Here is a 72,089-nt window from a genome sequence, read left to right as displayed (position 1 = left end):
AATATTAAACTCCACAAGCCACATGAGAGTCATAGCAATTGCACTGCTAATTATTTTCATGTTTCCTAATACTACCACAAGATACTCATTTCACTAGCTGTTATACTCAAAAATTGTCACAGTGCAAGGGGAAGCAGGGAATAGCTTGTATATCCAAAATGTGATCACTACCAATATATCAGTGTATGAAAACAAACAAATGCATTTTCCCTCAGGTATCAAAGTAAAAACCTACATATCAAAACCATTTGACTTAGCCTCGTGAGGAGAAAACCTATTTTAAAGAAATAGCATTAGGAGGCAGAAAAGGAGCACAGAATAGCTTTATGGGCATTTTGAAAGAAAAGCAGAAGGCTGAGATGAGGACACCTCTCATATCACAGTGGCTGGTCTTTGCACCAGCAAAGAAGGGAACAGCAGAAATATGTCCTATTTCTCCTTTGTTGTGTTTTTAATTAAATTCTTTCCCGTGTACTTTTATATAGGCTGTAAATATTCAACCATGGCTGCATACTCTTTGCTGAAGGATCATGGCAAGCTTACTGTGATGTTGCATAAGCTTGTAACTTGAACAGCAGATCCTTTCCTCCCCCAGCTCAAGTTACAGGGAAGGCATACTGAAATTTAGGCCAAAAGATTGTCCCTTTCAGATGAGCCTCTGTTTTGCTTCCCAGCTTGCTTAGAGCATAATGGGTTTAGCCAAGAAAAGGCAGGGAATTATAAGGTTAAAGGGGAAGAGGGAGAAGAGAACAGCTTGATTGACTGATCCTTCAAACACTTTGGCAGTTCTGAATTTCTAAATATAGCAAGAATTAATGAGGCAGGGCTGCATTTCAACATTAAAATTACCCTAATATTTTTAATGCTGTATTATGGAACACCACATAAGAAACACAAAGCAAGCTCTTGCATCCACCTCTGCATAGCCATACCAAACCAGAAAACCAGACTCCCTTTCAGAAAGGTGAGTTTAAACTCCTCTTGTGACAGAGCATGTTGATGTACCAATACGAGGGAGAGGCAGGCTGATCCCAGAGAGCAGCTGGCCAAGCCAAGAGGGCATGGCAGTACAGGGAAGGAGAGTTCTTTGAGTTATAACCGCGTACTAGGCTCTTCCATATCAAGTAGGAAAGGCTACAAGAATGATTTTTACTACCAGCTCATCATTTCTCTCTGTCGTGTAGTTATCAACAAGTATGAATCCCTTTGCAAGGGACAATGATGCTTCCATTCTAGATGGTTTTGTAAAGGACAAAACCAAGCCAGGTTGCAGAGCTGTAGCTTTCTGGCTGCCTTTAAGTATCTATGAGCCTGAATACTCCTAGGTCTGGTTAGGTGCTCTGTTAAACCATCAGGAAGCAAAAAATTAACCTAATTTACACTTAAACAGTTGTCTAAACAAAGGAAGAGATTTGTGTGTTTGTTTGTTTTTTTTTTTTAAACAATCAATATAATGTATTTGGTAAAAAAGAAAAACCCCAAACAAACAAACCCAAGAGTTACAATTATAATTTTTGTACAATTGCATGTCATGAATCCTGATTAATGCCAACCTAATGCATATGTGCACCCAAAGAGCATTGTCTTCATCTTCTTCCTGATATGAGCAGCAACTGAAGATTGTGCTTGCAAGGGAGGAAGGGCAGATAATCTTGATGCTTTTTCCTCTTGAATCTCATCCTGGTTAGTAGGTTTATTCAAAGCTCTCCATGCTAGGATTCAACTTGGCAGCTTTCAGCATCAGTGAAAACTGGAATAACTTTTCCATTGAGTTCAGTCTTTTGTCAATTGCCCCCTTTCCATGGACAGGTCCATAACAGGCAGGACCAGGATGCAGTTTCAGAGTCACTGAATCCAGGCCTGCACAGCTGCAGACTAAGAGCTCATATACCATGGAGAAAACATCTATCCCTTTCACCTACAAGGGACAAGAGTCAGTGTCTAAAAAACGGATGTACATTTTGTATCTGCAGAGTCAAGAGCTGCGGTATTTAGATCCAGACCCCCTTGATTTCAGGGAAAAGAAACACTGGACTTCACCTGCCCAGTTAATTTGCTTTCAGCTGGACTGGAGCAGTTGTAACATTTGGCTTGTTTCATCACTGAACACCATAACCCTGATACCAATGAAATGAATGAACACACTCACAAAGAAATAAACAAGGAAGACAATGGATATAATCTGGAGCAGTTTGAATGATAAATTCGGTCCCCGAGATAGATGGTGACATTTTAAACATCTGCTTAACTGGAATCCTTTTCTTTTGACTCTAGACCCGTGAAGGGAAGTGAGGCAGAAAGATGTTGAGCAGGAAGAGAAACTCTTACCATAAGTGGTTCATGATCTTGATTTGCAAAATCAGCCATGACTCTCCACCTTCGCAATCCAGTTGAGGTAACATTCAGCATCAAAGATGGGTTTGCATATTTGTCATCACTCTGGATTTATCACTGCATAGGAAATGAAAATACAATAATGAGCAACATACCCTGTAGCCTGAGAGTTAATTACTCACCTTTCTTCACAAAGTAAGTAGAAAGCACATGAGCTTGGAAGATATCCACAGAGCAATTAAACACGCACTTGTCAACATGTCACAAATACCGTGTTTTTACAGCTGAAATGAAAACACAAAATGCCATTTGATTGAACTTCAGAATAATTAGCACATCACAGCACACAACCACGACAAGTACCTGTCAACAGCTATCAGCACAGCAATGACATTTTCCACTGAGAATAATAATGTCATTTTCTACTTTTGAATAGTAAAGCTTTTTTTTTTTGAAAAAGCAGCATTGTTTATAACAGATACAAATTTATCCTCCATAAAACAAGATTTCATTCTGCAAACTTAACACTCAAACAGAATTACTTCATAGACTTTGCAACCAAAACTCTAATGCCACATGCAAAGGCAAACAAAGCTCTAGTTCCATGTAGCAGCTGGGGGAAGAGGAGGATGCTGTCTATGGGATACTGCCTTTGTTAGCCAATGCCTATTTGCTCCCAGAACACTGTCTGTGTGCCAAGCTGCAATAACCAGCAATGTTCTGGACTTCTACTAAACATGAGATTTCTTCTAGGAAACACACCAACAAAAAAAAAAAAATCCCAGAGTCAGGTACTGTGGACGGTTTTCAGCAATTTCCAGGCAAGCTAATAATATCAGCATTGATGTGCTCCTAGACTAGCTTGTTAAGAAAAAGTCAAAAAGAGTTTATGTAAATTTTTATTAAAGTTGTAAACTTCTCTACTGGTCTGTTTTCCGTAAACAAGTTGGCTATTAATAGATGTGATTTGAAATGCATGTTGAATTGCACAGACTGGCACACTCCCCCTTTTTGGGTGGCTGTGTACAGTTTTACGCTTGTTGGCTGTGACTTTAATTACAAGTCATATGGGCTTAGGCCGTTTTATGTCTTTACACACCATTAAAAAAAAAGATTGTCTCTTATGAGCAACAACAAACTAACAACCCCACAAAGACATGTCTTGAAAGAAAGTCTGGAAGAAATCAGTATAGTGTCAGCCTCGGTTACTGACGGTAGGGTCAGACTGGGCAGGAGCCAGATCCCTTATCTGATGCAGCTGAGAGTGAAATCACTAAGTCAATTTATCCAGTTGAGGCTGTGGTTTTCCTGCTTGCAGCAACACCACAGCCTTTCTCTTCCCATCTGCCTGTGCTCTACAGGAACACAGCACAGTGAAGCACTAAGTGGGGATACTGGAGTTGTCTCTGAGAGCCTCAGGCTTGGGTGGCAGGGGTGGTACAGCCACATTGGCTGAACACGCTGCCCAGCCCGAGAAGCAGGTGTAATTCAGAGGGAGCTGAGTGTTTCTGCATGGTGCTCTATTGTGACACATAGTTTTGCATTACATGAGAGGCAAATCAATTCCTGTAGCTATTCCTAACTTGACTTGTCTGCCCACCAGAGTGTCAGCTTTTCATGCCAGCTGGAATAAGATTGGCACCCTCACAACAAAAATTCTCTGTTTATATTAATAGGATTAAGTAACTGATCCATGGAGATTGCTTATCTTCACTTAGAGCAGAGAAACCTGCCTCCACTGAAATATGTATCATTTTACCACAGTCCAGAGCAGTCAGTTCTGTCGAGGCTTCCCCTAGAGTGGAGTTTGTCTCTTCATGACCCCAGCCATTTAAATTGGCAAGTTTTTATCTTAAGTGGTAGTGGTGACTTAACCTGTGGAAAGATACCAACATTTCCAAAGAGCAAGACATCTTGCCTGTCCTAGACACTTGTATCTGCAGTTTCCAAATTGTGTAGAAAGCACAGGATGACCTAGAAATTTGGACTGTTACTGGTACTATCATATGCCAAGCCAGCTTGGGTCTTGGCTGACGCTGGAATTGTAACAAAAATAATACAAAAATCTGCACTATGGATGGAATTTAAATGGATTCCACTTCTGACTCACCCCAGTATGACAGAAATTCGCTTCCAACTGTGTAAGTTTCATACCACTGCTGTCCTTGGGGAAAAAAAAAAAAAACAAAACAAACAACAAACCAAACAGTTTTGCAGTAGAAAATTTCAGACTCTTGGTACGTCTTCTAAATGACATTGATTATTTGCTGTCAAGTTTGGTGATTAGGAATGAGCATGGATCAGGTAGATAAAGCTGATTCTCTGTGCCAAACTCCCACAACATGTAAAATTCAGATCAAATTTTATTTAAAGTGCAAAACCAAAAATCTTCAAGGGAGAAGATTTTGTCTCTATTCCCTTGAGCACTAATCCACAATTCACTTCCACCCACTGCAAAGAAAGGGCCAAATGCTACCAAAAGACTCCATCTGTGGAATTTTAGGCTCAACAGGGAGTATGAGAAGAAGTTACAAGGAAGCAAGCTGTTGAAACTATCCACAGATCTGCAGTGTCCACAGAATTTCTGCAGCGATTGAGTTGCTGTGGTGATTGCCTGCCCTGCAGCTTGATGTCCCAAAGATGTCCAGCCCCACCCATGAACATCACCACCATCTCTTGGAAGCTGTGGGACAAAGCCATCATCTCCTTACCTCCAAGTCATCAAGAAAAATACCACCTGTTCCTTTGCTGAGTGGTAGGAAACCAACACTCAAGAATGAGAACTTCTGCTCTACCAAAGATGCGCTGATTAAAGATGGAGCCTTAATTGCAAGAAGCAGATTTCCTCTTTGATTTTGATTTTAGAGCAGTGCAGATTTAGAGACTTATGCCTTGTGGAGATATGAAACTTGTGTGGAAGAGCTTTCAAACAAACTGGCTGCTGAGCCACCACGCTGTGGAGACACAATCTTTCTGGCTCACCCACACTATCCTGGAGCTGCAAAGAATAACAGTGTTCAAGTTAAACAGTTTGCTTCCAAACCACTCTGAGCAGAAAGACAGAAAATCTTCCTTAAAACTAAAATTACATATAGGGATGCACTGGAAATTCACCAGCAAAGGTAAAGAAGAAAGTTCCCACTCCCCAGGCATTAGCCATTGAATTTTGCCCTCACTGGACATGAGATAGGCTGAGCTGATGTGTTGAATTAGTTCTGTCACCAAAAGAGCTGACCCTATTCTCCTGTCCTCCCACTCCATCCCTTCCTCTACTGCTCATCTGGCTGCTTGATAAGCTGTTTCAAACCTCAGTTATCACAGGGGAGAGGGAAAAAAGGGCACAGCATGGTTCTTCATTAATGATTTCTATGTTTTGTGGTTTTGATTCTTGACCTATTTCTTTTTGTTTTGTTTTGTTTTGATGGGGGTTTTCCTCTTTCAGGAAAGAAAGAGAGAAGGTCTGAAAAGAAAACCCACCAGAACAAAAAATAGATGAGTACATGGCCAGCTGGAGAGAGCTTCTTTCTGTATGTTGGCAGTGAGCTCAGAAGGTAACTGAGCTTGTGGTTTCTGGTAAAATCACACCCTCCAGAAACAATTACTGTAATCCTTCTGTGTCCAGCTTTTGTAGTTGTCAACCAGGGCAGACACATGAGAAACTCCCCAGTAGCCGCCACAAGAGTATCCACATAGAGAAGCAGCATTACAGCTCTCTTGGCTGTAAGATCTTAGACAGGATAATGTCATTTTTGCACGCCAGAGACATCGACAGAGACTTAGCTCAGGGTACCACGGGAGGAGAACTGAATGCTCTTCAAATAACAGTACAAATGCACCTTCCAACATCTGCACAGTACTGGAATGACTCCAAAATGAAAGCAAAACACCTTGTGCATAAACTGCAGGGCTAACCACTGCACTAAATAATGTTTCATTTTACACTTAACAGAAAAGGCCTTGTCAGGATGGTGTGTTGCAGAGATTTGGGGAAAGATGCCATTTAAACCAGCTGAGTTCGATTATTCAAAAAATACCGGGAAGATATTTAATTAAATTGCATACAATTTGCATGCATTTAGTCCAAGTTCATCTCGTATTGCTTCAGGCCACTCACTGAGAATCTAAAAGGCATCGTATTGGCTCAGCTGAGAGGGGCTGAAAGGTGGGCTCTCCCTTGGCAGTGCTGCAGCTCAGGATGTTCGGTGCCAACCCTAGGAAGTGTCAAGTGTAGATGCTGTTTCAGGAGTGGAAAGGTCTGAGTGGATTGGAGGTGTCTTTGGGTAACAAGCCCGAGTGGAAACCTTTTTGGTGTAGCCATCACATCACTCTCTCTCGAGCTCATCCCTCGGGCAGAGAGTGTCACAGAACTTGTGAGAGGAAAGCTCTGAGATGTGAAAATTTTGAACCTCAAAAAGACAATGGAATTACAAATCCATTTTGTGAGGTTTGAACAAACCAGACCCCAAGGAAGGGAATTTCCTTTGGCATAGGAAGGGCCTATTCCATAAGTTCCTTTAGTGTGATATTCTGTCTCCCAGGATGAGATGATTAATTAAAATTATATAAAAAAACCCCCACATTGAATATACAGTGATGTTGTTGGATTTCCTCCCAAGCTTCCAGCACTTCCTAGTGTAAGGGCATCCTGCCCCATAAACTACACTCAGGTCATAATTTTACTGACCTCCACCTCTGTGTGCCTACAGTTAATCTTTTTTTACAATATAGGTGTATTTTTAGACTGTAACATGCCACGACAATGACTTGTATTTAGTTATGTGTAGTGCAGAAAAACCCAGCCTCCCTTGACTGCTTCAGCCATAGCTCTTGCGTGGTGAGAAATGGTGAACCATTCTCCTTGTTTGCCCTTCCCACAAGTTTTATGATTTTAGGACTGCTAAAAACATGTGCTAGGAGAACTCCCCAAGACAGGCCTAAAACAGCAAAAATGTGGTAGAGAAACAAAGGGAGAAGAAAGAGAAGCAGATTAAAGCAAAAGTAAATACGTATCAACTCAGAGTGTTACAGCTCTGCAACATTTAAACAGGAGTTGGTACCATGTCTGTTGTTCTAAGAAAATCAGTAGCACCTCACATTTCCTGAGTGCATTGCTTTTCTTCTGTCTGATTTGTAGGAGGCAGCATGTCTAAAACAGAGGCACTACTTTAAGGTGCTTTACAGCAACTTCCCCACCGGTTTTATTTTTAGGCTGCTTTGATTTCCACCATGACTTTACCTTCAAAGGTACTTCACAGCATACCCAGCTGATGGTTCATGTACACGTTCCCAGCATAGTCAGGAGTCTAACTCTTGCTTTGACATGCATTTTTCATTTTTATCTTCCTAAATTGAAAGACACGCACGCACACCCCCCGGCATGCATCCTATCGAGTGTCTTAGACTAACAGGCCCCAGGCATTAATCCGAGCCCAGTAGCTGTCTGAGCACAGAGCCCTGGGCCACATACATTCTCCATTGTTTTCTTTCAACATTTTACCTCAGATAGCAGAGAAATAAGCCTAGGCTGATACCCATCTGTCAGACTCATTAAAATAACATATTTAAAGGGGTTTGCAGCCTCACTGCTTCACCTCCTCTTCTGGCTCTGCAGTAAGAGCTGCTCAGAGTGCTCATGAGGTGAGGTTATCTGCAGAAATAGCCAGAACATGCTGCCTTCACCTGTCCCAGTCCTGGTACAGGGTCTGCCCAGCAAATGTCCTCCAGAAATAGCCCACAAGTCCAGTGTTTGAGCCTTCAGGGAGACTACTTATCTCAGAAATTGGGCATCTTTCTACCCTTCCTGCATTGTAGCTGACCCTGCTCCAAGAAAACACTGCTCTAAGAAAAAGCAAGTGCTTGCATGATCAGTATTACCTGTCCAACTTCATCTACTAAAAAGAAACCTTGAGCAATCTCACTTAAGCCTTAAATGTGCAGCAAGCAGCAGTTTCAGCACGCCTTATTGGAGTGACCAGTGCAAGTTTAACGGTTTAATGCAAACATAAGCCATTAATTTAATGTGATTATTTTTAGCAGCCATAGAGCTAAGGAAGAAATGGTGCTTGCAGAGCCAAGAAAATCATAAACAAGGATGGTGGGAGTCTCCCTGCATCCTCCCTTGCCACTGCCACCATGGTGCTGACCTGCCATGCCCTCTACTACACATGGCTCCATCATGGCCCCCTTGCACCCTAGAGAAAGTTAATACAAGTTTGTGAGCTTTTATGTTCAGATACACAGGTGCTGTTGGGTCTATCAGGCTCCTTGTAAGAAGTGGTTATGGTACAACACTAAACAGTGTTTGCTTATGTCATGCAGCTTCTCTCTCCCTGCATCTTCCTTCCTTCCATGATGTTGCAACCCCTGAGCCAGGCCAGTCACACAGCTTTGCTAGGGGAAATTAAAGCCTTCCCTCTCTGTCCTGATATATATCCCTGACAAATATCCTGTGTATCAGCTTATTTCATGATTTTAAAATGTGAAAAAGCTGCGGAAGAACTCCCTCAGACAAGTCTGCAACTGGGAAGATTTCTAGTTTCTAGGAAAGACAGATAAAAAAGACAACTGAATGAAAAAGAAATCTTATGTGCAAAGTCAAATTCTGCACAACAGAATACGGGTCAGGAGCATTTGGCAAACAAAAGGAAAACAAACATATAACGTTTCTCCAACGTAAAAAGAAAAACCCCAACACCTGAGTAGAGCTTTGGCTGGAGCACAGGAGCAGAGTGAGAAGGATGAAAAGAGGGACCATGAGGGGGGAGAGAGAGTGCCCTTAGCCTGGTGACTCCCCAGGCCCCTGCACAGGTGCGGCTGCTCCCCCTCCAATGTGCAACTCACCCATCGGCAGCATCTGGTATCCCCTGGCACAGTCTCTGCAGAAAGGTGACCCTTATGGGCAAGCCAGACCCTCATCATGTGAGGCTGAGCGAGGCACAGGAGCCCATGGGTTAGGCCTTTCACTGGGATGACATGGTGGAGGCTCTGCCTTGACAGACGTGGTTGTTCCTCTGGGCATCAGCACAGCATCCTCAGGATCAGATGTCTGCCTGTGCCACCTCCAAGACACCCAGCCCTGAGCCCTTGCAGTGCCTCAGAATAAAGCTATCCTCTCATCCCTGAAGGGGCAGCTTTCACCCAGCATGGGGAGGGGAGGGGAGGGAGCCTCTCCATGAGCATATCCAGCTGTGTTCCTCACCCTTCAGCAACAAGCACTTTCTGGAGCCACTTTTGGGTTTGGTCACAATATTCCAGCCTTGCAAAACATGTGGTTCATATCTGCAGGCTCCCACAAATCCTGCAGGATGGGCTCAGCTGAAAGGCAGCCCCTCACTTTGGAGGCCTTCCTGCATTTCCCAAGCTCCATGGACTCTTGGAAGCACTCTCTATCATCCAACCCCACCAAACCCCCTGGTACTCCTCACAGATGCATTGTAGCTGCTGTCGTACACTCTGCCTTCACCTTTCCCCACTGATGACTTCCCACTTCATGGCCCACACAATGCCTTCCCACCCTCCCTGATGGATGCCAAAGCCCTTTCTCCACTCTCACCTCCCCACCATCTGCCCCCAAACCCAAGCCCCCTGCTGGCACCAATGGTGCCTCCAGGATGGAAATATTTCAGAAGCCTTTTCTGTTTTATGCATGCCTGTGGTGTGGCAGACCCCTGGTGCCTTCTGTCTTGGGTTTTTGGTTATTTTGTGGTTTTTTGTTTGTTTGTTTGTTTGTTTGTTTTTGTTTTTTGGTTTTTTTTTTTGGGGGGGTGGACATGTTGTGGTTTGGGGGTTTTTTCAGATTTAATTTCTATTTGGAGACCAAACAGGCCTTGGCAAAAGCAGAGTCTCACCCCATCCCACACAGAGGACAACTGAGCAATCAGAAAAGCTGGTCACCAAAGAGAAAGGGCTTCTGAAACCATGCCCGGTGCAGAGCTGACATTTACAGCAAACATTTATACCATATTTTGACCTAAAAGGTATCTATCAAGTCTTAAACTTTCAGCCATCTGGCCCCTTCTTCACACCTTTGCACTGGCACGGCGTGCTCCAGCAGCACACACAGCTATGGCTTTTCTCCTGCAGCCACCCCATCCACCTGCTGTCCACGTGGCAACTTGGAGCAAGGGACGTGCCACAGTGGCACAGCCACAGACAGGACCATTGGCAGGCTTTGTGAGTGCAGGGTGTTCCCACAAGGCACAGCAAGACACCTACCCTATCTGGAAACCTCCAGCATTCACGGTGTCTTCAGGAGATCCCTCCTCCTTCAGGAGATGCCGCCCCCTGCACTGGGGCTCTGGGCTCTGGGCAGGCAGCAGGGCTTGAAGGAGGCAAGGCAGGAACACAAGACTTACAGGAAAGTTAGGATTGCTCATACAACTCACACCAAGGGAAGAGGGGCAAAGGGGGAATGAAATAGCTGGGTCAGGGGAGCTTGACAAGCAAAAACTTAAAAAAAGTAATTTTGAGAGCTGTCAGAGGAACTCTACTAATTCCCTAGTAAAGTTTGCAACATTTGCTGTCAGCATTTGTATCTGTAGTATCTTGGGATGGATTCTCACACACTGGTAAACCACAGTATCAAAAAATGTTTCTAACTAATAAACAGGAGCAGAACATAAATACTGCTTAACTGATTAAATTTTCTAGTATGTGCTTCCAAAGCATGCATTACTCAGTGTATGCTTAATTTGATAAGGCCATCAAATACTTGGCTTTGACAATTAATAAATCCCCATGTGGTATCATAATATATATCTCTATCATCATGCACAGGTAACACAAATACACACCTGAAAATGTTTTCCTTATGGAGAAATAATAAAAAAAAAAAAAGCTCTATCAAAAAAAGTAAAAATAAAAGTAATTAAAACCAACAACTACAGAACTGTAAGCCACTAGTGTAGAAACATGCATTATTAATGATGACACGACCCATAGAATAGATACATGTGGGTCCAACCTTGCAAAGCCAAGCTCATACATGTCTTTATGCCCCCCAAGAAATAAAGGACCCAGATCTCCAGGATCTGATTTTCCTACAGACCTGATTGAAAACGCTGCAATCCACGTTTTTAAATATGAGCTACACTGCCCAACAGCTCAGAAACCTGCACCCCTGGGCTTTCAGAAGTTACATAGAAGGCAGCTAGTGCAAATAGCGGAAGATTTGTTTCCTAATAATTTCTTATCTTTAATTAGGTCCTTCTCAAGTGTTTAACATGAAAAAAAAAATGCACATGAAACAGCCTCAAACCCTGTTTTTCAGAGAAGCATCTACCTTCAAAATTCAAGAGACAGTTGGGTTTATCACGGTGCCCTCTTCTGGCCTTTGAAAAAACAGTCGGTATGCTGTCATCTGGTGTCTGCTTGGAAGAGGCATCAAAATGAGCATCTGCTTGTGCAAATATTCAATTTATTTAATAAACTGGCCAGAAAAATACCATCACAGACCATCTAGACCCCATACAAAACATGCTTAAAAATCCTTCAGTTATGTATGAGTTTATAAAAATAACTTACAACACTATTTTAGAAATCTCAGTAGAAATACATGAATTTGTTAGCAGGTAGGAATTTAGGTATAAGGCATTGTGCCCAGAGGGCTGGTGAATTCACCCCCTATTCACACCACAGTACTAAACTCCCAAGAATCATTTAATAAAAGTAATCTGAACTGTCAAAAGAAAGGGACATGGAAAACCAGATCAAAAAGCACATTAATTTCCATTACAAAGAGGCATTTTTGTCATTTCTTGACAAATGTGTATGTAGTTTATCCGACACAGGAGGGATATTCAAGAATCTGATATTTTCCATGGAAATCTCTGTTTTAAAAGCATTGTTTTCTTAATCAAATATAAAACAAAGGCACATGGAACTAAACACAACTTTTAGGCCCTATCTAAATGAAAGACTTTTCATTATTGGCTTTTGGAGGTTGAGTGGGGGGTTTGTTTAGTTGTTTGTTTCAGGGGATGTTTGGCTGGGTTGCTTTTAGGGTTTTTTATTTTACAGGCCCACTAATTTCAGGGAAAGTCTCAATACTGTTGTGTTTGAAGAGACCAATTTAGACCTGAAACAGCGCAGCTTACAGCAGCTCACCTGCAGAGGAAGGAATTTACTCAAATTTAACACAGTTGCACAGGGTTCCTGGAAGCATAATTCATTCAACACCGGAATTCTGTCAGTTCCAAATTGGATTAATTATAATCCCACAAACTTCAAGAAAAGCTAAGATCATCACACCTGTGTTACATGCACAACTGTTACTTTCAGGGTAAAAACCCAGCAACTTTCTGTATAAAAAGGCCTTAATAAAAAGTAAGTTCCTTTCTCTCTAAGAAGATTGTTTTCACAGATAAGGCTCTTTAAATAAAAAGTCACAACAGATTCAATTTGGAAGGTGAGAAATATGCTATTTTAGATGGTGCTAAATTTTTTCCAACACTATCTTTTTTCTCATGATTAAACAAGTAGATACAACTTCTCCTCTACAAGCACATGACCTGGTAAAATGCATGTTTCATGAGGAGACCTTGCAATTGCTATGTCATAACACAGCACACAGGGGCACCATACAGTTATCTGAACTTCTGAGAATTTTTCTGAGTTGGGAAGTTCTTTGTCCTGGAAAGAACTAGAAAGGAATGTTCAGGAAAGAAACTAGAGAGGAATAAAACTAAAGCACAACAGTTGTTGTCCAGCTGTGCTAGCAGTTCTTCTGTCACTGCCCACCAGACAATGCAGGCTTCAGGCTATGACTTCATGAAAGCATTCATTAAATGCCCTGCTAATCGCCAGCTCGACAGTCAATATTCCCACTGCATTGTTAATTGCCAGCCAATCACCACAGTGACCAACTCCCACAGTGCTCTTCTCCTTAGGACGATGGAATGTCCAGTTTAGCTCTTCACATTTCTGCAGGTGTCTGAGGATTACTTCTCCCGAAACCTTTCTTCTGAATTGCACAGGTCAGACACTGTGGTGAAAGTCAGTCTTTGGCAATAACAAGAATGGGGCTCTTTAACCTCAGCATCCACTCACGAGGGTGTTCTCACCAGAACGCTTAGTCACGGACAGGGTGGTGAATACCTTCGGAGAGGGAAAAAGAAAGACTCTTAGTATGGCTAAAATTAATTTTTTTTTTTTTTTTTTAATCTAGAAGATTAACTTGGGCTTGATGCTCAAAACTGCAGCCATTTCTTCAAGTAATAAAATAACAATGAAAATCATGCAATTAAAATCCCTGGCACTAGAAAGCACACATCCATAAAAATAAGCTTTGTTCTCTTCATTCACCTTATGGTCTTCCTTTTACAGTGGAAAAGAATATATTAAGGAAGTCACATGGCTTTATACCACCTCATGGCCTAATGCCCTAAGTTTTTACTGTGGGAAAGAGCTCAGAAATAATAAACGCTGGTCTGTACACCGAATGAATAAGTGTCTTTATGGCTCAAAGATAACTTCTTTGTTTGGGAAACTGAAATTAACCCAAGGCCACAGTATTTGGAGAGAAGATAAATTTTGCTTTTGTGCCTTTCTAGACTTTACAGACATGTGGAACTGAGAGCTGATATAAGTATTATGTCTGGGATCTGCACTGTGCCTTGACAATAGCTATGAAACACTCAGTAAAACTAGTTTGAAAAATTCCAATCTTTACTGCTTTCAAGTCACTTTAAAGAAAACAGCATATTCAAAAATAATTATTGTGAAATTAACAGATATCAAAATTCAGGAAGAAAAACTCTGCAAAAACTTATTTAACATTAGACCTTTACTATGCAAATAATTGCATAGTTTTGCATAGTTATAATATAGAAAGGAAAAAAGGAAATCAAAACCACTGCTATCTAAATGCTTCAAAGTTGCAATAATTAGCTATCATCAAAGCCATCTCTCAGGAAGAATAAACTTAGCATAGAATAAAGTACATACACATTTCAGTTATGCAAATAACACTGGAGTATCTAAAGATAATGGGGATTAGAAAGCCCCATATTTCTCTAAGTAGAGGCTTTGCTGCATTAAGGCTGCTAGCAGCTCTTCAGAGAACAACATCAATAAATGATAAACCTCTTCCATTTTCTCTAAGCACGTAAAGCATTACGCACAAATCAGGAAGACAAACGCAAGCCTAATATACATGGCAGAAGAGCAGTGATATATTTAAACTATAGTGCACTGCTTGAGGCAGGTTTTGAACTCTTTATTTCTGATCCACAGGCTGAAAACATATGGGAGTCTTCATTTATTGTTATTTTGCTTTGAAAGACCAAGATTAAAATGTCCAAAATTTATCTGCTTTCCTCCTGGATGACTACAAGCTCCAGGTATGCTAAGGGACCACACAGCTCCCTAAGGCTAGTAAGCCAGCTATGAATCATTTGATAATTACTGGAAACATGAGTTTTTTGACAGAATTTGTTCATTATTTTAGCGAAGACAAAACTTTAGATCAGATGGCTGGAAAGCCATCATTAGCTAGCTGGAGGAATCATCTCAGCACATGTTTGATTATACCCGCCTGTATTTCAAGCAGCACAGTACAGTCAAGGCTGAGATGTAATTTTCTGTAAGGTTGAGGTCCTAACAACTCTGTGCTCGCAGTTATTTGGATTTTGCCTGGCAAGAAGTTCCATTGTGAACACATGTTTTCTGCAGAATAAAACACTGCTCATTTAAGAGAAGTGAAATCTGGCTCTAAGTTGAAAGCAGTGAGAACGGGACCCCTCAGTCTTAAGGTCTTCAAGGGGAATAATACCATGTTTCACATCAGACTCAGTAATTAATTAGTACTAGCGCCAGTGAAGATGACAGCATTTTACCCCATAGCACTGCCCCATCCTGCTCAAATCAGACTTCATTTTCCTTAGCTTTTACATGGATGTAAGTTAAAAATAACACTGTTATTATCCATAATTCTATTCATCCAGATATGCTCATTCCTCACAAATTCCAAACAATTTTTAAGCATTTTTTTAATCAAAGACTGCTATCTTGCACTTTGATTTTTGTTTACTTCTCAAGAGATTAAATTAAGTAAAAGCAAAAAAATGTCTTATGAAGACTGTCACTGGAAATGATTGCTGTTCCCTGGAGCTTTTAAATAGCATATTTCTCCTGAGCCAATTTCTTCCTCCCCCACTCAAACAAATATGATTATCTGAAACGACCTCCCTGAATTATGTCTAATCATCATTCTATTCAGTTTCAATTTTAGCAGCTCAGATGTCCAGAATAAATTATGACTACCATCCTCTCTTCACACTGCATATGCTAATACCCCACTTGAGTTCACAGGTTTGAATGCTTCCCTCAGAGATCCCCCTCCACAGGGCCCCTGGTAAGATAAGGACATGCCACCCCTCTCCAAGGGCTTTCAAGAACACCCTTAGATGATACTACAGAGAAGAACAGAATCTATACTGTGGATGCTTTGGAGATGATTCAGATTGCTAGCAGTCCGTTCCATTAATGGAGTTCATATTGCATTGCTTTTACTGTACCACCTTGGAAACATAAAACAAGAGAGGTGGACGTCACTTCGGCAGAGCAGCATCCTGGTGCACCCTTGCAACGCTGTAGCTCACATAAGCAGGTGCAGAGATTCTGTACAAAGACTTGGGTCATCAACAAGCTTTCAGGGATCCTCAGCTACTATAAACTCGTCCTAATGCTACTAAAATCAATGGAGCATCTCTGATTTACATCTGGGAGGAGCTGTCCCACACCCGCTGCAGAAAAATGAGCTCCTCATTAATGAGGAACAGCAAGACAAACAGAAGAAGAAATGTTTGTGTGGCCTTATGAAGTGAAGGCCTACAGAATAAAGGCAAGATGTTTAAAAGGCCAGAATCTAACAGAAAAATTGTCACATAGCTGGTCCCCTTCCACAGCACCAGTTTATAAGCCTATTTTGAGTACCCCAGTCTAGCTTTACCACCACTTTAGCAGAAATAGTATTTGAAGCCTTCATAATCTTGAGTGGGAGGAAAACTCTACACTTCACAGTAGAGAGAGCACCAGATTAAGTGAGGCCATAAACTTTTCACAAATGAATACACTTGAAAAAAAAATAAATATCCCAGATTAAACCCAAATGTTAGAATTCTAAATATTAAAACCAGTTAATTTCCTGTCCTTTCCTCCAAATTCGGACCTCTTTAATGGAGCTCTGTTATTCAGAATTCCAATACCCTGCCCCAGAATGCTATGAAAGCTGGGCTATGAGGTGACTTCAAACACAAACCTCTGCACAGACAGGGTGAATTCCAACGGTGTTGTCCAGCTGTTCTTTTGTCATCCCACATTTAATAGCAGCTGCAAACCCTTGGGTGACTTCTCCGGCATTTGGACCAAGGACATGGAAACCAATGACTCTCTCCTAAATGCCAAAGATAATCAAATGCAAGCACAATCATGCAATTTCAGTTCTCTTTAGACAACATGTAATGTTTTCTTGCTCAGAGTATGTAACTTCACCAGTTCATAAAACATATCACAAATTATTGTAATCACTTAAATGTGAACTATCATTAGCACCAACAGATGGGAGATAGTTGGTATAATTTTGTTCTCTCTTTGCAAAGATTCAACTAGGAGCTCAGGAGTCAGCTTCCTTGCACAGTTTTGCACAAGAGTCCTGCACTTACATCATCTGCATACAAATTTAATACACCCCATGCTCTATGCTCAATTATGTGTGTCCGAATCACAAATACAATTAATTGTATTCAGGCAAGTTATTCCACTCATTTTAACAGAATGCTTGCCTAAGTAAATATGAACACCCTGGTTTTCAACAGCAGGGCCCAAAAGATACGTGGTCTGTATCTTCTGAAGAATTTTCAGTTCGATAGTTGCTTACAGCAAAGGGCCACAAGCTGAAGTTGTGGCTAACCAGACACAGCTGGTGGCAAATGTATTATAACTACACTGATGACTACTCTGGTCTCAGTGTTTACTTTCATTGGGAGATAATATATAATTTGCCAGAGGCAGGCAAACCAAACATCCAGTTACAAGGAAGACACTATTCACACTTCTCAGATCTATACTATGCTCAACTGCAAAATACGTCAAACTGCACATGCATCCTCAGAGAACATTCAACAGAACAAGCTGTACTGACTTGACCTGCTTTTCTTAAAGAAAAGCAAGTCTCCTTTAGCACATGCCAACTGCCATGGGCTCTAGTGGCCTTCAGGGAATTAATCAGATTTTGCTGAGCGTAGATGTAGCCCAGTTGGGTATCAAAAGTTATCTGTTCTTCCCACTAAATATCACATGTATTGGATGTAGTGGATACTCAGTACACTGAAAAGTTATTATTCTTTCAGTCTGAGGACTGAGATTTACCACAGGGTTTATTTAAATAAGAAAAGCTATAATTGGGTAATAACTAAAATGGAATTATCCTTATTTTCCTTTAAAAATACAGACATATGTAAAAATACAACAATAGTAATGCAACCAAGATAATGAGAGTTTTAAATAGTTTCTGAATTATTTTTCATCCAGAGTAACTTTCAACTCTACCTCTAGATATTTAAACATGTTTCAAATTATCAGGACAAGAAATGAAAACAAAGTAATGAAACACTTTAAACCACCATTAAGCCTTTTCATTTTCTTAAGTAACTTAGAACGTAACCATGGGTTCTAAGATACCTTCCACACTAATGCACACTCCTCCAGAAAGAGGATATGGTCAAAACCTGACAGGTTTGCAAATTTTACAGAACGGTAATGTGATGCTTAGAAAGACCGCAGGAAAATAGATCTATTTAATGAAAAAAGAACATAGGTAAATTAAATATTTTTAAAGGACAGATAGCTATGTCACTATCTTAGCAGGAATACATTTTAACCACATATTACCCTTCATAATAATTCATATTATTAAAATCATCAATTAAACAGATGGTGATCATTCAGAGATGGGCACACCAATTCTTTTAACCAGTCAGTAACTTTACTTTTGCTTTAGCAGGTATGTACATTTCCACTGCCAGGAAATTTTATCCTAGTCCATGGATAATCCTGGCATTATCATCCTAAATGAGATTTGTGCAGGCAAAATACATTATCCTATTAGAACAAGCTCAAGAGTTTTATAAGCACATGTGTGTTTGCAGAGATTACAAGTTGTGATGGTTTCTGAGACGCCTCCACTTCACAGAGAAGAACCTCCCAGAAAAAATGCTTGGGGAGGAGAGAATAAACCAATAAAAATTCTAACCATTTTTATGTGCATTGATTTGCTCAAAGTTAATGGACAGTCCTAGAGATATCTACTTCTTATTTTACATATATATGGAAGAAGTACCATATACAAATAGCAATGGCAGAATTTTTTGTTTTATTAAGGGTTTGTTTTGTATAAATAAGAGTACTGTATCACTATAAATATCTACTACACTTCAAAATTTTTAGACTTTGTATCATCAATGGTCCCTATGATGAACATAAAAATACTGTTTTCCCTGGAAGGAAAGATGCACTTACGTTATCTTGGATATTGCAAATTATCTTTGCATAGCATTTGTTGTTGTCTCTGGATGGCACAGTCCACTCCAGTGGCCAGAAATGACTATGGTAAACCTGGAAATACAACACAGGGTAGAAAAGAGTTGTGTAACTTCCAGGCAGAGAGCATGATCTTCCAAAAACTGCCAGATTATCTTAAATAATGAGCTATGTATGTAGCATTTAGAATATCTGAAATCAGGGTGATGCTCTTTCCCCTTGATGAATGCCAGAGAAGGAGGTCTCTGCAAAACAAGTACCGGAGTCATCCAATAATTAGAAAAGGAGAAGCCATTAGTATATTAAAGTTCCAGGATGCAGTTCCCCATGCTCTCATTAAACTACAAAATCACAAGCTTCCCTCAGAAAAGACTATATTGTCTCTGGGTCCACCTGGAATGAAGGCAAAAATGTTCCTCTGAGCAGAAAAATGGAAGAAATAGCCTCAGAGCCTGGATTTAGGAGAAACGAGAATATCACTGCAATATGGAAAGTACTTTAAAAAACAACACATTTTCCTGTCTGCCCCAGCCAGACAAATCCCAAATTTCAGGTAAGGCTTTTCACCCGCCTGTACAACACATATATCAGAAAAGATGGGGCATTTTAAGGCACAGTTCTACCCAGAACTCCTGGCAGCTCCCATTATAAGCTAATCTCAAATCGATTGCTGGTTGAAATAAAATTTTAATTGATCACACCTCCAGTAAAAATATATTCCTTCAGAAACTAGGAGAGGCAGCTTGACATTTTGCCACACTAATTGGGTTAGAAAGCATTTACAAGCATCGTTATCAAACTGAAATTTAACAGGCCTGAATGACAGATGCGCTCAATATTCTTACTGGGGCTTGCAAAAAAAGCCAAGAAGGTGATATGATAAAGAGGTCAGAATTCACTAAATGAGGACTTAGGCAGAACACAAATGCTTCTGGATGTACATTTTAAAAAACAGCTTTGAAAATCGAAAACGCATTTTTCGCAACAAAGGGTCCAATGTTTCACATATAACAGCAAGAATTTCACTCAGCAACAAAAATTTGACTGGGTATATGCAAACTTTGTGGATAGAAAAGAATGTAAGCCTTTGCCCTTTGGTCAGGTTACCATCACTTTACACACTGACATTTGGAGTCATATTTACTTCTTTTTCTCCACATCCAATTCAGAAAATGTCCTCCAAATAATGCTCCTCAGGTGACATTTGCAGGACACAAAAGCTCATTTTATTGTGGGATTTCCTCCTCTTGCTTTCTGTAATGTGGTCAGTACAGTATTTTGTAAGAACAGCCTCAGGTATTAAGTGCTCATACATGTCTAATTTCACTCTCCACCAGCAATCCCAGTGAATGAAAAGGGATTACTCATGTGACTAAAATTAAGCACATACCTCCTCACAAAGTCAAAGTAAACAGGAAAAATAAGCATAACATTTGGCTTTATAAAGTAAAAATCTCCATGGCAAGGAATTTGCCACCACTGTAGGTATAAAAAGCTCCACTTTGACATTAAAACCTGTATATTGCTTCCAGCCCATACCCGGCTTTAATTTATCCTGAAGTATTTGCAGACACAAAGAAACCCTTTTTCTTTTTTTCGTAAAACAAATATTCCACCTCCAAGTCCCTGTTTGCCAAAAATAGAACATATCTGCAATTAGAACTATTGGAATTGGGGATTATTTTTATAACATGTCCGGGAACAGCCAAGGAAGACAAAAAATGTACCAGGTCACCTCCTGCCCTTACATCAGAGCACAGAATGCTGTTTTAATTGACTCTTAACATTATTTTAAATTACAAATTGGAAACCTAAACCCCAGATGAAATTAAGGCATTTACCTCAATGTTTTCCTCCCCAAATTTCTCCACTGCGGTCTCTTCAGAGAACCCACAGGCTCCGTACTCCAAAGGAGTAAATACAGTAGTGGGAACATTCACATAGTCACACTGTGTGGCATTCAAAACAAAACAAAAAAACATACCACATCAATAATAAAAACAGCACACAGGAGTCTGAAACACAGGAAGAAAAGCTGGATTATTCACAATTCTGAAAGCTCTTCTGTTCTTTTTAAATTGTTTTAAATTAGGTACAGTTTCGGCTTTGTCCATTCCAGAGGTGTTAACTAGAGCAAGAACAAAAAGACAGTTTAAAGCCACACTAACATTAGTATGCACAGATTAAATGGAAAAGGAAATTCAGTGCCCCATTGTAAAAATATACCAGATACAGGTCAAACTGGAGATAAAAACAGTAGAACAGTAGACTGTTCAACCATTTCTAGAAGGTATGTTATTTTTAGTTGGAGATGCTGTAAAAGAACCACCACCATTCAAAAATCATTTTTTTTTTTTTTTTATCAACTGTGGCCTTGGCAATGTCAAAGAACCAAAGACATGGGGTACAGCCTTTCTGGGGGACAGCTAGAACTAGAGCTGATACCATGTGCCCAGTCACATACCATGAGAGGCAAACACTGACCCTTGACTTCAAAGGAGCTTTAGAGTGTTCTAAAGGCTTCCTCTCTGGGCAACTTCTGGGCCTGACCATCCTCACTGTAAAGCAGTTTTTTCTTATGATCAAAGGGAATTTTCCTGTGTTTCAGTTTGAATCCATTGCTTCTTGCCCTTGCACTTTATACCACCTGAAAAAGTCTGGCTCCATCTTTTTTACTCCCTAACATCAGGCAAATGTACTCATTGATACAAGAGCCACTCAAACCACCTCTTCTGTTGGATATTTAAATTACCAGCTGTCTCAGCTTCTCCTCATATGTCAGATGCTCCAGTACTTTAATCATAGTCATGGCCCTTTGCTGGACTTGCCTTGTTCTTCTCCTACTGGGAATCCCAAAACTGGACATAAAATCAAATCTGTCTCACCAGAGCTAACTGGAATAGAAAAGGTCACTTCCCTCCACCTGATGGCAATGCTCTGCCAGGATGCATCTGCAGGATGCAGCCCAGGATATCCCTGGCCTTCTTTGCGATGAGGGTACATTGCTGGCTCACAGTCAACTTGTCCTCCAGACCTACTGAAGCTTTGTCTGCTCAGCTGCTTTCCAGCTGGTGAGCTGCCAGTCTGTGCTGGCTCGTGGGGTTACATCGCCTCAGTTGCAGGACATTTCACTTCTTGCTGAACTCTGTGAGATTCCCACCAGTCCATTGCTCCAGTCTGACCCACTTCTCCACTCTTGAGTGACAGCACAAACACCAGTTGCACCAGTCTTTGCTCCCAGTTCTGTATCACCTGCAAACTTGCTGGGGGTGCACTTTGTCTCATCCTCCTGATTCATTAGTTTAGATGTTAAACAGTGCTGAACTGAGTATCCAACCCTGTGGCTCACCACCAGTGACTGGCCTGCAGCTGGTCTTTGTAATGCTGGTCACAGCCCTTTAAACCTGGCTGTTCAGCAGGTTTTCAATCCAACTCACTGCTCTCTTACCCAGTCTGTATTTTATCCATTTGTCTATGACAATGTTATAGGAGACAGTGTCAAAAGCCTTTTCTAGAGTCAAAGTAAACAAACATCCTCTGCTCTTTCCATATCCACCAAAGTAGTCAGTCTGCCAAAACACACTAGCAGGCTGGTTAGCTCTATTTAATTTCTAGTAATTTTATTTTCCGTAGATTTCAAATTTCATTAATTTCCTTTGTGACTGGGGATCAACTAAGATGCTGATTACTGTCCTTTCCCCACCTATCGATAACACATTTCATACAATCACCTTTTCCAGATTTGTTGCAACATAAACCTACGCCAGGTTCCCATTTAAGTAGTTACTCATTTTTTGGATTCACTGAATGAGATAATGCTTCCCTTGGCAGCATAAGGATTTCTGTACCTTGAGAGACTGTTATCTGGCATAAAATGTAAATTAAGACATATTCATAGTACTGCAGCACAAAAAAAAACCCCTGGTTTCTGCTACGGTTCCTTAAACTTTGCCTGGCTAATGCAATGACATTCTGCACACTGATGCGGGATTCTGTTACCACAATACCTGCCAACGTAAAACAAACAACTCAATCAAGCTCTAAATCTGGCCAACAGTTGAATCTGATATGAATTCAGCAGGCTTTAAAAGAGAAAAAACCTTTACGCTCATGCCCTGTGGTTATGAAGGTGAGTCAAGCATCCACACCAGCAGTGCCTGGATGACAGTTCTTCAAAGGCACTACCCTTTCCTCCTGGTTTAAACATAAGGTGTAGATGAGTACCCACACTGCTCCCATTTAAGCAACCATAATCTGTCTGAAGCCCACAACTGCACGAGTATGAACCATAAACACTGAATCGATTAATTCAACTACCCAGGTATAAACATGTGCTGAGTTATCGGTACATCTGACCTGCCTTTGTGTCCATATTCAATTACAGCTCAGGTCGTGTATTACATTGGAAACACATGGATGACAGGAGAAAAAAAAATTAGTGGAAATAACACTGAAAATTAAGAGCATCACAAATTCCTATTATACTCTATTCAGGGATCATAGGTAGGTTTCGTAAACTGCCTATGAATTGGAGTTAAAGCATTTAATAGGATGGGGAAGATTGCTGGCTTTTAGGGAAGGTTGTAGAATTAAAAACAAGCTAAATGATCTCAGTTAATTTTATTATCATTATAGTCTGAGAGAAAAATAAACCCTCATAAAAAGAAAAAAAAAAAAGAGACTACTGCTTAATCCATAAGGTATTAATTTCATCCCACACAATTAGCAGAACACATCTGCAGTAATATCTTTGCCAGGGGAAAATTAAAATTATCATCAAAGCTAATCCTTAAAATTCTTCTGGGTTTTCCATAAACAAGCAGGCTTGCACTCTGCACTTAGAAGTAGAGCAGTGACAGTGTTTTGTGGCCACTGTTTCCTTACCTTTGTGGTTGCCCCAGCATAAAGCCTCCGAACTAACAATCTTCCTGCCTGGATTGCCACTGGTGTGAGTTCCAGCTTGTCCTCCAGTATATCTCCAATAGCATAGATATATGGCACATTTGTTTGCTCCTCATCAGTGACAGGAATTTTTCCTGTTCTGCAATTGGAATTAAACAAGAAAAAAGATCTAAGTGTGCTGCTGTGAAGACTGGAGGTATAAATAACCTTGCAGGAGTTAGGGCCTTTAGCTTCAAGAAAAAGACACACGCATGAAGCATGAGGGAAAGTCATATTTACAATCTTACAGTCTTAGGCAAGAATGTAAAGTAGTGCAAATTTGAACAAAACTACAGGAATTCCCACACTGGATAAGGAGGTAGCCTGTGAAGCTGCAATTTGTCTCCTGAATAATTGGTGAGGCATAAATCTTTTCCTCAAACAACCTCTACCACCAGCTGAGCTGTGCACAGGCAACATTCAGGAATGACAGCAAGAGACATTCTCCTCCTCCAGTTGTAGGACAAAAAGATTTTTCCGCTACTGAAATTCCAGTCCAGTGACTGAAGCAGTTTATAGAAATTTATTCTTCAGGGTACTACAGAGAGACAGGTCAAGCTGTTAGACAGCCTACCTAAGGGACAGCCAGCAAGCTTTTTAGCTGTAAGTGTACTGAGCTAATGGAAGGCTTTAATTATTAATATTTCCTACTTCATCAATAAATGAGATAGTGTAGTAATCACCACAGGAAACACATGTAACAGGGAAACCAGGCAGGCACTGAAACAGTCAAGCAGTCACTTGAGAGACCAGTGGAATTCCCTTATTAAAATCCAACTTCCTCAATTTTTTCTCATTAACAATAAAATAGCTGATGGTAGTAACTTTATAGTTCTTTCTATTAAGCTAGCAATAGGTGTCCTGACATCAGAAAGATGTGCCCTGTTCTGCAAGACAACATAGGTCTGCCAATTTTGAGGGCACCAAAACTTCCACATATTTGGAATATCACAACAGTTCCCTTTGGCAACATCAGTCACTGTGTTCACATATAAAAATTCTGCAGTGGTCAGGTTCATGGTCCTGTGTCTTTTCTTCAAAGGGAAGATCTTTGAGGCCCCACATGCCTGGAAGATGTTTTAGTTACCAATATTGAAAATGTTACCGATAGCTCCACACCCTGGTGCAACGACCTCACTACATCAAACATTAAATACTCCTCTACAGGAGACAGATTGTTCCCAAGAGTTGCTCCAAGGCAAGAAATAAACTCCTCCAAAACACATCAAGAACTCCACCTGTGAGTTTAAGGAATGCTACTTGGACCTTATCTTTCAAAACAACATATTAAAATATAAACAAAACTCACTGCACTGAAAGCCCGTATGAATAAACAGATCTCTGCCCCAAGAAGTGAGAGAGATAAAAACAAGGAGACAGGAATAAAAGAGTACAAGGAACAACTTGCAGATTCTAGAAAATTACTATTCTATTACTGGAAGAAGCTGAGACTGACCTGTGAACCTGGACAGAATGGAACAGACACTTTTGACCCCCAGCAATTAGGAACTGACTGTTTATTATCAAAAAAGCAAATGTGGCAGCACTGTGGGAGAAAACGCAGCTTTCTGCAACAGAGTCTGCCATTCAAGTGTATACAAACAGGAGACAAATTTGTCCTCCAAGCTTTTGAATGTCTATGCACCACTAGCATTGCAACAGTACATGACCCAAGCTTAGCAGTGAACGGAAGAGACATCTGTCCTTACTTTTCATTGATATTCACTCCAACTTTGTCCAACCCAATTTTTCTTGTGCATGGATCTCTTCCAATTGCTAACAACACCTGCAAAAGAGCAATGTATGTTACTGATTTTTTTTAAACCTCAAAAGTGCATTTTCCTTTGGCTATTATTTTCATTATATACTGAAGATTAGTATCTAAGGCTTGGTCACAGTAAGCTGAATACATCTGTTACCCATTGTACATTCAAAGAGTTCAGACAAGTCACACCACCACCATGACCTAAAAATACCAAGCTTTAATGTTAAGATTAAACCCACTCAAATAACTTTCCCTAGAAAAGTATCCCAAGAATATTCTAAACAAATCAGTTAGGGACAGATTCTCTATCTCCTCGCAGTTTTATACAAAAGTGTTATACTATATCCCTACCAGAGAAGGTGACCTCAAAATGTTCCATAAAGAAAGGGCTCTTCGGGGAAAAAAACTCAGATGCTTCCACAAATCAATTAAAAAACCCATAATTTAATATTTGTTTTGACAGAAAATATAATTTACTCTCAGCCAAGTCACTGTCAAAGGATATTATTTGTTAGAACATTTGTTCAGAATGATGGACAGATCAGGCCAAATTCTTACCCATCCTATCAACTCTGCTACCTTAACAAGCAAATCAAGTTCCAGCTTATGCTATCATGAGGAAAACTACTATATGCTTTGCAGTCTGGGACAACTGCCCAGCTAGCTACATAATGCTACCTATATGATAGCTAAGAAATGAGCTGAAGGAATCAGTGATCTGCTTCCAGTCTTATAGATGACCAAGCCTTGCCAGATCTTCAGAGCTGAAGGTCTTAAAATGCATCACACACAGCTCACAGCTTGGATGGGGAGTGACAGCATTTCAGTGAAAGATGTACCAACAAGATATCAGAAGTTTCCTTAATGAAGGGGTGGTATTGATTTGTTTGCTAAAAAGTTTTCACTACTATGGACTAGAAAAAAGACCCCAGTATTACAATACTGTGCAACAGTGCTGTCGTTATTGTTAAACTTTCTCATAATATTGGCTCTCAGATGCACCGAGGCATGTCCTTGTTACAGGATGACTGATGCACTTATACAGGTACATCAGGTCACTGGCACACAGTATTTGCAGTCTAAAGTCCCAGGTTGGCAAGTGCCTGTCTTTTTGCATCCTATGTAGTTCCAACTACTCTATTCCCAACCTTTTTTTTCCAGCATCAAGGCCTATGAAAATGACTGGAGTGAGGTGTGACGGAAACAGTCAATGAAACATACAGTGGCATACCTGTACACTGCAATTTTACTGTTTTAAGTGTGCAGTGAAGCTTCCTGACTGACTTGCCACCGGGCATTAGTTGCTCTTGTGAACATGCGTTAACAACAGGTCTTGAGATGACACATTTGTTTAACTCCTGCACAGATCACTGTTTTGTGCTAACTACAAACATTTACTACAAATATCCTGCTAGTGAAAAATCCTGCAACTGATTCCACATCTGCATCCCTAAGCCAAGAAACAGGTTTGAAAAGCACGCAAGTGATTTCGCAAGGCACAATGATCATGGATTTTGGGACTTTTTTCCCATTTATTTCCTGCTGATTGTGTGCAATTAGCATATTATAGTGATAAAAATAATTCTAAAAAAATTAACGTGTGGATAAAAATACCCAACAAAATCCCAACATTAAATGGAAGGCTATTTCACATTCTTCAGGACAGGACTCACAGTATTGTATTCCCCTTCGATTATCTGGTCCCCTTTTGTGGACTTGGCTGTAACTTTCAATCTTCCAGGAGTTCCTTCCTCAAGCTGTTCAACCTACAACATTTTGAGGTAAAAGAAAAAAGTGTACTTTCAAATAAAAATATACAAAAGCATATTTTTCTCACCACATATCACTGGGAGTGTTTTAACCATAACCTAAAATTAAGCATTTATTCTGAAGATTTTTTACATTTCTGCTTGCATATTTAAACATTTTGTTCTATGTCCATGCATTTATTCTTATGACCAGCTCAACAAAAACTCATTTCTGTTTCTAAAAGTTGACTGATAGCTAAGTTCTTGTCCAAGCCCACCATGTGAGCTTCTGGTGTCCACTGGAGACAGAGGAGGCGAGGAGGAAGGAAACTCTTACAAGGCCTGGAAACACCATCAGACATCTTCTCCAGCTGCTCCTAGAGGACCATTGTCCCTTTCACCCATGGGAAGCCACTGTCACAGCTCAGACCTCAGCACTACAGGCCTTTGCCCTGTTTCAATTACATTAGCCCAGCATATAAAGGTGCAGTGTGACCTTGCAGGAGAGGGCAGCAGCTGGCTCTAAATGGCTAAAAAACCACCATTAGATTAAGAAAAAAGCCCCATCAGTTTCCCAGAATCAGCTGAAATAAATATTCCTAGTTTAAGCTACAGATCCAGGTACACACTCTCTCTCAAGTAAAGCAGCTGCTCACTGACTATTCTAGCAAAGCAAGAAAGAAAGCTTTTAAAAACTTTGCTCGTTGCTCATAGTAATAAAAAATAACCATTTATGTAGAACAAAACAAAACCCAAAATACACTCCCCTCTTCCCCCTAAATAGATCAGAAAGCAATCCAGCAGAAAGAGCAGCACCACTGATTCTTTTCCAAATACCTTTTCCTTTCAACTAATCAAGTGAATGGAATTTGAAGCTATATTGGTGGGTTTTTCTTTGTTTCCATTAATATTCACTGGACTGTGAGGAAAGGACTGGACATCCTACAGTCCTTACAGTCCTCCCCTTGCCCTCCCAAGAAAGGGCATGGTACCTGACCGCTTCCAACATCTGGCTGTACATACAAGAGACATGTAAGTGTGTGACACTTAACACAATTCTGAGACATTTTAGTGTTCATCCGACAGATGAAAAGCTACTTTTCAACACCTGCCCTAGTTCCTACTTCATTTTCAGTATTTAGAGACAGGAAAAGTAAAGTTTCTGACAAAGTTTTTACTCCTGTCCTTTATTTTCTTAATTTTAAAAAGCCTACTGTGCCATCCTACTAACTTTAAAGGATCACTGTGTGAAATTGTTCCTGTTCAAAGGCAGCATTATTTGTAATAATTCATCTTCTGCCTTCAAACATCCAAATGAAAGGTTTTAATAAGCACAAAATGCATAACTTCAAAAACAATGTTTGAAAGAGATGAGAAAACCTGCTAAAAACATACCCAGCAATTTAAGTTGAGGGTATTCTCAACCAGAAACAGGGACAGATATTTTATTCCCATTGAAATCAAAGACAAGTAGTGAAGTGACAGGGTAAAACAGACAAAAGTGCATTTTGTGACTAGGGTGATGGACTGCTTTTCCGAGGGTGCATCTGGTGCTTTCTTTTGTCTCATCCCACATCAGAGCTTACAAAAATATACGCCTGAAACAAAAGCTAGATCATCATCCCTGCTTTTTACAAAGCATGGGATTTATGCAACGAAGATGTGTAAAAACCAAGTTCCTTGAAACATCCGTTTTGACTGCTCACAGCAACTCTTTCTGTGAGAGTCAAACCCACAGTGTGATAACCGGCAAGAGCATCTTTAAACCTACTCTTGATACTGCTAGAGGTGAAAATGAACAGTCTTCACTGAATTTAATGCTTTAATCCCCAATCAATAACATGGTAGTTTAACACCAAATTGAAAATTGCTTAATACCTGATTTCCCATTTCAGAATAACTAAGCACTATTGTGGAAAAAAAACCAACAACAACAAAGAAAAATACTGTTAGCACCCTCTGAAGTCTTTGATAAAGCAATTAGAAAAGTTCCAGAACTTATCTAATCTGATTTAAATTCAACCTGAATTTGCCTGTACACGTGCCTGTACATTTACATAACTAGTTTCATGACTACTCTTATTGAATTCAACAAAAATTGACCAAGTATTTAAGGACTCTGCCAAGTAAACAATACAGGTGGACACTTCTAAAGCAAATTTATTTTTCTGGATAATCCACTAGTCTTGGGTATATAAACAGTTATTTGCTGGCTGAGAATTTGAGAACTGGCAATGAAAAATATAACTATTTGTGATGCAATGGACTCTGATCTCACAGGAAATTATATATCTGCTTAATTACGAGCCTGCAAGAAGTTTCACATATTTCAGGACAGCTGCTGAATTTAAGTATATTCAACATTTGCAAGACCAGGATGAGCAGGTGTAACATTTTCAATGCAACACACACCAACCACTCTAATTCTGATAAAAACAATGAATATTGGAATCTCACAAAATTTTAATACTAAGATTAAATTGCACCTTTCAATTAATTAAGGTTTGTGGACTTACTCAGTTTAAAACAAAAATTAACCCACTTTATATCATAGCACATTCTGTATTGCAAGTTCAACTTTTGAATTAGTTGAAATAATATACACCGTAAAACACTATGATAGGTATATCCCAATCAATTGTAGTCATATAGCACTTTGAGCCTACCTTGATGGGCACAAACTCCCTAATAAAGTTGACTCCATGTTCTTTCATATATTCACCAATTTTGTTTGCCATATCCTGGTCAAACCCTCTTAAGAGGATGGATCTCACCATTACAGTGACATCTAATCCAAGGCCTGCAAGAAATCCTGCACATTCCAAGGCAACATAGGAAGCTCCAACCACCAGGGTTTTCCCTGGACAGTAAGGCAGAGAGAAAAGGTCATCACTGGGAGGAAAAAATAAAAAAAAAAAAGAAAAGAGGGAAAAAAGAAAATACAGTTAAAGGCAGCCCAAAGAATGTATTGTGCTTTATATTTGTCTAATTTATTCTGTAACAATAGGACTTTATTCCTCTCCCTGCTCACTTAAAAAAAAAAAAAAAAACCACTTAATTTTATTTCTGAATCATCACAAAAATGTTGAGGGTTTTTTTTAACAGAAATTTAGGACAAGTTGTTAAAAAGGTAGGTTGGGGTTTTTTTCACCTCGGAATCTTGCTTTAAATATTTTGCTGCAAATTTTAGCTCCTGAGAACTAAAAGAGGAAGGGGTTCAGCTTTAGGATAAAAATACCATCTTCACTTCTTTGAAGACTTATCCTTTTGTTAAAGCATATATACAGTGCCAAATATACACAGACAAAAAACCACATTAACACAAACCACGGTAAAAAAGCAGAGATAGGAGTACCAAATTATGGAAAACATGTTCCTTTACCTGCTTTCCATTTCTTTCAACTACTTCCTTAAGCTACATCAGTTCTACCACACTTTGGACCCAGACTATAAAATCAGGGCTTCTCAAGGAAGCCAGAACTCATGGAGGCACCACACTTGCTCAACAGAGACTTAGAGTTTGGCAACACAATTCTCCAAAGATTTAAATCTAAAATAAGTGTCTCTTTGTCAGAGTGGTGGAATAAAATGTCATTTTCTAATGAAAGGGTGTTCCTATCCCCCAAGGAACTCAGTGAAGATTACACAGCATTACAGTCTCAATCTTATAGTCTTCAGCTCTGGAATTCCTGACTCTTCCACCTTAATGTTACTTTAAAGCACCACTTCACAGGCTATATTATCTGTTAGCTTTAATTTCATTCCTACTTATTAGAAAGGAAACATACCACATGGCATTTGGGTTACACAGGGATTATGCCAGTTATTTATTTCATTGCTATAGGTTTGCCAGCCTGTAATTGAAACCTCTGTTTCTACATTAGGTAACTTAAAAGTTACCGTGATATGAAAACACGTTTCATCTGCCCATCACATGTTTTTGGTCAAAATGACGCTAGAACTGCTTGGCCTCATGAATTAACCATCCGTTTGAAACCAGTTTTCCCAAAATTTGAATCAACTTCACTGATTAGCTGGCAAAAAAAAATTAATCAAGACCAGTACATTTCAAACTATGCCACTCCCACTTTCTTTGGTATCTGAGCAAGGAGGTTTCTTCCGAGCAGACTGTGCTCTTCAGTTTGAGAACTGAAAGACGATGAGGAATAGAGAGGAAGTGAGTGCACTGGTAACTGGGGTAGAGACAATGAATTCATTTTATGACTAACATGCACATGACTTCAGATATTCTCGGTTACTGCTGTTACCAGTCAGGAACAGAACCATCCTAGCCAGCCACTCACATTCCTCTGGTGTCTCCTAGACACCATTGTTTTTGGCACCTTAAAATCTGTCTATAGATATTCTCCTCCCTTTACTTTCCCCTAACAAAAATTTACACAGGGAAGAAAACCAGCAGTCAAGTAGCCCTGTTCATGCTTCTTACACACAAAGAATGACTTCATATTCCTCCCTGTTTTTACCTGCTAATGCAGTATTCCTTGTCTCCAGGTATACCCAGGTAGCGTGGTCGTTCACCAGTGGCAATGAGAAATCTCTCAGCCGTGTACAGCTTCTCAACTCCTTTTTTGTTTGTTGCCTGCAGACAAAGTATTAGTCCAAAGTGAGTGTTTCACAGTCCTGCCGCGGGAAAAATTAGTTTATTTGAAAAGCATCTCTATTCAGAAAGTACTAAAGGAAGACACAGCAAACAAGGCTAGGGAGTACCTTAATTGTGTGTGGCCCGACAAATTCTCCATATGCATTCTCATATGTGACCTTGTTGTCTCTCAGTGCAACCCGATAGCCCCAGTTCAGTGAACCAATGTAATTCTGAACAGATTCTGTCATAGTCATCCAGTTGTGTTCGACTGTCAGAAACAAAAGAGGAAAGATGTTCTTTCAGTTTGGGATTTTCTTTTTCCATAGTGAAACTTGTATTCTTAGTCAGATTTCTTTTATGACCCAGCCACCTTTAACTTACTCTTTTTTATTCCAGGGTAACTCCTCTGAAATTCAAATAATTATATCAGCATAGACAATGTGAGAAGTCACAGTGGAACTGATATGACTTAAACCATGGAAAATTCAGACACTGCATTATCCAGAGTTTTATATTGACAGATGCAGTGAGAAAGTGACAAACAAAGACTTGGTATCTCTGAGAGATGTTCCCCACTACAGCATTATACCCTAAATAAATCACAATCCTATAACCATGCACATACATAAAGCAAAATTTATCTTCTTACATAGTACTGACAGAGACTTAGGGAAAAGAAATCCTTGCTCACAACTGTATGAAGTTTCTAACAGGGATATTCTGGGGTATTCCCTTATACGTTGTGGTACTTTCAGAAATGAAACAGAACCTTACTGCTTTTATTCACACAACAATTTTACCAATTACCAACATAATCAGAAGCTATTAATAAAGAGATTAGAAGCTGGAAGATGAAAAGCTCCATGGCTTTAGACTTCAAAAGAACTTAAGTTTATGTATAATCTCTCTGAATTTGCCCCACATTGTTAAAAGCGGACATGCTTTAGTGCAACAAGCACTTGATTGTGAGAACAACCGCCGGATTTTTGGTGCAAATGACAAAACTGAATAAAGTGTCCTTCTTTACCTTCTTCTGTAAACTGCCATCCAAATTTGCGTGAATCTTGCAAGGCTTGTCCAAGTAAAGCTGCCTGGTGCATCAATTTTTTAGGTATACAGCCCACATTTACACATGTTCCTCCAAGACCTGAGAGAAAGGAACAGAATGTGGTTTTCACATCAGTGTGGCAGATCTCAAAGATGAGAGTTAGAGTCTGAATAAAGCTCCTTTATAACAGGTTTGCAATGAAAGGAAATTTACCCCATGAGCTTCCCTGAGGTGTAGGCTTGACAAAGTCCAGTACCATCACTTTCTTTTCATATTTGGCAGCCTCCTGCAAAACAAATTAAGACCCATATTGGAGGTTGAGTTTGGAGTATACAATAACATCATGCATTGCTGAAAAGCTTTGTGACTTTTAATTAAGTTATGATGAATGATTTGCAAGGGGACAGACAGACAGTCATTAACCTTCTGAATTCATTTGTGCATTCAGTAGGAAAAAGAAGATGAAAGGGAAAAAAAAAAGAAAGGCATTCATCCTGCTACTCTCCAGCATGGCACCAGCTGATACACAGAACACTCTGGGAGTTCAACCTTCTTTTCTCCATCTTGTCAGTTTGTTCAAACTATTTCCTAACATGCCCATTTACTTTTAACATACTTAATGAATTCCTAATTAATCCACTTTTTACTTCAAAGATGGTTTCTCCAACATTTGTTTGAAACCACATCACACAATGACATAAACAGTCACATGGCCAAGCATGACAACAGTGCTCATCCAAACTCTTTTCTTGTAGGAGAAGGGAACACTTGATTTTGAGCACAGTCTGTAGTTGTCAGGCTCAGCTCTTGTTCTTTCAAGCGATGTGGCCTGCAGCAAGCTGACTTCATGTCAGGATGAGCAAAGGTGAGACCAATGAGGAACAACTGATGAGCTGAGGCTGTTTAGTCTGGAAAAAAGGAAGCTTGGGGTAACCTTATTGCTCCCTACAACTACCTCAAAGGAGATTGTGGTGAGGTGGGGGTCGGCCTCTTCTTCCAGGCAACTACTGACAGGACAAGGGGAAATGACCTCAAGTTGCCCCAAGGGAGGTTCAGGTTGAATATTAGGAAACATTTCTCCACTAAAAGAGTGGTTAAGCACTGAACAGGCTGCCCAAGGAAGTAGCGGAGTTATCATCCTGGAAGTGTTCAAAAAACAAGCAGACATGGTGCTTGTTGATTTGGTTTTTGGGCATGGTGGTACTCAGACAAAGGTTGGACTTGATGATCTTGGAGGTCTTTTCCAAACTTCACGGTTCTACAATTCTGTATTTCCCCTGAGAGGTTTCATTAGCAAATCTATAATCACTGTCCATAAATAACACTGAGAACTGAAATTTCTATACCGATTCCACTGCTCCTTTCATCTTTTATAAGAAAAAGGCAAAAAACCACAGCAATAACTGCGACCACGGAAAAACATGTAAGCAAGCCCCATGCAGATGAGAGACAACAATGACAGATTGCACCCATGAGATGTAGCAGCATAACTTTGCTACTTGGAGTAACCACAGCTGTGCAGCATCACATGATGAGTCCTTAGACATGTAAGCAATAATAACTATAGGCACAGGATATTACTCAAAGGCCTTGGGTTTTATTTGGGAGGAGCTGGACAGCCTTCAGCCTTATGTTACCAGTAATACTTGTCAAACCAAATAGTTGACAATCAGAATTTTAATTTTAAATGTATCTTACTTCATGCAAAATGTAAATCATAATTCAAACAACGCAGTCTGTAGACACCTTTGGAAAATACTGAGGTAATGGATTTCCACTTCCAATAAAGATCTAGGCTGGCTAATTTCTATCCATTAGCAGCACCTCTGAGAAAGTTACTCAGGAAGGTGCTTAGGGACTGAGACGTGTCATTAAAGCTCCTCTACAACAACAACTCTTAAATACCACTCAAAACAGCTTAACTAGTGTTAACTAAATAGAATGCATGGATTCCCAAGCTCACACTCAGCCGTACGCTCACGTAATACAGCACAGCATTCCACTGCCACCTCAGCAGAGATCACAAACAGATATAACCACTTCTGCAGAGTGATACGCACAGCCACAAAACCTGCCCTGTAGGCTTTCAAACCCTGCTGGGCTCAGTGCAGCGCCCCATGAACACAGCAAGGCTGCTTATGGCTGGAGGTGTTCTGTGTGAACTGACAGCAGGGGCCTGGCACCTCGGTCTGAGTCTGCAGCTGGGTTGCACCAAGTCAATCTGGCAGCATTTGCACCCACTGTGGAGATGTGCCTCCAAATGAACAAGCTCTGAGCACAATATAGAGAGGAAGATGTGCACAACAAAGCTGCACGTGTCATAGTGAAAGGCACACTTTTAGCCAGTCTACTTACACTGCTGCAACCATGAGTGTAGATATCTGGAACTTGGTTTAAAAGCTGTGTAGGTGGGGATTTTTTTCTGGTTTGTTTTGGGGTTTTTAAGGCACTGTTAGTTAATTTATTAGAAAACAAACAAACAAACAAACAAAAATCTAGAGTATAAGTCAGAAGTTTATGTGTGTACAACAGTTTCACTTTAACTTCATGAAACTGATTTGAAATCCACTTTACTACTGATAACCACTGATGACTTCATTGATTTACCACCTTCTGCTCTACTCTACAATCATTTGAAAACAGAAAGAATCAATATACACCGAGTTGAAGGAATAAGGCAATTTATCTTCCCAGCTGCCATGTTTTTTGTCCCACAATTGAAAAATGATGCAACAAACATCACTGCGGTAGCTTCACAACATAGCACATGTATCCAACAAAGTAGCCAGTCTCCTTATGGAAACTTGAACAGATGGCATTTTGTTACTGAAAACTGGTTTTGCATTACTGCACACTCCCATTTTACTCTCATTACTCTCTTCTGTTCACCCCCATCCTCTGAAAACCAGTATTTGCTTCTCTTTGTGGTTCTCAGACTTTTTGTAGATCTTACTTTCAATCCTATGCCATGACAGTAGTGCCTCTATTGATAGGAAAGCAGTAAACTACCAAAATAAGTTATGGATGCACAATTCACATCTCAGTCCTGCGTTATTCCATTATAACAGAAGTACTTCAAAGGGACCAAGGTTCAGCGTGAATCCAATATTTTCTCCTTATTTGCTTTCACTCTTCAATGACCTCTTCAATTCTTGAGAACAAAACAAATGCCTTCTGTTTAGAGGAATAATCCAGCTCCAGGTCTTAAGCAACAAAACACTTTTATTTCTAGGAATGCTCAATTCACTTATAAATAGTTAATCCTACCAAAGCCAGAAGAATCAAAATGTGCTTGACTACTGATGTAAAGGAGAGCTTCTGACCTACATTAAATTTCAGCAAGTTTCAAATATTTGGGATAACAACTCCAAGAGCTGGTATATTTTGTACCACTGTGGATTCTTTTAATTAATTGTAGCTACGCCTCTGAAAGCAATATCCTAAACAAACCCCATAATTTATCTGACTACAGGCAGGAAATACCAGACCCTAGAAATCAAGAGCTGTATTGGGTCAACCCAACACCACAAGGACAAAACCCTAGCTCTGCTTAAGTATAGGTAAAATCTCCATTTATGCAACTATATAAGCTCACAAATCACAAAATCTCCCCCACTGTTAAGACTTAAAACAAGACATACAACTATTTCTGAAGAGATAGTACTTTTATATAAAACTAGATGCCTCCTGATGTTCATTTTAAATAATTTTAAAAGCGTTTTCATTTATGAGTTAAGTTTTAATTCAACTACTAATAAACACCATTAAGGTGCTTTCCAGCAGCATTATCTCCCATTGGTGGGGACTAAGTTTTATTCTACTAAGGAGTGTACCATGAGATTTTTACGTATAAAAGAAAATAATTTTGTGTATCCAGCACTAACCTCCAAAGAAATATCACTGATCAGGCAGAAATGTTATGCCCCTGCAGTGTTAAAGATACCCAAATCCAAGACACTGAGGATGTCACCCACCTATTTACAAGAAAGTAAGAATCTGTATTTTCCCTTTCATACCTTGGCAGCTGCCAGACCACCTGAGCCCCCACCAATGACAATGAGATCATAGTCGTAGGAATCTGGCACCGGTGCGAGCCCGTTCATTTCCATCGGTTTCTGAGGCTTGTCTTCCTTATGTGCCTGAACAGAGGGGGGAAAAAAGTATTAGGGAATATTGAAACATTATCCACAGTGTTCCAAAATTAGTATTTTCAGCAGCAAATATTGTGATAAGAGAATATAATTGCATCTGAATTCTCTGAGCTCTGCTTGTAATTATTTTTTTTTCTTAATCCATCCTTGAATAGCTCAGTACCTGTTAGGTACTGAATTATGAATTTTCTCGTTTGTTGGAGCCCAGGGTTTCCTTGCAGAGCTTAATTTTCCACAACAATGCAACTCCAGTGCCTCCTCATTCTGCACTACAGGATGAGATACATAACTGCTAACATAAGCTTTCCATTAATTTATTTTATTCTTTTCATCTGCCCTGGACTTTCCTAATTAGTGTTTTTCCCCTCCTCTTGCATATAGTAGTAGGAAAATACAACAACCCTATACAACATTGCAACAATCTACAGTAATTCCCAGCCTTGCCAATAGAATGATCAGAACTGAATGAAGAAAAAAACTTCAGAAAACTACATTTTTGTAACATGCTTGTGTTTATTCTTGCTTCCGTTTAGCACTAGAACTTTGGCAACAAAAGGATCAAGTATGGCCACCATGGTTTCAGAAGAGATTTTTTTTTGTTGTTGTTATCTCAATTACTACCACAGAAAAACAACTCATAAGTCCTAAAATGCATTTTGGCAGCTGTATGCCACAAAGATCATAGTGCTGTCTTTCTAAAATGAGCTTTTGTACTTAATTCGCAAAGTTGCAGGCTATCAAGGCTTCAGACCTTCAAGCCTTTGGAGTTGCTGAGAAAATTCTCAGATGACTCTCAAATTGCAAGACAAGATCTGAAGTGCCTTTCCTGATGTAAATCAGTATCAACAAAAGTAATGAAAAAACTTTAAAGACCAAAAATTAAGAAACCCATATTTTGTCACTTTATGAATCTGCTCTCTTTTATTAAGTATTTCCACCGTCCTGACTAGGTAGGACTTCATTCAGTACTACTGGAATAATTATGGCAAATCAAAGAAAAGAAAAAAGCCCAAAGAAGTTACCCTTTTCTTTTCATCTTAGTTTCATTTTGCATTAAGCAGCCCTTTCTACTCAACCCATTCTACTGTCACCTTTCTCTGAGGTTTCATTAGTCCCTGTCTTTAACTGTGTCTACTCTACTGACGGCTGCCAGCAGAGATACACCGACAAAAGTCCTCTCTCCCTCAGACAAATTACACAGCAACGTCAGCAGAAATTCAGACTGTGCATCTGCCTGTAGAAAGTTAGATTTTAATAGGATTTCATAAGCCTGTTAACAGTAAAAACCAAACCTAGAAACCACCTGTGGCTGCTGTGAAGGCAACCAAAAATACCTCATTCTCCTTCCTCTGCTGTGCAATCCCAACATTCACCCCTTACACTAAATCAACTTTGCGAACAGTTTTTACTATTTTTCTAACGCAGCCATTAGCCAGGCTCAAACTTCCTACTGCAATCAGAGTAACAGTGGAAAAGGGACATAGATGGTGTCATGACATGCAGCTTCACTTTATTTGTATTTAGGGATATAAAATTAGAGAAAGGGTGCCATTCTTTACCAAAGCATGCCTTCTTGTTCCCTTAGTGGCAAGAGGATGGTGTGACGCCTAAGGGCAGACTAACTCCTACATAGTCATCAAACCCAACTACCAAGGACAGTATCTTTATGATGCATTTAAAGAAACCACAAAAACTACTCATGAAATTTGATTAGATCACTACTTATATAGTGCTACTTTTGAAAAACGCTTTATGTTTTCACATGGAATAAGAATCTTCAGCTTTTATTCCCTCCTGTTTGGTTCATTTTTCATTACTTCTTCACAATAATTCTGTATGAAAACATGTTAAAAGTTTAGATCAGACAAAGTAGATTACAACCTCACTCTCTGAAGCCAGGATCTTGACAAGCTCCACGTTCCATTTACCAGGTGAACTTGGCCATGACCATGATCCATCCTGGAAACAGATTTCTTCCATTCTTCTCCCATGAACTGCAATTTTTACAATAAAGCCTACCTGCTGATTATTTTTCAGTGGCAAAACTAAATTATAGACTTTAAAATGTATCTCCCCCTACCTTTAAAGTTTTCTCATGATCTCCTGTCGGCTTCTCCTGTACAGAAACTGGCCGTGAAGTTTCTGCTGCTGCTTCGCGCTGCCCTTCCCGCAGCTTTGAGGTTCCCTCTGTGAAATAAAGAGTAAAATAATGTAGTGTCTGGAGAAATGTCCTTTATGAAGGCTGTGCTCCTCCAGGGAAATTGTCTGGGGGAGTGGCCTGGCAGCCTCACTGCTTCCTCATCAGCGGCATGCCTGTCCCAGGGCAGCGTTTCCTAAGGCGGTCGATGAGTAATTTGCAACGTTAGGATGACTTGCTATATTTTTCTCTCGAATAAAATCCCATATGAGAGTTGGCTGAGATTTCAGTACTTTTTGCCAATCTAACAATATGCTTGGAACAAAGCAAGGAAATCATGTTTGCTGTGGTTAAGCCTGAAACTTCAGTCTTAAAGGACAATTATGATTTTCAGCTTTCTTGCCCAGAAAGTGAAGTTCTTATTCTGATGTGCTTTTTTTTTTTTTTTTTTTTAATAAGAACTGTACTTTTTAAAACTGAATTACAGGGTTTTATTTTTCTTCTGCAACTAGTTGTCTGAAAACTTCTTTCAGTTTGATGTATTGATGTAATTGGTTTTTTCCATGCAATTTCTTCCCCAACTCCCCAGTAATTTCTGACACATGGTATTGCTCAGACTGTGAAATCCTCTAAATAAACATATTCCAAAGTTTGAAAAAAATCAGCTTGCCCACTGGTAATAAATGATTTTATATATATATATATATATATATATATATATGTATGTATATTTATTTATATATATCCCCAATATAAAAGTTTAAAAAGGAAAGGAAAAAAATAACATATTTACTCATGATGAAACTTTATTTGATGTGGCATCAATAAAGAAAAACAGAGAAAATCTAATACTTGATTGGAATCCATTATTAGCTGTATCTTCCCGCACAGAACTGAGTTATAAGCTTAATTTCCAATAAATGGGTCACTACAAACTTGTTTGTACTTAATCACATACTTTGCACTGCACAGCCAGCATTAATTAGCAAACCCTGACACGTGCCCCTACTTAGAAAAACAGCCATACTGAATGCTATGCATACATTCCTTGGGCACTGAGCCCAAAAACCTGAAAAGCATTCACACACACAGACACAAACAAAAAAAGGCAGTCATTGAAAATTGGTTTATAATCTTGTCATCTCTGATTTCTTCTCTGAAACTTGGTGATAGGATTCCTCTATCTCACAATGGTATTGGGAACATTGCTGATGGTGGTAAAGGGGCTTAAGGATCAGAATTGTTATGCAATACTTAATAGTAGTATTAGTGATGGATAATACTTTTCCTTTTCTAGTTGGGGAATGTACAAATGTAAAAAGACAGAAAGAATACAGGTTTTGAACAGCCTTCACAAATAATAACTTCACAACCTTCACAAAGGATAATTTTTTGCTTCAATATATTATCAAAGTTACAATTCTGTGTATACCTCAAGCAACTGACAGAATACTTTATTCCTACAACAAGTTTAAACAACCTAAGGAATGTTCACCTAAAACTATATCTTCACTGAGATAAAAATCTAGTCTTTAGACAACACAGGCATTTATATAAACATCTCTAATTATTTTCAGGTAGATCTGTGCCAGAGGTGCAAAGCTTTAGCAATAGCCCCAAAACCCAAAGGCAACCATAACCTCTGGCAGAGACTTGAAAGACTCTGTATGTTGGCTGCCTCAGCTGCTGGGGGCCTCTCCCTTGTTGGTTTGGGCAACCTGCCACAGGCAGGATGACAAAGCAGAAAGTGCTCTGTGCGTCACTCGCTTGCTCTCGATAAAATTCCATCCTTTAACAGCAGTTACAATAACCCACAGTCCAGGTGAATCAATACTTTCCAAAAATGAATCAGTAGACACTGTTTTGCAGAGTGAGGTTGATAAGGTGAAGCTGAATCATGGAACCTGGGTAACCCTCAGAGATGTAGTGGCGAGTACGAGAACAACTCTCTTTGCCTGATAAGTATCAGCGTTACTTCAGTAAGTTTGTAGCAACTCACAGCAACTGAAGGAAGATCCAGTGAGGCTCTTGCCCTGCACTACTGCCATCTTTGGTTTTTGTTAGTCCCAATCTAGATGGCGGCTGTTGAGTGCTACCTAACTTATGACCCTCCAACTGCTCCTTCATGTGTGAATTGATCCAACAAATCAATACTACCAAATGGGAACAAGTCTACTCTCCTCCACCACACCGTTTCCTTCTTCTTCTTGCTGTCTGCACACTTGGCACCAGCCCTGGCAGATGTCAGACCTTTGCATGAGCTAAATCAACTCACTAACCCAAGAGAAAATTAACCCAGGAGAAGAAAAGTTGTAGACAGTTTCCCACCAGTCCAACAAGCTCAGCCAGCCCAGGGAGGGATCTTGTAAGCACCACAGCTGGTGCCAGGCAGAAGGCATATCCATATAGATTGGCAGGGATGAAGAGGAGGCAGGAACATTTCCCTCTCTGGTAGCAGTGAAACTGCCAGTTTTGCTCAACAGCTTGTTAAAACAGAAAGAAACCCCACCTTTTAAACCTTACTTCTCGGGCAGAGGGGGAAAAAATGCAGTGAAGCAACTATGGTATTTTTAATCCATATCCTTCCTTATTGGGAGTGAGCTTCCTCACAAACCAAAGTCCTCCCTGGTACCGAGGCCTCTGAACTTTTGACTGTTGGTTGTGTAACCTTGTAAGCAGAACTACTGCAGGATAAGAACCACCTTATTCTGCAAAAGTGTACAACCAGGGATCCCACGAGCTGATGAGGCAGGATGTGGGGACCCGCGGAAAGCACTTACCCTTCCACTATTCACTGTGAAGATCTGGAAGTGGCACTTCAAGGCAAAAATCTGCACTTATTTACCTAGATTTTCTGTATCACACAGAAGAACATTATCAAGAAGAAAAAAACCTCACATTTTTTACGAACTGTAATTTAAAAAATATCCACCTCTACTCCAGTAGTTCAGAAGATGCCTTTAAATTTGTAATGTTTCCATACAAGCATGTAACTTGCTTTACAGCCCTGTCTTCAGGCATCTGAGAAGTACAGGCCATTTCATACAATGATGAACATTTACATTATGTCCAAGTGAACTTTTTAGGTTGAGAAATTTTCAGCTTTTCCCTCTTCTAGATTTGCTCATTTCTGCACTATCAACACAGGTCACTACCTCCTCCATTGCATAAACTCAAACATTTGGTATTGGTGGGAGCAGAGCCATTACATCATTCAGATTACAAGGGGAAAGAAACCAAGCCTTTAAAATACACACCTCCAGCCTGGATCATATCACAAATCCACACCGAGAGGATGCCTTGCAATCAGCTGACCTGACAAAACTGATAAGAAATTGAAGCCTGGGGCTTTGCTGGCATGCATGTCTTTAGCTTTACCTATTAAACTTCCTTTTTCTCAATACATGAGTTTTCTCACTTTCATTCTTCCAATTCTCTTCCCCATCCCACCAGGAAGGAGGCAGTGAGCAGCTGTGTAGGGCTGAGCTGTCAGCTGGGCTTAAATTATGACATTCTCAAATCCAAAACCTAGCAAGACTGACAAGCAAAAGCGTAAAGTGCATTTTCCTAAGAAATCAGAAGTTCCCTAAACTGTTTTTGCTTATATTTGTTCACTGTGTTGCTGGAAAGTATTTTAAATTTATTTGTATTCTTGTTAATATGCTTTTCATATCCAAGGGCTTAAAACTTCTCCCATTTAAATAAAAGATAGGCTGAATGGGATCATGATCAAGGCATAAGTGGAATAACTGAGCTTTCCACCTACTTGAAGCAGGGAGTCTACTTTGTCACAGATTTCTGTGAGCAGTCCTGACTGAAGTACACAGCATTACTCCAAAACACCCATCTCCTTCATACAAAACATACGTTCTTTTTTCACCACAACTATATGAGTATAAACGGCCTTTAAAATAATTTCCATAAAGTGGCAAAACATGTAGATACAAACTTTCTTTTGGGAACGTGGCAACCTAAGAGTTCAGTTCTCTAAGGTAGAAGAGAAAAAAAACCCTCATCATTCTCAGCAAAACAAATGCAGTCAACATGTGAAAAAGGCAGAAAATGGCAGAAAGCTTCACAGCACTGTTCTCTCAAAGGACAATAAAAATCTGCTGAGAACTGTTAATCTGACCTCTACAGAGCAGGGTAGGAATTACAAAACCGAGACAAGCCAAAGAAGAAATACTGACAGAGGAATGATGAATGCCAGATCAAACGAAATACTAACTTTCAAGTGACATCCATCTGAGGGCCTGATTCAAAGCTCTATTTACACAACAAAAAAGTTCTGACTCAAACAAAGGCCTTAAATGACAAAATTCATCCTTTTCAGCTCAGTTTTTTAATGAACATCTGGGGACTGGCTCAGCAAAATCCTCCAATCTGCTTTTCACTCAAGATAGGTCAGCATTGTATTTTGAGGACTTTAATCCACCACCTTTGCAATCCCAGAAGAATGTGAAGAGCTGCTAACCTAAGGCAAGAAACTCAACCCTAAAATACCTACTTCTCAACCTCTAATAACCAGCCACTCAGGTTCATACCTGTCACATCCTGATAGTCTGCAAAAGGGCTTCTGAAACTGGTCCCAGTTCCTAGTTCCTAGCAGAAGTAATTCCTACTTTCAGGCATTTGTTTACCTTTTACTTTTCTAAGTATTCATGCAGCTACCTCGAAGTCCAATTGTAACACGAAAAAGTACTTTACTTCACTGATTTCAGAAGTTCAACTGTACTCCTTGTTTTTTTATGAAAAGCCATAATAATTACAGAACTTTAAACCTCACTCCAACTAGATATGGGCTTTCTCACAGCCTTTCTTAGTAGTGCTCTCTGACACCAAAGTCCTTAGCAGTATCAGACAGTGGATACTTGCTCTTGAAAGTCTTCAGCCATTCCTCATTTCTTATGTAATTGTTTACAGTAAACTGTACAGGAATTAGCCAGGTTGCTCTAATTAGCACAAACAGAGATGTTTTCTGTGAGCATAACATCACATGCTGGCCTCAAGTATTTCTAGAACACCTCTACTACAAACTCTGTTAGCTCTAACAGAACAAGCTATATAAATTTAAAAATTATACATTTCAGATTATGTCTTCCTTGGTAAAAGACAAGCAATCATAAATTAATTATGTATTTTTGACCACTTCCATCTTCCACTTTATTTCATTGTGAACTAAATTAACTAGGCTTTGAAAAACTTAAGATACAGCTTCTCTGCCCCTGGTATTGTGCTAAAAGCTACAACACCTTATTTAATGATTTATATGCAATCATTATGGAAAATATAATCTTACAATACTGGTAATTTTAACATGGATTTTTGTCTATTCCCTTCAAAAGTCAACGTTGCTTTTGCATTTACCCATAATAGTATAATGCTTTTTCTAATCCAAATCAAAGCAAAGGAAGCTGATTTCTGGTATGACTACCTGTAGGTATATCATGCTCACAGTGCCATCCATACTGGCTCACCCTTTATTTGGGATGACCTGAAAAAGCTGAGTTTCCTGACTTTTCTTCTTGAAATTCCTGTGGTCAATACAAACTTGTGGCTCCCACAAACTGTGATTAATACTCTCATGCTACCTTTTTTTTTTTTTTTTTCCTGGTCAGTAAATAAACAACTCTCTGACAGGAGGAGGAAGCATCACCAGCCACACTTATTCAAGTGTGGCACCTGAGGCACAGAGAGGTAAAAGAGCACTCAGAAGGGCTGGAACAGGATCTCCCAGGTGCTGGTGCTATTCATTATCCCTACTGCCACTGGCCATTCCTTTATTGTCTCTACCACAACTAAAGCCATTTAATTCAATCCCACACACCTCTTTGTAATCAAGCTTGCATTTGAGTCATAGAGAACATAAAAAATATGGTGGAAAACAGCTCATACAAAACCAGGTTATTTGTCAAAAGAGCCAGTATTAAAAGTGATCATGGTTAAAGGAAAAAAATTTTTTTGTAGGCAATATCCCAGAAAGGGCATGAAGTTTAAGGAGGTATTATATTACACCATGGGAAGTACTTAGGTACTTGGCTTAAAAAAACTGTGATTTTTTTTTTTAAGAGGTAGGGGAAAAAAACCCACTTATTTTAATTCAGAATAATCAAAGTTTCTTGTCTTTGAGAAACAAAAGGACTTAGGAGGGACAATTTAATCCTCCTTGTAGCAGCCCAGCAAGCAATGACACAGCGTTTCCGTGAGGTGAGTGAAGCAGCACAGTCTAACAGGTCACTGCCCTCCGAACTCTCTTGCCAGCTAAGTGATATGACAAAATCAATCTGATGCACACAGGCTCTGACAAAGCTCTGGTTGGAAATGGTTGTGAAAGACGAGTGTAAAACAACAAATTCGTTACAACTTGTGAGCCAGAATTACAGAGACGTGCTTGCTTTGTGTCAGGCTGTGCAAACAGCGGAGGAGATAAGGAAGTCAAGAGTTTCCTTCTCACCCTACCGGGGATGCAAGGCCGGGACACAGGTGAGGTGACCATGTCAAACAGCACTTTCTTCCCCCAGCAGCTGACTCAATATGCAAAACAGGCAACTTCCCTAGAACAGAAGATAAAATAAGATGCTATCTCGGTTCACTATGCAAAACCAGTTCATTAGCAGATTCTTAAGAAAAGCTAGGATTACACTAGACTAACCTACCATTATTTTCTATGGAAATAAAAGTATTTGCATGCTTTACTTACTTCCTCCCTTTGCATTTATATCTCTTTTATGCAAACAAAAGTGCTGGGTCAGATAGGGTTGTAATAGCCAAAAAATTACAGGAGGTCACACAACTCAACAGGGTTTACCATAAATGAGTCCAGCTACATACTCAGTAGTACAAGGCACAAAGAGTACAGATAGAAAAGGCAATATGCTAAGAAAAGCAACAGCTGTGAGCTTTTTGTAAGAAAAATAGAGGGTAAAACCAAACTGAGGATAAGGAAAAAGAGAGGCCATCAAATATAATCAGGTTCTGTGAGGAAGACCTACAATGTGACACAACATTCAAAATGGAAGGTATTGAGAAGTAGGAACGAGGAAAAAATAACCAAGCACTGGAAAAAAATGAGATACTACAAACTGCAAGGCAGTTTGTAACAGTTTTGCAACAGGCAGGTATCAAAAACATGCAGGACATCAAAGATAGAACATTCTCAGGAGATAGCAGTGATGAAGAAAAAGGATGATAAGTTACCAATTTGGCATAATGAGTGAGACACAGTGCACGATTCTATCTGGTATTCAGTTTGTTTTCTACAGGCACAATCAAAACAATAACAAGACATCCTACCAAAGGGTGTCCCAGATGGGCTTAATGAAGGAACAACTTTTAGACAGGAACAAGGGGTAGAGTTTTGAAAATAGAGAGGGCATAAAAAAGGACTGGAAAAAAGGAGACAAGTACCATACATTTTTGAAGGCCAATCACTGTTTCCGTTCACAGCAGAAATCAAGGGGATGGCATAACTATTAACAAGGACAGAGGAAGTACATGGACATTAAGCCACATTAAGCATTTGAGTCTACTCTTCTCCATAAAGAGTTCTATGACACATCTGTTATTGTTACCTGCTCACATGTAAATTATATGGTCAACACATTTCCAGGAAATACTGCAAAAGTAAAAATATTTGGGGCCTCATTATTCAGACACTCACCACATGTAAATGTCAACGCAACTTAACCACCGTTGGTGTTTGTACTCCAGCACAGAACTAGGACCACCAAAGTGGATCCCCTGTTATTCCATCTCACAGTGATGCTGCATTCAGGGGTTCTCAGATTACCACTAACAATGAGGAACTATTATTTTAGCATTACTTTGTCAATTCCCTTTGTAGAATCCACCCCAAATTTCATTCCATGTCTACTGTAACTTTCCAGGTCCACCAGTGGGTGTGTGCTGTATCCTGAGTGCCCAGTCCTAAAAGAAGCTGAGCAACTTCAATCTACGTCAAAATCAAACTGAACTGAAACACGGCTGCTCACAAAATTCAACTAGCACGAGGGCCTGGGAGAAAGAAAGTAGCACTTGAAGCTATACCAAGGTACAGTCCAACAGAAACAAACAATATGTTTTATAAAGCAAAAGCTGCAACTCAGGCTATCTTAATTCTGATGTGTAAGTTTAGTCCCTTATTGTATAGCTCTGAATTTTGTCCTTAGTCCTTTCCACAGTAAAATGCCTGTTTATAATACAGAAAACTAAAAAGGTGTGGAAAAAAAATTAACAAAAAAATCAGGAAAAGCACTCTCTTCGGAGTTATTTCCAATTTTCATACTTTTACATCCACAAAATGCCATAAATACTGCACGTGTAAAACTCAATTGTTGAAGTAAACTGAATGGTATTTGAAGATTGAGAATAACCCCTTTTGAAAGCACAAGCTAAGGACAAGAGAATGTATTTAATAGCTATGTTATGCAAACCATATATAAGCACTTTATCTTAACATTTTTACTTTTTCCTCTGCTAGCCACCATTTTTCTTGCCAGTTTTGCTCATTGCCAGCTCCCCACTGTTTATTTTTTTAACCCTCTTTAGATCTTACAGTAAATTAATAACTAAATTTATCATTGCCATTGTCAAAATGATGGAAGGGTGGGAAAAAATCCAGAAAGCCATTAAGAAATTCTTACAGCTACCAATGGCCCAATTTCGTCCTCCTACAACACACGTAAGTTTAGATATACTTTGTCCAAGGGGTGCATGGAGATGTTAAAACACCCTACTGCTGGTTATGACTAACTATAGAAAGGGGTAATTTTAGATTGCTCGTGTTTTAGAGTCAGTTAAACAATGAGTAATTAGCTTATTTGAATTATGTTTCCATTTTAAACTAAATTATGTATTTCTATTCACATTTATGTTTTTTTTGTTTTGTTTTGTTTTAATCTTTTGTTTAACCTCTTCTACAGCACCCACAACTTCCCTCATCTCTTGTCCTTGGTGGACATTAAAAAACTTTGATGTCTCCTTTGGGAAACAGACATTGGGTTTCAGATAACAATCTACTAGTGTGCAACTATCCCAGAAGAAAAGCTGCCTTGGTGCTGAAATATAAACCTTGATGTCACATTTTAAACCAACCTTCCTTGAGAATTACTTTAAGACACTGCCAGAGTTATAGAACAGGCAGCAGAATGTCTTAAACTGAAAAACCAAAGATACAGCAGAGCATATAAACCAAAGCCCAAACAATAGGTTCTTCTAAGTCATTTACCCTAAATGAGTCAGCTTCACAAGGCTGAAGAAGCTCATTAAGATGCAGGCTTCGTTTCTGAGTTTGTGTCAGCAGATAGACTGTTGGCCAGAGGAACCAGGTTTGGGTATAACTCCACAGCAGTTTACTTTGTCCCAGACTCTGTGCTACCACACCTGCATAGCTTTCAGTATTTGATTTAAAACTAAACTGGGTATTTCTAAATCATAGCATGGTAGTGGCAGCATTAGGTAAGGGACCTGTTGGGGGTTAACTCTAACTAATATCAGGTCACTGCACTGTTCTGAAAGCCCAAGGGCAACTGGACTCTCTTGACAGTGGTTTGAGAGTTTTCTTTTTTTTTTCCCCCCACTCCTTCTTAGGATCAAGGAACATCCAGTTTCCAGGCTTTTGACTCAGACTGGAGGATTTTGTGTTGGTATAATTGAAAGATACTAAGCAATGTAGAGCCATAACAATAAGCCTATCTCCAGAGTTTTAACTGCTATAAACCTCCTCTTTGTATTTGCCAGCTCCTGCTGTGCCTTACGCAAATTCTTCCGCACAGGCATCTTCATTCTTTGTTTGCCAAGTATCTGACAATTTCCAAATGCACAATAAGACTTAAAATATTATATATAACCTTAAAACTCCCGAGCCGTTTTAGTGTCAATGTTCTCAAAACACTGCATATATAAAAACAGTCCCCTTCCCAAGGATTTGGTGGAGCTGAAAAAACTCCTTCAATAGTAGATGCTCAATGAAGCACTACATCCTAAGAGTGCCTTTTCATTTAAGCAGAACTGCTGTTCAGTGTCAGATGTAAGCATAGATTCATTTTCCGGCGTTCATTACTTCAAGCCCATTATTTATCTTCTTTCATCAGACTTTTATAGACCCAGTGAGAGCATAGTAAATGCTATGTCCAAAGAGAATCTCAGGCTGAAGTTCTGACTCAGAAGAGGGACAAATCAGACAGCTGAAACACAAATTTCCCCAATGCTGTCGTGGGAAAATGCCTCAATCCTGGTAGACAGAAAACATCTCTACGGACCAGAGGGCCATTAGCTCCCGTCTAACTCAAGGTCCTCAGCACAGGCTCCTTTCAGGACACAGCGTTTGCTGGGAACGCTCACGCAGCACCACTGCCCGCACTCCCCAAGGCCGGAGTCCCACTCCCTGCATCTCCCCAGGGCCGGGTCTTGCTCCCTGCATCCCCCCGCACTCCCGTGAGCGGGACGATGGCACAGACTGCCCAGCCCCGCTGGCCTCAAACAAAGCCAGTCAAGAGACAATCAGGCTGTGTTTGGGCACAGGTGACCAGCACAGGCGGTCGGACCGCCGGTCATCCCTGCCGAAGGCACAGCAAAGTTGTTCTGCAGCGGAGGGAGGGGGCAGCAAGAGAGGGAGCCCTCCCGGGTGTTTCGCCGGAAAACCGGCGGCAATTTCTCCGGCCGCCTCCCTCCCGGCCCCGCCGCGCCCGGAGCCCTCCAGGTGCGAGGCGCTGCCAGGCAGGTGCCCCCCGCCCTCCCGCCCGCCTACCTGCCCGGCGCCGCCGCTCGGGGAGCGCTCCGCCGGGCGCCTGCCGCACCGCCTGGCTCTTCCGCAGGGTGCTGCCCATGGCGCGGACGGGTGGGATGCGATGGGATGGGACGGGACGGGATGGGATGGGCCGGGATCGGGTCCTCTCGAAGATCCTCGCCCCCCCCCCCCGCCCCGGCAGCGCCCCCTGGCGGTCGCGCCCGCCCCGCCCGGCCCCGTCGCGATGGCGACGGACGCGGTCGGAGCCAGCCCGGGGCTGCAGCGCCCCCTGGCGGCGGGATGGGCTCTCCGCGGAGCTCTCCTCCCGTGGGATGCCGGCGACAGGCAGGAGGTGCTTCAGGAACGGGGTTTTTTTCCCCACAGTTGATGGTTCATGGTAAGAAATATATGTACAGGAAAGCCACTGTAACTGAAGGGTTAACTGTGTGAGGTAGGAAGCCTGAGCAGGCTTATTGAGCTCTCTCCTCTGGGCTCAGGACATTATTCGTCACTTTTATCTCACAGGGCTGCCCAGGGTGCAGCCCCATCGTAGTGGCTTTCAAGTGAATTGGCAAGAGGAGAGCCTGGCAAGGACTTCTGGCATCGGCTGAGAAGCCGGACAGGGCAAGATGAAAGCCATGACCCTGTAAACCATCACCACACCTGCACACAAATGTTGCCTGCTATTGTTGGTCCACTTTGAGCTTTCTTCTCTATCAGTCCAGTTTGAGCTTTCTTCACTCTTCACACGGAAGGAAGTGTATGGCTTGTTACACCAAACACAGCAATTTATCTGACCGGCATTCTTGCTTACAGCAAATACTGACATTTGTTTGAAGTGATTTAAAAAGATGCAAACCCAACCATCAACGGTGTTGTTCGATGGATTTTCTTCTCAGTTGCTGGGCTGATTGACTGCTGGGCTCTCTATTTCAGATTGACTGCTGGGCTCTGGGGCTGAGAGAGCATGAAGGATGCTGTGATGACACCACATGGCAGCAAAATGAATGCTGTAGACTGAGGAGCTCTTAGTGTCAGTCACCACTGAGCTGCTCTCTTGTCCTGTATAAGTCCTAAGAGTCCTCCAGTGTAAAATGTAAACATCATGGCTATTTATCCTACAACCCTCCAGAGCTGTGATTACCCTTCAGTGCAGGACTCCAACCATGTCAGCTCTCAGTACTCCACCACAAAAGTAATAATGAACTACAACAAAGGGAAAAAAGAGATCAGAATATTAACTTTGAGTCTTGATGTTTAAGAGGCATTGTCTCCCCAACCTCAGCTTTTTTGCACAGAGGACTTAATTCCTATTTGTATTCCTGTATTACTCTTCTACTCTGCAGTGGTATCTCCAGCGTCAGCTGGGGTTTCAAATACCAAAAAACACACAACTATACTTAAGACTGTTAAGTGGAAAAAAGTCTCTGAACCTACTGTGGGAATGACCACTATGATTTTAGAAACTATGTCTGCAATATAGATATCTATAGCAACAAAAATTATTATGATAATGAGGATAATAATTGTTATTGGCATTCAGGGATTATTACAGCTTCAAAAATATAGTTATTAAAATAATTTGCTGAACAAGCTTAGGGAAGGAACTTTATTCCACCAAACCCCATCTCAATATTTTCATTAAATGAGAACTACCAGCTGGCAATTCAGCCAATTTGAGAAAAAAATCAAATTTAAAAAACCACCATAGAGTGCCATTCCTCATTCACACTGTTTCATTTTGCTGATTCTTTTGCAATTATGTTCTAATCATATTTCCTTTTATTAAGAAATGAAAAAGGTTTTACATTATTGCAGTGAAGATCCACTGAAGTAATGGGAAAAAGGAAGTTCTATATTTGAGATGTTTCATAGTTTGAAAACTAGTCCATCAAAAAATCAGAATTATCCAAGGTCACTTATAATCAAAGAATCTCACTGCAGAACAGAATCTTGATGTTGCACCCAAAGACTGGCACACATTTTCACTTTTTTTTCCCCACTCCTCTCCATCGGTTGCTTCCTACAGTGTTAGTCTCACAGAAGCTGTTATAACCTCCTCACAAACACTCCCCTCAGGCCATTCAAAGTACAGTTGCAGAATTTACGTTCCTTAAGTCTTCTTTTAGTCAGACTACTCCTGATCTTGGCCTCTTAAGAGATAACTCCTCTTTGTTATTTCCTACAGGCTTCATGTTTTCTCCTGAATTACAGGTTGTGATCAACTCCAAGGACCTATTAAACTTTTTCCTTTTGGCTGATTTACTATCTTGTCAGATCATAATTTTTCCAGTTTTACCTACTTCTTTATGTTCTTCTCCACAGAGGCCTATTGTGTGCTCTCACAGTGTTCTCAAAGTTAAATCTTTTTTTCTGCCCACATTCAAAAAGTATCTGCCCTCTTTCTATTTAAATTTTGCCTAGAAATTACGCTTCTGAGGAGGCTTAAGGAAAGTCAAGTACATTCATTTATCTTTTCATTTATCCTTAATTGACTGAACTGCACACATACATGAGGTCCTGTGCTGAACCCCTGAAATATAAGCAGAATATGATTAGAAGAATAACGGAAAGTGGAAGGAAGAGAATGGAAGAAAAATGCAGTATATTCCAGTTATTAATAATGTGATCTGATGCCTTGTTCACACATTACACGTTTTTGTCAGTCTTTGTCTTTTTTCTCATTATTTAGACCCTTTGGGAGAGAAATTGTATCTTCCTCTCTCTTCAGAAAATGCTTGATATTTCAATTTCTACTGCTGTCCTCCTCATAAATAATCTTCATGCTGTCCTTTTCCACTCATAAGGACACACACAGGAGAGCAGTCTTCAGGATCATACAGTTGAAGGGCACTGTAGTATCTCCCTGACACAGACACCAACTCAGACCCCTCTTGAGGGTCAGAGGTAAGTCTTTCTACTGAAGTCACCAGGAGACTGAAGCCCTATTTCAGTTTGGTACCAAATCTGCTTTGGGTGGTGCCAAGCAACAGCACAAGAGAAAATGGGCAGAAATTGATGCACAGGAAGTTCCACCTGAACACGAGGAAAACTTTACTGTGCAGGTGACCATGCACTGGAACAGACTGCCCAGAAACTTTGTGCTGTTTCCGTTGCTGGAGATATTCAATCCTGTGCCACGTGCTCTAGGATGACTCTGCTTGAGCAAGGAGCTGGGACCAGATGACCCACTGTGGTCCCTTCCAACCTGACCCATTCTGTGATTCTGTGGGTTTGTCTGTTTTTCTGTTAGTTCTACCTACATGAAAATTTAGTGCAGTTCTTCAGAAGTGCTTTGTTAAGGAGCAGGACAGCAAGGACTGCCTCATTAGAAATACCTGTGAAAGTCCTGAAAATCTGTCATGTACATCTTGTTTTCAGTCTTGAACTATTATAAGGCATAGACTGCATAAGCTACCAGTGCTGGGATTAAGAGATCTCCAGTGATAAATTCAACTAATGTATAAAGAGTCCATAAGATACTGGAAGGACTAATAAAAATAGTAATTACATTAAGATATTCACTGATAATGTTCTTCACAAGGACAAAATATAAGGTGTTTTGCTCTGTCTTGAAAGCTCGATAAAGACATTTTATAGCAAATGTATTTGGTGCTTGATTGCTGCTGAAGGATCTATGACAAAGCTGTGATTATCTAAATGGTGCATCAATGGGACCAGTCCCTCAGTTGTTTCCGAGATAATTGATTCCCAGCTCCCTGTGATTATTATTAGTGATCATTAAATAATACTAGAATTTCTGTTTGCACAAAGATTTCTATATATTCCTTCTATATATAACCTAGGAGGAAGGCTGTCTCAGTAAAGGAAGAGCCCACAGTGACACTTTCTTATAAAGTATAAAATTCTTGGTGCTGAATACAAAATTACCTAAATATTAGCATTAATAAAGCTGACATAGTCCTTGTATTTTCAGACTATTAACGTAATTGAAATACTACTGGTCATTCTTTCAAGCTAAGATTCATTCTCTTTCCTTAGATCAGCCACCTCAATGTTTGGCCTCTTGTACAAGCTCTTGATCGAAGCCCCTTCTGTAGCCAACAGAGAAGACAGGAATGTCCAGACAGTAACTCATCCTTCCGAAGACAGGTACTTCTGAAGAGTGAGCCTCTCCCTAGTCCTTACTGTGGGCAAATTTAAGTGAGAAGAATTCCAGTTTTCCTGTTTAGGTTGACAGAAGAAATCTGTCTCTGCCTACACTGCAAATGGGACAGTGTCAGTCAGTATGTTAATGACAGTGAAGGGGCACTGCTCAGATCCCATCAGTGTGACAGATTTGAGGGGGAATATTTTGGTTTTGTGATGCTGCTGACACAGTGGTAATGTACATAGGCCTTTGAATCACTGTAGTTTGGGATCCCATATCTACAGGAAGGAAACTACAAATAGTCACAAGTGCCACAGCCTCTGGAAACCTCTGATTCTTCTAGGAAAGTCCTGAATTCCTACATTCACGCTGTCCTGGTTTTGGCTGAGATTGAGTTAATTTTCTCCCTAGTAGCTGGCACAGTGTTGTGTTTTGGATTTAGTATGAGAATAATGTTGATAACACACTGATGTTTTAGTTGTTGCTAAGTAGTGTTTACTCTAAATCAAGGACTTTTCATCTTCTCATGTTCTGCCAGCAAGCAGGTGCATGAGAAGCTGGGGAAGCACACAGCCAGGAGAGCTGATCTGAACTTGCCAAATGGATCATCCATACCATAGAACATTATGTTCCGTAAATAAATTGAAGGGAGTTGTCCAGGAGCTGCTGACCACTGTCTGGGGACAGGCTGGGCATCAGTCTGTGGGTGGTGAGCAACTGTGCTGTGCATTGTTTCTCTTGGGTTTTAGTCCTCTCTCACCTTTTTGTTACTAGTAGTAGTAGTAGAAATAGTACCACAGTATTTTATTTTAATCATTAAACTGCTATTATTTCAATCCATGAGGTGTCCTTTTTTGTTATGATTCTCCTCCCTGCTGAGGAAGGGGAGTGAGCTGTGTGGTACTTGCTGGCTGGGGTTAAACCATAACACTTGCCAAGCAAAAAGAAGAGATCAAACCTATTACCTATTTTGCACATCATCCATATGAACACAGTGTGAGAATATGGGCTTTATGAAGACAAATTTTCACAATACAGAGCAAAACTTATTTCTGTAGCCCAACAGCGTCCCTACTCCGTAAGTCCACTGCATCAGGGCCAACAGCCTCTTGGCTTTTGCAACTCTAACTTTGCCATCAGAACTGGACTGGGCAATAGCCTGCATTTCCTCACTTCCCATCTCCATCTGAGCTGCCTTCTGCACTCCCTTTGCAGTACCCCAAACAAAGATGTAATGGAATCCAGAATCCTCACCCCTGGGAGATGTAGGGTTTCACTGCTTAGCCATTAAGCAGCTTGTCCTCTTGCATAGTAGAATTAAATAAGGCATCTTTCACTATACTTGTGCAACTAAGAAATTTTCAATCCCACATGTAGCTGATAACAGGGAGAAAATCCAAAAAATATCATAGAATGCAGATGAAGGCCGATGATATCAAACAAACCCATGTGAATGACACTTGGGAAATGTGTGATAAATTTAGCTAGAAAAAAATAAAGTTTTACTAGATGTACTTAGCCTTTCCATTTTATACTTTATATTACTTGTCATAAGGTTTGAAAGGATTTCACCCTTTGCTATTTAAAATGAGCATTGATTTTTTTTTTCTCCTGTGTTTTGAAAAGAGCCAAAACCAATGCAAATGATTTTATCCAGAAGGCTGTAATGGCACAGTTGCAAAGCAGGTTCCTCTCAGATTGCATCTCAAAACTGTTTTGTTGCTTTGTTGAAAACAAAGCAGAGGAGAGAGATATTGTTATAGTTTTACCTCCACCTGTTGCTGTATTACTCGTGAACACATTAGAGGCTTCTGGCAAAATCTCTAGTCCTTCATATGGTTCTGCCTGGACTGACATCTTTCACGTGTACTTTGAAGTTCTCTGTTGCTCTTGTGGAATGTTTTTACTTGATGTTTGAGACATGTTTTAACATATAAATTACCTGATTACAAGTCAGTTCTGCTCCAGGTACCTTTCAAAGGGATTGCTGCCAGCCACATTTAACCCCACCAGGTGGAGATTAACTAGCACAGCTAAACTTCAAGTGATATATTTAAATCTACTTGCTTAACTACCTGTTCACTGGTGGAAACAATAAGATGGTTTACCTTTTCTCTAAAGAACAAGACTTAGGCATTGTTGCACCACCTATCTGCCTTACCTTCCCAAATAACTTTCGAAATGTCGGCCAATTTTAATCAGATTTACTTAGTGGAATATGTCTCAACACGCTACAGTTCTGTGCATCCTGTGAAATAAAGGGTGGAATTAAAGAAGTAGCGAGGAAAGGGCTCAAAAATGAGTTCAGATCTTCTTAGGGATTGCCTACAGGAGCTCGATCTCAAGAAACCATCAAGAAATGGCTTCACTTTTAATTTCTTTCCTCACGTACTCATACCTCTCTTGCTTTCCCAGTATCCCAGCCATTCACAGTTCAGCTCAAGGTAGGAAAGTGATACCGCTGCTGATGGGGAATGGAGGCACAATATAATTAAAATTCAGACTTTCACAGGTATTTAAGCACCTCTCCATTGAAATCTGACGGCTTGGATTTACAGTCATTTGCCCAAGGTCATACAAGAAGCATGTGGTAAACCTGGGAATTGAATCTAAGCTTGCGCCTTGCTCTTTGCACCATACTTCTTAAATGGGATGTAGTCATTTCAGAATTGCACCTGCCCAGCCCCCTTTTTGGCTTGATACCTGTCTGCTGTGAATAAACATATCCTTTGGCCCTCATGGTGCAAGTGTTAAAGCTGGCTACTCTTACAGCTCTGCCTCTCAGGTGCAGTGTCACAGTGCAGACCCTGCTCATGACTCCTCTTCACAGATCTGGGACTGCACAGCATGAAGGTCACCTGAGCAATCAGTTCCTTCGAAGGGTAGCAGAAATTTTAGTGTTAAAGGGGGAATTCTATCTAAAAAAAAAGGCACAGTTAGGTAGCTGAAGAATTTTTCAACATGACAGAAAGATACTGATGGTTAGAAAAATAAAAATGTCTTGAAATTCATTTAATTCCATCTGGTCTCATCCTACTGTGACTTGATTAATTACCTGTAGATAATTTCTTCTGGATTTCTGCATTCAATCTTTTTCATATAGCATTGCTTGGCTCTGTAGCAGCTCTCAAGTATTTTTTAATTAGGATTGTCTAATACAAATAAGAACTCCCTAATCTACAAAAAAAAAAAAAAAAAAAAAAAAAAAAAAAAAAAAAAAAAAAAAAAAAAAAAAAAAAAAAAAAAAAAAAAAAAAAAGAAAAAAAAAGATAACAAGCATTAGAAAGATCACTATTAAGAATGAATATAAATTCCTGAAGCACCTTGGAGTTCATAATTTTAGGACAGACCTATTTCCAATCTGTTACACTAAGAATTTCACAGTTTTGAGAACTCTGAAGAATGTTAGAAGAATAACCCACCGCCCCCTACATGCAGTGTTATTTCTACAAAAATTGCAATTTCTCATTTCAAACACATACTTTTCCAAATTACAGAGGCCAGAGCACATTCTGGAACAAGCTGATAGATCTGTTCTCATTTAAAGAAGAATACTTGCTCACCTTTGACAGCTTTCATAGCTAACACCTACTAAATAGAACAGAAGATACCTGAAGATTTTGATTTCCTTACTGAAAATTTCAGACACAAAGTGACAGCCTCAGGAAATAGGTCATGACCTCACAAAATATGGAGCTTGAGAATATACTGAGCATAGGAATAAAACAATAATCCAGTTAAAGAATGCGTGATAAACGTGTGACAGAAATTGTTACTTACAGAGGAACACAAAATAAAATGTATGTGAAGGGAAATCCTGGCTTGGACTCCCCAGCTCCAGTTGGCTGAGAAATTAAACCACCGAGTGCTGTTCTGTCACCAGTAACAAATATGCATTCCCCAAGGCCAGAAACTTAGTGTTCTTGCATTACTTGACATCTTCTGGCCATTTTTTAAAAAAATAACTAATTACTGCTTATGGTACCCAGGAGGGAGAATCAAGCTGCATAATAGCATTTGCAGTAATAACCTGTGGCCATGAAAAATTCTTCTCACTTGATGTTTCAGTTAATACTCAAAAATCTGAATACATGGACGATGAGTGTATCTAAATCTTCGTGATGTATTAAAACATATGAAACTAATGTTGCTATATGTGAAACCACATGGAAATGTGTAAAGTTTACTGAGTTTTGTTTTGTTTAAATCCTAATATTAGAAGAAAGTAAGGAAAGGAGTGTACTATATTTATTAGAGGATGCTAGCAGAGGTTATTGTGAAACACAAGTTTCACACTAGTTTAGTTAAAATACTTGAGAGCCTCATGTAATGAAGAATGACTACAGGTTATGAAGAACTGCACGAAACAAAAATATTCTTTTTACCTCTGTTGTGGAGATTGCACATATATGTGTTGATGGCAGATGTGTGGAATGTCTTTGGCTGCCTTCACCTAGAAGGAAAATCCTTCTTTCCAATTCTGGTAAATTGGCAGGACCGGTGGATTATGAAGTGTTTCATATAAATGTTTCATAAGAGAGGTTTATAAATCTCAGTGGAGAAGTCAGTCCAACTATCATCTTCACTCAGCAGCCCATATTTCTTCAGAACAAACTTAAAAGTGGAAGGAAAACGTGCTCTTTAGGCCCTATATGACCAGAGGGAAAAGATCCTTCCAGGTTTGCAGTGAGATTTTACTTCTATAGAGGTAAGAGGTAACATAGACCCACAGATCCCCTCCCCCAAGGTTCTCTCCCACCAAATGGTTCATTGGACTGGGATCCTGTGAGCCATCTTCCTCCTTCATCGACCTACTCCTCTTCATTAGCCTCTTCTTTCTCAGGCTGTGCAAAATTTAGGATGGGATGTAAGGGGGGTGTAACCTGTTCTCCTCTCAACTGCTGAAGCTTGACACAGGCGTAGGACAGGTTGAAATAGAGTTGATGAACCTCTATAAAAACCTTTCCTGCCCTCCTAACAGCAGGCACTGTCCATTGAGGCGATGGGGGGAGGTGAGGACAGGGACAAGGTGAGTGACACACAGCATGGGAACGAACACCTGGGTTCCCACCTCCCAGGGCAATGAGGATGACTGGGGGACTGGAGAATCTCTCTTACAAGGAAAGGCCGGGGAAGTGGGGCTTGTTCAGCCTTGAGAAGAGACAACTGAGAGGGGACCTCATCACTATCTATCAATATCTGAAGGGATGGTGTCAAGAGGATGGAGCCAGGCTCCTCTCAGTGGTGCCAATCAACAGGACAAGAGACAATGGGCAGAGAGTGATGCAAAGGAAGTTCCACCTGAATATGAGGAAGAACTTCTTTACTGTGAAGGTGACCGTGCACTGGAACAGGTTGCCCAGAAAAGTTGTGGAGTCTCCCTTTTTAGAGGTATTCCAGAACCGTCTGGCTGCAATCCTGAGCAGTGTGCTCTAGGATGACCCTGGCTTGAGCAGGGAGGCTGGACCAGAAGACCCACGGTGGTCCCTTCCAACCTGACCCATTCTGTGATCCCACGGCCTGGTCAGAGACCGTGCTACACGAGCAGCGCCGCCAGCAGCAGCCCTGCGGGACTGAGCCCTTCTAGTGGGGACAGACCTTGCTGTCAGCCCGGGCTCCGCGGGCAGCCTCGGCCGTACCCGGGCCCAGCCGCGGGGGAGGCGGGCCCGACGCCCCCCGGGCCGGGAACCTCCATAAAGGAGGCGGGCAGGGCCGGCCCGGCGGGAGGGAGCGCGCTGAGGGAAGAGCCGGCGCGAGTGCCGGGGAGGCGGCGCGGAGGGAGGGCAGCCCGGCTGCGGGAAGCGGGGCTCCGCGCTGGGACTGGTTCCTTCGCAGCCATTTTCCGTCCAACCAAACAGCCGATTTGCGGAGGGAGCCAACCAGGGCCGCACTGGAGGTTTGTGCCTGGCTCCGGCCAATGATTGGTAACCGGTTCCACTGCAGGCTCGAATGAAATGTCCGTCTCCCTCCCCGGGCCCCGGCGCTGCCGCCGCGCCGCCGCCGCGGGCACCAGGAAGTGCGGGGCGGCCGCCCCTGGCCCCGCATCGGCCGCGCGCCGCTTTGTGCGGCCGGAGCCGCGGGGGCCGCGCGGCCGGGGAGCGGAGCGGGGAGGGAGCGGGCGGGGAGGGAGCGGAGCGGGCGGGCGGGCAAGGACGGAGGGAGGCGGCGGCGGGAGGTGTCGGTAGGGGCGGCGGGGCGCTGCCCCCGCCAGTGTCCCGCTCTCTCTGCGGGCCCCCCCACCCCTCCGCTCCGGCTCCATTTTGCGGCCTAGGCGGGGGTGGGGGCAGCAGGCGGGGCTGCCCCGCGGCCGCTCGGCAGCCGCACGGCCCGCTGTGGGCCGGCGGGCGCTCCGGGGCTCGCGGCCTCCCGCGGCCCCGCCGCGGCGGGGTGCGATGTCCCCGCCGGCCGCGCTCGCCGTACCCCGGGCCCGCCGCTCCCGCCGCTTTGTGGCGGTCGCGCCGCGCCGGGCGGAGGGGGCTCCGCGCTCTTTTGTGTCCGCCCGGCCGAGCCCCCTCCCCTCGCCGCGGGGGCGAGGGCCGGGACTCCCACCACGGACCCGGGCCGGGCGCCGGGCAGCGGGGCGACAGCGGCCCGGCCGCGCCTCCCGGTGCTGCCTGCTCCGTTGTCGGGACAGAAATTTCCTGGAAGGTTTGGCGGCATTTTGCAGGGATAAGGAGCGGAGGGCGAGGCCCCGGGATGTGGTGCCAGTGCCCGGGTGGCGGTGCGGGCGGGAATACGAGGCCGGGCTGGCTGCTGGGGGCCCGGGCAGTGCGGGCGAGCGGCCCCGCAGGTGCGGCCAGCGCGGGAGTCACAGCCAAGGTGACCAACAATAAAGTTGCTGATTAACTGCGGACTCTCGTCTTGTTCGATTTGTAAACGAGGGGTCACGACAGACGAGTTGCCTATCGAACAGATGCGAGCCGGGTGCCGGGAAGGCTTGGAGGTTGTGGGTGTAGGTGGGAAGGTTCCCCCCGTGCCCCTGCGCTGGCTGCGTTTGCAGCGTTGAAGGGCATGAAATCGGGAAGTGGGATCGATCGGCTGGCACAGACACAGCCGGGTGACATCGGCGCTTGTCCTGAAACACACGTGGCAGGCAGGGGAGAGACGGGACCCTACCATTATCCATGTCCACGCAACTCGGATGTGTTCGGCAGGTGTTTTTGGGCAGACCTGCGTGCGCCGGCCACTGTTCTGTCTCTCTGAAAATTATGTAGTTGGTGATCCCGAAGAGTATTGTATAGATTATTCACAGACAATCATATTGGGGAAAAAATTGGTATGTTCTGGTAGTGTTTCTACAGCTATTAAGATAACAGTGGTTATCCCCTTCGTGGGTCCTGCTGCAGTATAGCAACAATAGAAAATCAACAGCTAGCTTTACCAATGTCTTCAAGGCTTAACCAAAAAGATTTTGTTCTGCAAAGAACTGTCATGTAAAAGCTACCTACTGTGCTTGAATTGCTTTTTCAGGAGGGCAGAATTATTGATGACAATGACCTGAACATTTCTAGGCAGTGAGGAACATAGAAATTTGGGGTTCAGCCTTCAAGTAGACTCTGTTACGTCCAGTGAGCTTTGCTTGTCATCCTGGTAGATAGAAGTTTATTGTCAATTAAAAAAAAAAATAACTGCAGCTTTCTCAAAAGCAGCTCTGGTGAAATGGTAGCAAAAAGCAAAATGGCAGAAGCCACTTCGGCCATTATTCACAGGATTTGCAGGAGTGGAGAAATGGTGTTTATACATAATCATTAGCATAGTGTTCCTAAACAATAAGCTTGTGATTGCTTTCATTTTCTCTTTGGTTATGTGGCCTATGGCATGACAGTTACAGTGCTAAGGGAGGATCCATCTGTAATTGTCTAGGACACCCAGGATGGTTGAGTCAGAATCATTATGAGGCCTGCCTGAGTCGCTTGAGCTCTGCCTTGAGCGGGTGATTATTTATGGCCTTGGCAGCCGGCATTTACAGCCATGACATTATGTTTGAGAGAAGTCAAGAACGCTGGGTATTACTCTTTACAGTTCAGTATTTGGCAGCTACAGCAGTTCAAAGCTTAACTCTTATTTGTGATAATAACTACATGAAGGAAGGCAACATTCAGAAATTGAATAAAAAAGATTGTTCAAGATACTGTGAGGATACATAACATTAAACTGTGAAATTTTTAAAGTCTGATACCTTGTTTTCTCGGTATTTGAAAAAGGTTTGCAGGGCCCTTCCTTTGGTGCTTTCAAGTGAAGATCTCTAATGTCTCTCCACCTTTGAGGTTTTGCTTAGAAAGGAATTTGACTGTTAGTACTGAGTTTTGCAATAGTGCTTTGGAGAAACAGTATTTGGAAATTGCTGTTTGAGTGGCAGGATGCTCATAAAAAGGGCAAAACATGACTATATATATGCCTACTAAATAACACCAGTAGAATAAAAGTAAGTGTTGGCAAATTCAATGATTTTGGCTAAAAATACTTGTCTGAACTAGCTCTGTAAAACTCTTACTTGTCCTGTTGCTGGAGAGGAAAAAGCTTCCTGGCACACTTGAGGTACTACTGCAATGAGGGAAAGACAAGCAACTTACAAATGTTATCAAACTTAAAAAAGAAAAAGACAGGATTTATGGATTGCTTATTTAATAAACAGAACAGCTTAGTTTTTCACAAAAATTGCTAGAAAAGTGTCAAAAACTTCATATTGAAAGGTAATACAGAGTTTTCAGTCAGGTTGCAGGAGGAAGGAGGTGCTGGTGCAGTCTGTTCAGCACTGCTGCCCTCTTCCAGCTTCTGCAGAAGCAACAAAACTGCCTCCATTCCTCTGTTCATCTTGTTTATTTTCCCCTCCAGCTTCTCTCCTCTGGTGCCAAAAAGGAGAATGCGTGGAAACTCAGTTTTTCCTGCTTGCTCCATATCACTGATCCACTCCTACTTGATGTGAAAATACATGTGTTGTTAGCCCACCCATACGTGTTGGAGCTGTGCTTGTGGATGTTAGCCAGCCTGGGAAGGAGCCACCGTGTGTTCTGGCACAGCTGGATGGATCCATGTGGAGGGGACTTGGGCCAGTGACATGGGGACTCATAAGACATAAAGTTGATAGGCTGTTACACGGAGGAGGAAGGTGGAAAGGTAGCAATGCCCTGTTTGTGGTCCAGGGGAAAGAGCCCAATGCAGCTGAAATGCTGATGAGCCTTAGTGATGCTGTGGGGTCCTCTCAGCATCAGTCTGCTTCTCCTAATGTTATTCTGCTGTGGAGGAAAACACTGAGTGTGAGAGATTAGAGAAGCCTGAGAGAGGAGAGAGAGAGAGAACAGCATGTATTTGTGTTCTAGGCATGTGCTAAGGGATTTTAACTTTATGGTTTTGTGTGTCTGCCGGAGCAATATCTCATGAATGCATTCACCAGCTGGCATTTCCTGCTGCAGAAGACACTGCCAGGTGAGAATTCAGTGGGGAGTTGGATTCTCCAGAAGTCACTGAAAAGTAGAAGGAAACTAAAGTTGTATTTTCAATTGAGAAATTTTTCTTTTTAGCAGATGAGAGTGCAGAAAGCTCAAATAAAACTTTGTGTCTCTGCTGTTACGTCCTGCTTCAGAGCTTTACACCCTATGATAAGGTGTGGCAAAAGTAATCCACAGTGACTGATGTGGTTACTACCTGCAGTTCGTTATCATTTCTGTCCTGCTTCTTTGGCAGAAACAACTGCGTGGAATGTGTGTCAAGTGCTTCAGTTCACTGCATTAAATTTTCTGCTGTCCCTCTTGTAGGGTAGCAGTTTAGGAGACAGGGTGAATAAATACCACCTGAAGTACTTAAATCACAAGAGGCCTTTGGTTCCCCTTCAAGAGATCAGTTTTGCAAATCATTGCCAGATAACTTCCCCATTCTTATGATAAAAATCTTGTTTCTTTGATTCTTTTTTAATTTTTTTTTCCCCTTTCATACTGATCTAAGCTTTAGTCCCTTAGTCCCTTCTCCCCCTCAGTGCTAACAGGTCTGGGCTTGCATTCTTTTTCGGTTATCATTTAGTTGAGCCACAGATACTGCTCTCTTATGAGAGCTCGTAAGATTAAACAGGATGCAAGATTTACTTTGAGATACTGAGGTTTTATTAGTTTAGTATAGACATGTTATAGGAACAGTCTGCGTTGTGGGCAGCTGACAGGAGCATGTTTTTTTAAGCACCCTTCAGAATATTTATACCAGATGTCAGCCTAAACCTGTATGTTCGTTCACTTGCATCTTATCACTGAATTTTCTTTGATGTCTGAAGTGTTTCTCTTTTAACGTATTTCTCAGGTGAATTTCCATGCATCAAGTAAGTTATATATTCCTAGTAATATTCTTTTTCATTAAAGTCCCCAAAATTGAACAGAAAACCACTAGCAGAAAACTTTGTGCTGCTACTCTGTATTCAGGTATTTTTTTACGGTGTAGTGCTGAATGTTTTTGTCCTGTTCTTCCTTGGTTTCTCTCCCTGGTTGTCAATAAAAATCAGATAGTGGCGTGGTCATTTTAGAGACTGGCATATCACTTCTGATATGCTTAGCTCTCAGTCTTAGTCTTTATTCAGTCCATGTGTATGCATGGAGGAGCTTCGGTGTTTTTCTAGCACTGGAGGCTGAGGATAATGTCCAACATGTAGTAGGTGTACGCAGTCTGTGCTTTGAGGCTGAGGTGTTGGGAGCCTCTTCCCTTGTGCAATTCAGTGGCCACACAGGGGTAGGAAACGATCTTGTATTAAAAGACACTGCAGTGTCTGTGTGCTGAAACTGCCATGCAAATAGCATGTGTAATCTGCAAACGGGTACTTGTTTTTGAAGCAAGTTGTAACAACTCCAGGGACTAAAGCAAAGTCCGAGTGGGGAGTTCTTGCCCATCTGGACCTTTTAGGATTAGATCTCCCAAGAGATCTGTCCATGAAATTTAGCATCCATTTCCATCCAAAGTGGTAGCTCTTCCTACTAAACGTGCCAGCATAAGAACTGTTGTCCTTTTAGTCTCCCAGTGGCTGCAGTTAGTGTAGACAGGGTGTTGTTTGTATGTTACATTGGACTGCTGCCTTTCTAGAGTAACTTCAGGGACACAAAGTTTAGTTTGTTTTGTGGCTTTGGAGGGGTTTTTTGTTTGTTTGTTTGTTTGTTTAAAGGAAGGTGATTAATTAGCAGCAGTGTATTGAGAGCAGTGTTTTCTTGTTTCCTGCACCCTGCTGTGTGTACTACAGACCTTGTGTGGAGCTTGGCAGTCGCATGTGATTGACTTGTTTTGAACGTCTGAAGTTAAAACTGTAGTACATGAGCGTGTAACTGTGTTGATTATGAGATGACCAGGATAGCAGTGGCCCCAGCTTTCTGCAAGGTCATGTTTGTGTCATCCATCAGGCTCAAAGAAATATTAGTAGGGTGACTAGAAGGTATATTAATTACAGTTGCTATATTCAGATGCCTAGGTCTAGATTTGAACTAAATGACAAATGTGGCTGAAGTTCTTCCATCAACTTACTTGGACTGAAGTGGTGTGCAGGGATACTGCTCCTTTTCTCACCGTGAGGCCAGACAGGATGTGGAGGGGGCTCATGGGGCAGCTGGGCAGGCTCTGGCTGTGGGGGTCTTCAGGATGGCTAATGCCCTGGGTGATCTGCTCTGAGCTTGGAGCTGACCCTGCTTTGAGCAGGGGTTGAAGTAGAGACCTCCCAAGGCCCCTTCCAACCTGAATTATCCTGTGATCCTGGATTAGGGCCTGGTTATGCAGAAGGGTGTTACGCTGTCCATAATCTCCTGTCCCAAGGTTGTCCTGGCAGCTAAAAATCTTTCTTAAAGTAATACCGACAGAAGTAATTTCAGTTGATATTAAGCTGTCAGTGCCTGCTTTCTTTATCTGAGTCAGATCTGCCTTTTTCTGTTGCAAGCCTTTTCCTGTCAATTTTGCTAATCACTGTTTTAGATTCATGATGTTGATAAATGTTCACACAAATTCCCACAAATGGTGAAATAATAAACACTGTAGGTAGATCTGGAAGTGTGCACACATAAAAGAATAGAAGCAAAGATGGTACCTTGAGGATGCATTAGTCTAATGTGGCCAAAACTGTCCGCAGATGCAGCAGAGGTTTAAAAGAGATTGAAGCAGGAATTGTCTTTTGAAGGTTGGCTGGGCTAATGAAAGCAAGGTGGTTTCTTCAATGATGTTGATGGGTGTTGACAGTAAAGGTTCAGATGGGGTAGTCTGCAGGAGGAGTGAGCAGAAACCAGTGAATTACTACATCACTGAAGAAATTTGAAGAATATTGCAATTGTAAAGGAAGAAAATATTTTAGAAGATGTGTTTCGTAGGAGACTAAAAAAGGAAGGGGGAAAGAAAGATCAAGGTATGGAAAATGGTACTGGGGCTGAGTAAACTTAATGCTTAAAGATTGTTGAGATCCTATGTTAAATTCTAGTACAAATCAGAGAGCTGAAACAGAGAACAAGACTGCCAGAAAATCCTAACTTTACAATGGAGGTAGCTTTTGGGATTTACCAGACTGCAGAATGTTAATTGTTTATAATTGCAGAAGGAAGAGAGAGAGACAACTCTCTTAATGTTGTGTGATGTCAGATTTGGTAATCTTGACGTGCAGGACTATGACATCCTTGCATTGTCATTACAGTGAGCTGAGTAAGCAAACTGCAGACCCTTTGGAAAATTGAAAAGCAAAGTTAAATCTCCCAACAAAGAGTCTGCAAAATGCAGACAACATGAATTTATGTGAAAGTTGGCACATAGAAGGCTAATGCCTAAAACAGTACCTTTCCTTTTGGCAGAGATGCTGTGTAGAAGTGAAACTGTTTTACAGAAGCCTATCAAAAGGGACTAGTAGTTCTTTTAAAAACTGTCTGTGTGTGTGTAATACTCTGTACAGTAAAGAAGAGGTGGAAGGGTTGGTTTTTCTCTTGAGCAGCTCCTAAGGCTACATCCAGCTGTTGTGGTATTGCCTGAAATGTGAGCAGTGCTCGGGTTACTTGTGCATCTGTGGCCAAGTGTAACACCGGACATTGCCTGAAGGTTTGAAAGCAAAACTCAGCCTTGTTGCCACAGGCAAAGTGCAGATTAGAGAGAGGTTAAATGCTCATATTTCTGGGTAGGTATAAAAATAACACCACGATGCTTCTTCCTGCCTCTCCCTCTCCAGGCTGATGTGTGTGGAAGGAAGTGAGCTGTGTGGTCTCACTGGCAATGACTACGTGACCCTTTGGGGCAAAGGTTGTTCTCCAAAGACACTGGGGACCTGCACAGCTGGTGTAGGACCGCGAGTGAATCCAGCCGAGTTCTGCCTCCCTGGGGCCTGTGTGTGTAGCTTGTCAGTAAGGAGGAGGGAGGTACTGGCTCTTGAGGCTTCCCTCTCTCTCCTGGCATTCAAACTACCTACTGGACTGTGACCCTATCTCCAAAGCCTCAAGAAAAAGTCTTCTTGTTGGCCACCATGTCAGAACATTGAGAGAGGAACACTGAAGGATGCCCAGAGGAGTGAGGCAGGGCAGGACCAGGGAATGGAAAGGAAAACAACTCAGAAGGCACACAGGGATGAGTGGTGTCTCAAGGAGGAGGAAGATGCAGAGCTGGTCCTGAGGTCTGGCTAGAAGAAGTTTGTCAGTGGGCTTGCCCAAAGCTGTTTGTGTGGAGGGTAAAGGTGAGTGAAGGATGCACTCTGTAGTAATTAGTAGATAAAGCATTCAGTGAGCAGGGGCCTGGTGTAGGTTCTGAGGGTTGTTCAGAGAAACAGACGTCTTGACCTGTTCTGGTCAGACCCTCCTGGGAACACAGGGTTCCTGTATATGAAACAAATGGTTCTGTGCATGGGCTGTGCCTCTGGCTGAGCTCCTGGGGAAGCCTTACAAAACAGTTTCACTATTTCCACTGTCTGTAAAGCTCAGTAACAAAGGCAGGGATGCTGTTCTCAAATGACAAAAGATTTATGCTTTGCAGAAATTGGTCTAACAGTTTTAAGTTGATTAATGTGCTGGTTTTCAGTAACAGCTTTACTTAACAGTGTAACAATCATACCTGAAAGGTTTCCTCCCTCTGGTTGTAGATGGATGGTGATAGCTCCACGACGGATGCTTCTCAGTTAGGAATTGCTGGAGATTACATTGGTGGCAGTCACTATGTGATACAGCCTCATGATGGTAAGAAATGTTACAGTGAATACAGTACTTCTCTGTGAGTGTATGTGTATATATGTACATTTCCTTCCAGTTCCTGTGTAGTTCTCTGCTATCTTTTCTCAAGCTAAAAATCTGCCATTGTGTGTATTCATAATGCCTCTCTGTATAAAGCGATTTTTCTGCAGTCTGGAGGGTGGAGGTTGGATTTTTCAGTGTTGGCACCAAGACCTTGAGGTGATGACAAAAAAATGGCTTTCTAGGAAACCGTTTGTATTTTGACATTATTTTGATGATCAGCAACCATGTACATTTCTGTGCATAATGAGATAAAGATTATATGTTTATAAAGGTACCCTGATGTTGCATCTATTTTTTTAATTATTTTGATGATGTTAATGCACTGTGCTTTCAAAGGACTTCATCCTTCAGTGTAAGATTTTAAACTGACTTAATTATTGCCTGCTGTCTATCAAATACCATTTCTGTTAACTTTTCTTTATTTCATTAGACACAGAGGACAGCATGAATGATCATGAAGATACAAATGGCTCAAAAGAGAGTTTTAGAGAACAAGATATATATCTTCCAATTGCAAATGTGGCAAGGATAATGAAAAATGCCATACCCCAAACAGGAAAGGTAATACCCTTGTCTCCTAAAGAAAATGTGTTAATGAGTTTTATTCTTTCCCCTCAGTGAACTTGAGCTGGTAGAACAATATATTTTTCCAAGTGATGCTGGTTTATTGGATAAAAGCCTGATAAAAGAAAAGGGAAAAAAAAGGCAGCAGGAGGTAACTGAGACCAAGTCCACTTTTGTTAGGTTTCTGGAAGCTTTGAGTAACCACTGTAATTAGAGCATCCAGAACAGTGTTCTTCATAGGGCTTTCAAGAGCTTTCTTTTTCCAACATGTGTTCTCTGAAACCGTTGTAAAGGATGAGACTTGGTGACAGTCCTGTATCACTAAGAATATTTTCTATGCAATTCTCTCAAGAGACTTAATCTTCTTTTATTGAGGTGCATAAAATTTGGAAGAAGTGAACCGTTTTGGATGAAATAAAAATCCGATCCTCATCCTGAAGAAAAGAGAGTGGTTAACCTTCCATCACCCTGATTTTTACATACCCATATGCCAGTGACCTATGAATTCTGCCTTATACCATGTAGCAGATAAGGCCAGATATTGAAACCCTTATTTTCTTTCTTACTTCTAAGAATAAACTTTTTAATCCATTCTGCTGAGCTGGTGGATTGTTCTACCTGTTTGATTGTTCTACCTGTTTATCTTAAACCTTTGCAGGGTTTCTATTACTTGCTGTTTCTCTATTGTATTCCAATTCCACCCTAGCTAAAACTGAGGGGTTTTTTTTGAGATCACTCTAAATAGAAGGAAGACATAATTTACTTGCATCTGCTTATACTTTTATAGTGTTCAGGGCTTTCTGGAGATCAGAGTGTTACATTTATAACTTTGCTGGGAAAAACTCTACCCTAGTCCATATTGTCATAAATTTTTATCAAGATGAGATTTTTCTCAAGAATTTAGCATATGGGATGTAGAGCTATCTTGAAAAATCAGGCTGTTTTTTTGTGAAAAACTGCAAGGGAAGCTGCTGGCTGGTGACTTCTGAAAATCTCGCCCTATGTGTCTGAAAATACCACAGGAACTGGTGAAGGTTCTGCATACAATTACTGCATATTTTTTTTTTTTTAATACAAATAAGGTTCTTCTCATGTGAAAAATCAGGATCTTAATTATTAAAATCTTCCCAAGTAATCATGAGTAATGCTTGCTGTAATTTTAAGTCATGTAAATTACTTTTGTCCAGCTGAAAACAATAATCAAATTTACTTATTTTATTCTTGCCTCGGGCATATGTTTCTTCATTTGAATTCTCATTTGGAAAATTTATACCAGAATATTAAAGCATTAGAAAGGCTTCCTGCTAGGCATATATTCTAGTCCCTGAATCTGGTCAGGATAAAAGTACTTGTCATTGCCGAATTTGTGGCAACAGACTGCAGTGGGGTCGGAACTGCTGGCTCTCTTAAAAGGAAGATGGAAGTGGGCTGTGACATTGTAATGAACAGATTTAAAGAGGCATAGCTAAAAGCAAAGCAAGCAGTACTGAGGTGCATCTGTATGTAAAAGCTTGTACAGATCGTAGTTAGGACTTTAGGAGATCCTGACAGTTGTCTGTACAGGCTGCTTGAAACAGTAAAACATGGGTAAAATTGCATTGCAGATGTTCTTAAGAGCAGTGATGACATCCAGTGATTCCCTATACAGGTGTTGCCTAAGTGGGTATCATCATTAGGTTTTGGGATGCTTCCTTTATTATCTGGTGTATTCTTTGAGGGTTTTTTGGTGGATTTTTTTTAATCTTGCATCTTAATTAATAATTTTATGATGCTTTTTCCTTACTAGATTGCTAAGGATGCAAAGGAATGTGTACAAGAGTGTGTAAGTGAATTCATCAGCTTTATAACATCAGAAGCAAGTGAGAGGTGTCACCAAGAGAAGAGAAAGACCATCAATGGGGAGGATATTCTCTTTGCCATGTCTACGTTGGGGTTTGATAGCTATGTTGAACCTTTGAAGTTATACCTCCAAAAATTCAGAGAGGTTGGTATATACTTGGCTATTTCCTCACTTACTTAACCTGGCTGTGTTTATCCTTAGCTGTCATTGCAGTTGTGTAGCAGGTAACTTGAAAAGTGTTCCAGAGGATGTCAAGAGAAAAAGGAGGAAGTAAGCATTTTGATTAGACTTGCTGATTCAGAGTAGTTCAAGCTTTCAGCTGAATAAATTTTCTAATATATTTGTGGTAGTAAATTGCTCTGTTCTTTAAAGATGCCTATTAAGAATGTTGAATTTGCTCTTTGGGTTCAGTCAATAAAACTGTGCTTGTCTACATCCTCTGTGGAAGTAGCCTAATGCCTTTTGTTTGTCTGGACTTCAGATCTGCAAGAGAAAAATTGTTTTTCTCATGCCAGAATAATGACTCACGTGGAAGCCTATCCGCTTCAATGGGTTTTTTAATTATTCTTTTTTTTCTAGCCTGTCCCTTGGTTTGCTTTTGATGCACAGTATCAAAAGTAGTAGATAGTACGTGCTAGGTATGAGATCCAAGCAGTTTAATTTATCCCTTCTCTAGCAGAAAGTGTTTTCCTTTCAGCAATTTAGACTTTTTGAAAAAGGAAGTTGCTTCTGCTTGGGTTTTTTGTTCTGTTCTGCCTCCCCCATCTGAATTTGCATTGCTATAGATGGCTATGCTCTTCAGAGTTTCTTTTTTTTGTAGACCTAAGGTTTTTTTAATTAATGGGGTCAGACTCACTAATGATATTTGATTTGCTGACAGCACTTAAAGCTTCCCTTTCCCAGCAGGTCATTTGCTGTGATAACTCAGTAACAGGAGGGGTAATCTAAAAGCTGAAGTACTACTGTGTACTGTCTTTTTCCAGTGCTGTGTAGCAGTTGCACATGCTGTGATAGTGCTGTATGTGCTTTAATTAAAAATGCAAGTATTGCCTAGCTAGTTTCAGTACTACTGAAGAAGTCTGAAGTGGGTCTATGCCACTTTCATTCTTAATTGACTGTTTTTGCAGGTTTTGTATGCTGTGGTAGCAGAGTAGCTGGATTGTGTTTTAATTGGATGGGTGAATCAGATAGCTTTGCTCATCAGTTTTAAATCTCCATTCGAGCTAGGGTGTCTTCAGGCTACCATATACAGTGAAATATTTCTGTTTTGTAACTGAGTATTTTGTCTGCAGCAAGCACTTGCAGAGAATACTTTTTATGCCCATATTATTTTCTTAGATGTTTTTATGTAATAGCATAAAGCATCAAACTTCAT

The 72,089-nt window shown here is 41.0% G+C and overlaps 2 protein-coding genes across 3 annotated transcripts in view; one reads left to right on the top strand and one right to left on the bottom strand.

The window, feature by feature from the left end:
• Positions 1–11,732: 11,732 nt before the first annotated feature.
• TXNRD1 (thioredoxin reductase 1) lies at positions 11,733–50,020 on the bottom strand. Its single transcript, XM_027890484.1, has 15 exons — positions 50,011–50,020; positions 39,207–39,313; positions 36,992–37,114; positions 33,189–33,261; positions 32,955–33,074; positions 32,053–32,195; positions 31,809–31,924; positions 29,991–30,216; positions 27,250–27,342; positions 25,521–25,597; positions 23,755–23,911; positions 20,712–20,819; positions 18,850–18,945; positions 16,592–16,726; positions 11,733–13,428 (listed from the first exon to the last, which is right to left on the bottom strand). Exons 3-15 carry the CDS (start codon positions 37,082–37,084, stop codon positions 13,366–13,368), a joined length of 1,500 nt encoding a protein of 499 aa, XP_027746285.1. The 5' UTR covers positions 37,085–37,114; positions 39,207–39,313; positions 50,011–50,020; the 3' UTR covers positions 11,733–13,365.
• Positions 50,021–59,861: 9,841 nt separating this feature from the next.
• Positions 59,862–72,089, top strand: part of NFYB (nuclear transcription factor Y subunit beta) — a 17,876-nt gene continuing 5,648 nt past the window's right edge. Inside the window, exons 1-4 of one of the 2 annotated variants that reach the window (XM_027890465.1) lie at positions 59,862–59,996; positions 68,160–68,253; positions 68,741–68,871; positions 70,661–70,858. In XM_027890465.1, coding sequence (XP_027746266.1) covers positions 68,160–68,253; positions 68,741–68,871; positions 70,661–70,858 — 423 coding nt within the window. In that variant the 5' untranslated portion in view covers positions 59,862–59,996. Of the gene's footprint in view, positions 60,025–68,159; positions 68,254–68,740; positions 68,872–70,660; positions 70,859–72,089 lie in introns of both variants that reach the window. The other variant, XM_027890464.1, reaches the window with a different exon arrangement.

The sequence above is a fragment of the Empidonax traillii genome, unplaced genomic scaffold (genome assembly GCF_003031625.1).
Source record: "Empidonax traillii isolate 1590-97213 ecotype Southwest subspecies unplaced genomic scaffold, ASM303162v1 scaffold289:size826226, whole genome shotgun sequence".
In the NCBI taxonomy this organism is placed as follows: Eukaryota; Metazoa; Chordata; class Aves; order Passeriformes; family Tyrannidae; genus Empidonax; species Empidonax traillii.
Note: the sequence above shows the minus strand (reverse complement) of the source record. Positions and strands in the feature narration are given on the sequence as shown.

What these genes read in the sequence shown, in the direction of transcription:
- TXNRD1 (XM_027890484.1), bottom strand. Translation starts at nt 37,084, where the DNA reads ATGGAAATGAACGGGCTCGCACCGGTGCCAGATTCCTACGACTATGAT. An exon ending in GTGGTCTGGCAGCTGCCAAG is followed by an intron (nt 33,262 to 36,991) that starts GTATGAAAGGGA and finishes TTTGTTTTGCAG; the next exon opens with GAGGCTGCCAAATATGAAAA. An exon ending in TTCACCCTGTCTGTGCAGAG is followed by an intron (nt 13,429 to 16,591) that starts GTTTGTGTTTGA and finishes CCCTCTCCGAAG; the next exon opens with GTATTCACCACCCTGTCCGT.